General features: G+C 42.1%; 2 protein-coding genes across 3 annotated transcripts; one reads left to right on the top strand and one right to left on the bottom strand.

Annotated features, from left to right (window-relative positions):
- The first annotated feature begins 18,836 nt into the window (after positions 1–18,836).
- On the top strand, positions 18,837–22,719 carry GPR27 (G protein-coupled receptor 27). The gene has a single exon (XM_057555187.1). The coding sequence runs from the start codon at positions 19,216–19,218 to the stop codon at positions 20,341–20,343; it is 1,128 nt and encodes a 375-aa protein (XP_057411170.1). The 5' UTR covers positions 18,837–19,215; the 3' UTR covers positions 20,344–22,719.
- Positions 22,720–31,015: 8,296 nt separating this feature from the next.
- PROK2 (prokineticin 2) lies at positions 31,016–45,777 on the bottom strand. Of its 2 annotated transcripts, XM_057555271.1 has the most exons (4): positions 45,682–45,777; positions 42,111–42,236; positions 34,036–34,098; positions 31,016–32,535 (listed from the first exon to the last, which is right to left on the bottom strand). In XM_057555271.1, the coding sequence occupies exons 1-4, from the start codon at positions 45,775–45,777 to the stop codon at positions 32,431–32,433; spliced, it is 390 nt and encodes a 129-aa protein (XP_057411254.1). In that variant the 3' UTR covers positions 31,016–32,430. The 2 variants fall into 2 exon arrangements, with proteins under 2 accessions (XP_057411254.1, XP_057411255.1); XM_057555272.1 differs by lacking the exon at positions 34,036–34,098.
- Between the last annotated feature and the right edge of the window lie 23,222 nt (positions 45,778–68,999).

Genomic DNA, 68,999 nt, shown 5'->3' with positions numbered 1-68,999 from the left:
CACCAGGGCTCAGCATCTTCTGGATCCTTCCTGCCTTTCCAAGTCCGTGGCAGCGTCGAGGCATCGGCCCCTGTTGGTTCCTCTCCCGAACCTCCAGCCCCTCTGTTCTGCACAGCTGCCCCTTCTCCCATGCAGGCCTCCTGGGCAGCCTCCCGCTCTACAGCAAGTCGCCTCCACCCCTGATCACTTCCTTCCCAGCACGTGTCCCAGCCGCACTGACCTAGCGCATCCCACACCAGAACATCCGGTCCCAGAGGGCCAGGCCCCTGTTCTGCTCTGCTGTGCCCACGGCCGGCCATGTGTGTGACACATCACCAGGACCTGTTCAGTAAATGAACTGGGTACGCAACAGCTACTGATTGAAGGGAACAGTCCGTGCATTCATCTCCCAGTTTCTAGACTTTCTCCCGGGTCAGTGTATCCTTTGTGGGGATGGCACATTAGTCTTCCTAAAAAGCAACTCGTACTGTTGGGCATTTAAATTGTTACCAAGGTCTGTCTCCACTATGTGCCCTCCCCTCCCTGCAATAAATATACTCTGCAAACCACTGACTCCTTATCAAAGAGTAGTTACTAATGCTCCCCCAGGCCAACCAATCAACCAGAGAGGTGGGGATGACTCAGATAAGAAACTGGACCTGAAGAGGAAGGCCAGCGGGCTTCCACATGGTCTTTGGAAGTTTTTAAAGGAGAGGAAAAGATGGACAGTAGAGAGGCAAGGTGAGCTGCCCACACTTAACAGCTGGGTGATTTTGGAAAACTGAGTCAAGCCCTTTGCATCTCCTTTTTTCTCATTAGAACAGTGAGTGCCGCGCTAGTCCCTGCCTCACAGAGCTGTCTGGAGGCGAGGCTCTGCGAGAGCCCTTAAAATGCCCCCCGAGTGCTGGGCGCTGTTTCCTGATGACCGCTCCTGACGGGGAGAGCCGCACACCTCCTGTGCTGGTTTGAACACAGGTGTGCTCCTTTGCACTCTGGAGAGTTATAGAAGAATGTGTAGAGCAGCCGACTGTCCTGGTTTGCCTGAGACGGTCGGGACTGGGGCACGGAAAGTCCTGGAAAACTCCTCCTCGGTCCTCAGCAAACCGGGGCGGTTGGTCGTGCTACGAGCACGTCCCCAGAGCATGGGCTGTTGCACGTGGCTTGCCACGTCCATCATGGAGGCCTCCAGTCCCCACGGCGGCTGAAAACTGCTGGTATAGTGGGAGTGTATTGCTGGTAGAGTGACCAGCAACCAGCCGGTCACTTCTTCACGGCTAAGAAGCTCACTGCTTTACGGATACGATTTCGTTTTGCGCTGTCAGTTAGGGCTCAGATATCACTAAGGGGAGCATTCTGCAAGCCAGTATTCTGAGGAAGGGCATCGTGCTTTCCCCAGCTTTATGTTTAAGCTTAAATAATCACATCATTCTATGGCTTAAGAAATCCTGATATAGAACATATCAACTTCCTCGGCAAACTATTAGGAGGTGATGAGCCATGTTACGAAATGACCACCTGTACCTTATTTTCCATATTAGCCTAAGTTCCTTGAGGGTGGGAAGCCTACTTTTGTGGTCTCCACAGAACAGATGGCTCGTGTAGCGGATACTCAATAAATATTGGGATGACGAATCCCTGTGTGATTAAAACATTCATGAAATGTTTTATAAGTCATTTACTTCTTAAGAGCTGAGTAGTCTAAAATTTGAGAAGCTATTATCAACTGATGGGCGATTAGAAAAGGAAAATAAGCAATTTTTGAAATGAAACCACATTACTTGTTTTCTAAAAAAAAACAAACAAACCTGTAATTGTATAAAATTCTTAGAATAACTACCGTGTGTAAAGTGCTACGTTAGGAATCAATAAGATGCTCTCAAACAGCATTTTAGGTCAATGAAAACTTGCAGTCACTTAATCTCTTACCATCAGCAGGAACTGCATGCTCCCAATAAAGAAAGATATTGTCAGTTTTTTACTTCTTTCCTGTTGATTTTCATTTGTTACATATTCTGTAGATAATGTTAATTTGCACGTTATGGTATTTCTTTAAAAGTTTCTTGGTTTTTATGGTAAGATGATGGTGCCTTTTTCTGGGAAGCGAAGGATATGCACATATTATTTACACAAAGTGTGTTACAAAATGTGGTCCCTAGTGGGAGTTATGAGCAACATGGTAGCCCACAGATCACCTTGCACGTGTGTCTTGTGTCATAAATATTCACTATGTTGACAATGATCTTGGAGATAATTAAGAATCATTTTTGTCCTTCCAAAACCTTCTAGATCCCTCAGAACTAAACTCTGAATTATCCTAACTTTGAGTTGATTCTCTATCATTCCTAAAATACCCAAGGGTCATCTTTTATATTGTATGAAACATAATCTTGTCAATAAAATACAGTATCATTTCTTTCATATGTGGCAAAAGCATAGTCAATGATGCAAATAATCTCCTATCTTTCATTCTGAGGGAAAACCATTAATACGACCATACTCTTTGCAAGAATCGAAATTTAGCAGTAAGAAGGCACAAAGCATCCATAAAGGCAAGACATACATTAGCAGTAAGGAAACAAGCCTAATGATTATAATGTCCAGATGGAAATGAGTAACTGAATCATTCTCTGTCAAATCAAATAGCATCTTAATAAGTTGTTGCATCATCTCTGTTGATTTAATTTAACTGGAAGAAAGGAGAAAATGATTATGACCTGCAAAAATATCTTCATTTCCCATGCTCATTAACATTTGCCCTGTGAATCCCCTTCCTTTTATTCTGAAGGTGAAGTTACCTCCAAAATGGTCTTTAGGTTTCTTTCCCTCAGAAGCAGCCCATATCAAAAAAAAAAAATAGCCCCAAACTGGAATGAAATTATTGGAATTTTAAAAAATGGAACCCCAGTGCTTGGTCAAATCTTTTATCAAAGAAAGAATTCAAACACTTCTTTTGCAGGCAAGCTGGTAAGTACATGTTGTCATGGAAACAGGATGTATTCAAATTATACTAGGAATGACGTTCTTCATCTAACTAGGTGTTCATCTCCTCTAAATGGGGAGAAATTGTTGTAGCTGAAATCCATTATATTTCTTTCAAATCTGCATTAAAAACAATCATTCCCTTTATTTTATATAGAACTACAAAGACACAGAGCCTCACTCTCATAAAAGGGAGAATTAAAATTACTTTCAAAAGAACTGGGGCATAAATAAAAGGCATAAAATGAAAATGAATCCCATGATATAAATCTATTGACGCACAGTGAAGGGGTGAAGGATGGAAATCAGACAATATAATACCACCTTCATTAACAATAGGACATATTTTTCTTCTATAGCATTAGTGACTATTTTTTACAGAATGATCTAGGCCAGTTCTCTGGACGTTGGGGTGATTTGTTAACAGGTGTACTGTCACTGCTGCTGATTACAGCACAGGCCCTTGTTGACACGCATGTAAGAAAGACACAGAAGAAAGGCAAGGCTGTGATGAGCAGTCATTTCCCACTACTTAGTAAGGCAATCATCAAGAAACACATGGTACAAGCTAATTTTGTGGGGAAAGATTCACAGCATGGAAGGCCCATGAAGTCACAGAACATCCAAGAGGTAGCTGGAAATTATTTTTGGATCAAGATGTTCCTTTGGGAACATCTTGTAATTTTTTTCAGGTGAGGATAATTTCTCTACCTCCTTCCAAAAGATGAAAAAAAAGATTTTTCATGTTTTGCAGCCTAGAATGCTGAGGTCTCAACAAAGCCTTTGTCCAAGCACTTAAGACGATGATCATTCAAATTAAAATGCCAACAGTTCCAAAATATACAAAGAACTCTTAAAACTCAACAATAAGAGAATGAACAACCTGATTTAAAAATGGGCAAAGACCTGAACAGACAACTCACCAAAGAAAATATACAGATGGCAAATAAGCGTATGAAAATATGCTCAACATCACGTGTCATGAGGGAATTACGAATCAAAACAACAACAAGATACGAGTACACACTGATTAGAATGGCCAAAATCCAAAACACTGACAACACCAAATGCTGATGAAGATGTGGAGCAACAGGAACTCTCACTCATTGCTGGTGGGAATGCAAATGGTACAGCCATTTTGGAAGACAGTGGCGATTTCTTACAAAACTAAACATACTCTTACCATACGATCCAGCAATCATATTATATGATATTTAGCCAAAGTATTGTAGTTGAAAATATGTTCACACAAAAATCTGCAGATAAATGTTTATAGCAACTTGATTCATAATTGCCAAAACCTGGAAGCACCCAAGATGTCCTTCAGCAGGTGAATGGATAAATAAACTGTGGTACATCCATTAACTGGAATATTATTCAAGGATAAAAAGTTATTGAACTATCAAGCCATGAAAAGACATGAGGAAGCTTAAGTGCATATTACTAAGTGACAGAAGTCAATCTGAGAAGGCTATGTACTATATGATTCCGACTATATGACACTCTGGAAAAGGGAAAAACGTGGAGACGGTAAAAGGATCAGTATTTGCCAGGAGTTAGCAGGGAGGGAGGGAGGAATAGACAAAAAAAAGAGGAATTTTAGGGCAGTGAAACTACTCTGTACGGTACTCTAATGGTAGATACATGTCATTATACATTTGTCCAAACCCAATGAATGTACAGCACCAAGACTGAATCCTAATGTAAACTACAGACTTTGGATGACAATGATGTGTCAGTGTAGGTTCATGGATTGTAACAAATGGACCTCTCTGGGTGGGATTTTGACAATGGGGGAGGAAGTGCATATGTAGGGGTAATAGGAGTAACGGAAGTCTCTGTACCTTCTTCTCAATTTTACTGTCAACCTAAAGCTGCATACAAAATACAGACTACTTTAAAAAAATACCAACAGCAATAATAGCTACAATTTCATGACTGCTTAACTATGTTCCACATTTACTTATCTCAGCTATTCCACGTATCAACCCTATGAGGTAGATACAATTATCATCTCCGTTTTACACACTGGAGGCTCAAAATGGTTAAAGAACATTCCCACAGTTACACAGCAAGACGTACAGAGTTGAAACCCAAGTCAGTCTGGTTCCAAGCCTGTGCTCCTAACATGTACAAACTCTTCACTTGAGGACAAGTTTCACCTCCCTGAAGACGTCTCTCTGTCATATGAAAAATGAGCTCGGCCTTTGACTTAGGGAAGGATTCGAATTATGCTCCCAAATGCTAAAAACAGAACACTGTGGAAAAACTGTACAAAGACTATATATGCTTATTAAATAAACAATATGGGACTAGTAAACATCAGAGTCCAACTACAAATTAACAGCTGTTTTAGCATTTGCTGTAAGTCTGGTTGGACCATCTGCTTCTAGAGAGGGACTGTTTACGAGATATAAACCAACAGATCCAAGAATCTCAATGAACTCCAAACACCAAAAACATGAAGAAAATCGCACCAAAGCAGAGCATAATCAAATTGTTCAATACCAGGAAAAAGATACGCTATGAACAGAGAAACAAAAATAAGGATTAGAGAAGATTTTTCACGGGAAATAATACAAGGAAGAGGATAGTGGAGCAATCTCTTCAAAGTGCTGAAATTAAAAAATGCCATCTTAGAATTCTATGTCCAGTAACACATCTTTTCAGAGACAATGGAGAAGAAATATGCTTCCAGCAAAATGGAGTAGAAATGCTTTTCTCAGTTTTTCTCACGGAGTACAGTGAAAAATCCTAAACATTATATATGAAACAAACAGAGGGTTTAAAGAAGGTGGCACACCAGCTAGGGACCTTGGGACCCAAGGAATGACATGATGGCGAGTTCCCTGGGATTTTTTTTCTTCTTCTTCTTTTTTTTTTTTTTTTTTTGGCCACGTACATCCCAGATTTGGAGTTGGAAAAGCTGACAACCTGGAAATGACAATGGGTACAGACAAGAAAAGCCCCAACAAAAGCCTTTCTCCCTAACCAAAGGACACGGAAAGGAGTAGCCAAGCAAGATAAAAACTTTTAGACAAGAACTACTCTACACCAACCAAACACCATGGGAAAGACTGTGACCCTACCTCTACCCAAGCCAGCAAGGCCAAGAGGGGAGCTTAGGCTTCTACCTTTACCAGGCAGAGTGGATCAAATAAACAAACAACGACACGAGCAAAAACCCCGTGATCCTACAATATCCTATATACAAAAAACTCACTTCAAATACAACATGGTTAAATTGAAAGGAAAAGGATGGAAAAAGATATACCATGTAAATATTAATCTAAAAAAAAAAAGTAAGAGCGGCTCTCCTAATATGAGATAAAATAGATTTCAGAGCAAAGTTTACTAGAGACAAACGACATTACCTAAGGATGAAAGGATCAACCCACCAGGTAGACATAATGACTCCAAATACGTGTGCACCAAACAAAAGAGCCTTAAAATACACAAAGCAGACCCTGGAAGAGCAGAAAGGAGAAAGGCAATCCACAATTATAGTCGAAGACTTCACACTCCACTCTCAGCAATTGATAGAACTATGAGACAGAACATCAGCAAGGGTAAAGAAGAAATGAACAACAAAATCAGTCAACAGTATCTAACTGAGATATACCGCACTTTAGCAGAATACACATTTTTTTCAAATGCTCTATAATGTTCACTAATATAGATTACATCCTGGACATAAAACAAACCTTAACAACAACAACAACAAAAAAAAGAGCAGAAAGGCAACAGGACAGAAGCAGGTTAAAAGTAAAAAGGATAGAAAGTCTATTTTTCTTTCTGCAGGTAATACACAAAAACTTTCAATTTAACAAATATTTACTGAGCACCTCCCATGAACCAAGACTATATGAGAAAAACTGTTAAGAAAACAAAAGAACTTCAAGAATTCATTCGAAACCACACACCCATGTACACACGCAAACACATACAAGCAGACATCCTGAAATCCCAGGCATAGACTGTAAGCAAAATTAGACATTACATTGATCCTTAGCTTGATTTTATGAGCATATCCTACCATGAAATAATTTTTTAAATAAAAAAATAAGAGTAGATAAAAGATATACTGTGCCACTTCTAATCGAAAGAAAACTGGAGGGGCTATATTATCATCACACTAATTAAATTTCAGAGCAAAGAATATTACCAGGAATGACAAAGGTCAATGAATAATATAAAGGAGTTACTTCATCAAGAGGACACAGCAATTCTAAACACGTTGCTCCTGACAATAACAGAACTCCAAAATACACGAAGAAAAAACCGTTAGAAGTACTAAGAGAAATATGAAAATCCATAATTAGAGTCTGAGATTTCAACACCCCTCTCTCAATAACTGATAGAACAAGTAGACGGAAAATCACTAAGAGTATAAAATATTTCAACAATGTTATTGACTGACTTGGCCGGACATTTATAGAACATTCTATTTAACAACCACACAATACACATTCTTTTCAAGTACACATGGAGCATTTAAGTAAGACAGACCATATTCTGGGCCATAAAACAACTCGCAATAAATTTAATAGAATTCAAGTCACACGAGTATGTTCTCTGATACAATGGAATTAAATTAAAAATTAATAACAGCAATATCCCTGAGAATCTCTAAATATATATAAGCTAAATAACACACTTCTATATAACCCATGGTTCAAAAAAGCAATCAAAAGGGAAATTAGGGCTTCCCTGGTGGCGCAGTGGTTGAGAATCTGCCTGCTAATGCAGGGGACACGGGTTCGAGCCCTGGTCTGGGAAGATCCCACATGCCGCGGAGCGGCTGGGCCCGTGAGCCACAATTACTGAGCCTGCGTGTCTGGAGCCTGTGCTCCGCAACAAGAGAGGCCACGATAGTGAGAGGCCCGCGCACCGTGATGAAGAGTGGCCCCCGCTTGCCACAACTAGAGAAAGCCCTAGCACAGAAACGAAGACCCAACATAGCAATCAATCAATCAATTAATCAATAAAAAATAAATCTTAAAAAAAAAAAAAAAAAAAGGGAAATTAGAAAGTATTTCAAATGAATAAATATGAAAACACACACATCAAATTTGTGGGAGGCTGCTAAAATAGTACTGAGGGAAAATTTTATAATAAGAATGCTTAGAATAGTGGTCTCAAATCAATGAACTCAGCTCCATGTTAAGAAACTGGGAAGAGAAAACTGGACTTAAATGAAGTAAAAGAAAGGAAATAATAAAGATCAGAGTAGAAACCAATAAAGTGGAAAACAGGAAAACAACAGAGAAAATTAATGAAACAAAAACAGAGTTCTTTGAGATTTTAAAAAACTGACAAACCTCTAGCCAGACTGTTCAGGAAAAAATTGAGAAGAAACAAACTACCAAAATCAGGAATGAGATAGATGGTATCAAGCAGACTCTACAGGTAGCAAGGGAATTCTAAAGAAAACAAAGGGCTGATTAATTAAGTCTCTGAAAATGAATTAACACTGATGAGATGGAAAAATTCCTTGAAAGACACAAACTACCAAAGTTTACTCAAGAAATAGATACTAACCTGAATAGTCATATATCTATAAAAGAAATGTAATACGTAGTTAAATACCTTCCCACAAAGGAAATTCAAGGCTCAAATGGCTTCACTCGTGAATTCTACCAGACATTTAAGGAAAAAATAATACCAACTACATAAATTCTTCTTCTACACAAACTACACACAAAAAAAAACTGGAAAGGAGAGAATACTTTCCAACTCATTCTATTAGGCCAGCCCCACTCTGAAACAAAAAACAGACAAACCAGTACAAGAGGAGAAAATTAGAGACAAATAACCTTCATGAATAGATGCAAAAATCTCAAACAAAATTTTAGCAAGTAGAATACAAGAAAACATAAAAAGGATAATACATCATGACTAACTAGAGGTTCTCACAGGAATGCAGATTGGTTTAACATTTGGGAGTCAATATAATTCATCATTTAACAAACTGAAATAGTAAATCATCTCAAAAGATGCAGAAAAAGCATTTGCCAATCCAACATTCATACCTGATTAAAAAAAAAAAACCTCTCAGGGAAGTATGGATAGAAGGGAACTTCCTCATCTACAGGCATCTACAAAAACCTACAGCTAATATCATGCTTAATGGTGAAAAACTGAATGCTTTTCCTTTAATATGGGGGAAGAGACTAATGAGGTCCACTCTCATCACTTCTATTTAACATTGTACTAAGGTTCTAGCCAGTGCAATAAGGCAAGAAAAAGAAATAAAAAGCATTGGAAAAGAAAAAGTAAAACTGTCCTTATTCACAGACAACACAATCATCTATGTACAAAACCTGATGGAATTTACCCCAAAAAGCTACTAGAATTAATAAGTGAGTTTAGCAAAATCTCAGGATACAAGATCAATACAAAACTCAATAATATATTTATATACTAGGACCGAAGAATGAGAAATGGAAGTTTTCTAAAATGCCATTTATAATAGTATCAAAAATATGAAATACTTATGGATAAATGTGATGAAAGATGTGTAAAAACTGTACACTGATTAACTACAAAACATTGCTGAAAGAAATTAAAGACCTAAATAAATGGAGAAATATACCTTGATCATGTATAGGAAGATGGAGTATTGTTAAGATTTCAATTCTCCCCAAATTGATCTATACACAATCCCAATTAAAATCCCAACAGGCTTTTTTGTAGAATTTGACAAACTGATTCTAAGATCTATATATAAATGCTAACAACTCAGAATAGCCAAAACATTCTGAAAAAGAAGAACAAATTTGGAGAAATAACACTCCCTGATTTTAAAAGCTTATTGAAAAGCCACATTAATCAATACAGTGTAGTATTGCCCTCAAGATAGATGTAGATAAACTGAATAAAATAGCGAGTCCAGAAATAGACACACATATATATGAACAATTGATTTTTGACAAAAATGCAAAGGCAATTGAGTGAACAATAGTAGTTTTTCAACAGAGAGGGATGGAACAATTGGCTATCCATATGCAAAAAAAAAAAGAACTTCAATCCATACCTCCCGTACCTCATACCATTTATAAGACTTAGCTTAATATGAAACATAAAACTAAACATAAAATTTTAAGAAAATAAAACCTCTAGAAGAAAATGCAGAAGAAAATCTTTGTGACCCTGATTTAGGCAAGGATTTCTTAGATATGACAGCAAAATCAGATTCATAAAATAATTCAAAATGATAAACTGGACTTGGTGAAAATCAAAATCTTGTGCTTGTCAAAAGACACTATAAAAAGAATAAAAAGAGAAGCCACAGACCAAGAGAAAATATCTGTGAATCATATATCTGAAAAAGAACTTGACTCCAGAATATATTCTTAAAACTTTCAAAAATCAATAATAAAAATATATACAAATGGTATCATGAAAAAAGGGCAAAAAATTGAACAGATTTGCCGGCAAAGAAGATATAGAGATGGCAGATAAGCACATGAGAAGATGCTCAACATCATTAGCCATTATTTCCAACCTAGGAGAATTCTATTCCCAGCCAAACTATCAATCAAGTATGAAGGTAAAAGAAGTGCATTTTCAGATATGTAAAATCTTACTGAGATATATACACCACATAAAAAGAAATGAAAAAAGAAAGAAAGAGAAGGAAAGAAGAAGAAAAAGGTGTGGGCTACAGGAAACAGGAGCTCTGACATAGGAAAGTAGGGAAGAGACAAACATGATGTTGAAGGGAAGTGCCAGGCCAACAGTCGTGCAGACGGCTGTTCAGATCAGATTGAAGAGAATGAAGGTTCCAGGAGAGATGTCTCCAAGGACAAAAATACAACCACCTGATTGGATGATGAGTTTGGCTGTAGTGAGTGAAACTGTATGGTTCTGTCAAAAAGTTTGAGTGGGTTACAGGCACACATCACTTTACGGGGAGGAAAAACCACAATCATTAGCTCTAAGGAAAACAAAAAAGGTGTACAATTCACAAAATGTAGTTATCATGTCTGATTCAGCTGTGGACTATACTACACAGGATGGAATTCTACAATTCCACAGCTCACTGATGCCAAGCTGACTCTAACTAACTTGTATTCATTAGAGTTCTATGCCTGTTAGGAGAGTGGCAGAAGGGTGGCAGCAGGGGGGTGGGGTGGTTCTGAGAAATGTAGCTGTTTACTCATAATGTCTGTGACACTGAAATCAGACCTTCTTAAAATCACATGGAAGTCTAAGGAGAAATGTGCCAAAGTCATACCTTTTATGTGGCTTGTTTCACCATCAAAATCGGTCTGCCTTGCCTCTGAGGTAAGCCCACCTTTTATTTTTGCAGATACTCTCTCTAACAGTGGTAAGAATTCTGGCCAGTGAAAGATTCTATACTTCATCTAAATCAAAACCCAGTGCAAAGCTTGGGGCGGACGGAGGAAGAATTTATGTGTGTGGCTGCGAACGTGTATAGAGGGTGGGTATTTTAAAGAGTTAAACTTTCATTTTTCATTACAAGAAAGTTATTGGATAACTGGTAAAACAGAAAATCAAGAAAGAGTAGGTACATCCCTAAAGGTGTGTCTTATGGGCCTCAGTACCATAGCTTAGACCATTATATAAGGATGTGCTCCAAACATCTGTATCTTAAAAATGATAGTCTCTATAATTCTCTAGAACAGAAAATAACAACAATCAATGCACTATTTGATTTTTGAGTAAATAAGAGAGGAGGGGGAGGAGCGGATTATAGAAGTAGTAGCTCTGATATATACTAATTATATCATGATTCCATACACAGGAAGAGGACATTTAAGCAACAGGGTTGATCCTATCATCTTTGGCACCCACAGTAGCACCCTTGTCCTGATACTTGGCATTCCATCTTTCGAAAGCAAAATTTAGGATCACAACATGATTTAACCCTAGAGGGAGTTGAAGCGGCTATTAAATATTATATAATAGAAAAGAGAGGGGCCACATAAAAGAAGGCTTTTTTCTCACTTGGAGCCATGGCTATAACTCTTTGAAAAAAATATACTACCAAAATATCAAAAATGAGATTTTAAGTGGTGACAAGTGTATATTTTTGTTTCTTCTAAATGTTAGAAGTGTTCATTTTCAAATGATTAAAATACCGCCTATAGCATAATGGTTTTTCTCAATTCTGTACCAAGTAATACAACCTTCAGTTTAGTATTTATTTATAAGATATTGATAGGTTTTTTCCCCTCAATTATGTATTAGTCAACACAGCCCTGTATGTGTACTTATTAAGAATTCAGGCTTTCAGGCCAGGTAGACCAAACTTTAACCTTGCTTTACCACTATAGACTATGTAATTAACTGCTGTAATTAACATAAGACTCAAGGTTCCCCATCTGTAAAATGGGGGTACAGCGTTTTGTAGAAGTAAATTAGACAGTGTATGCAAAACACCTTGGTGTACTAATGGATCTAAAAAAAAAAAAAAACAACATCTTCCCCAATGGGTAGACACTGTACTGTAAAGCTACTGACTGAATAAGAATTTCTTAATCCCTCCTCCCAAATTCATTTTGGCATCAAAGCATGTAAATACTGAAGCAAACCAAAGACACAACCCTTGTACACATAACCATATGGCAAGACATACTGATTTTTGTGACCAAACCCAGGGAAGGGCCCGAGAGTTCACACCTTAAAGGCTTACATTCACTCAGGAAGCAATGAGGAGTCCATGTCACTTTCTAGGCCGGCAGCACTCTTTTGATAAGGATACTTCCTAAGGTTACAGAGGTGACCTGACTTTAATATGAAATATGTGGGTTTTTTCCACAATTATGTTATTTGCTTAGGACATTCAGAGTTGTGCAACTATCATCACTACCTAATTTTAGAACAACTTCATCACCCCCAAAACAAATGCTCCAATACCCATTTGCAGTCACTCTTCAATCCCCTCTACCCCCAAGTCCCTGGCAACTACTAATCTGCTTTCTGTCTCCATAGATTTGCCAACTCTGGTCATTTTATAGAAATGGAAGCGTACAATACATGGCCTTTTGCATTTGACTTCTTCCACTTAGCATAATGTTTTCAAGGTTCGTCCATGTCACAACATATGTCAATACTTCATCCTCTTTTATGAGTGTGTAATATTCCACTACGTGGAGAATTCACATTTTGTTTATCCACTCATCCACTGACAGACAATTGGATTGTTCCCCCCTTGGCTAGTATGAGAAATGCTGCTATATACATCTGTGTACAAATTTTGTGTGGACATGTTTTTATTTCTCTTGGTATATACCTAGGAGTGGTATATAGTGCTGGTATATAGTGCTGGGTCATAGGTAACTGTATGTTTAACTTATGAGAAATTTCCTAACTATTTTCCAAAACAGCTGCATCGTTTTATATTTATACACCAGCATTGTATGAGGTTCTAATTTCTCCACATCATCGTCAACACTTGCTATTGTCTATTTTTGGGATAACAGCCATCCCACTAGGTGTGAAGTGGTATCTCACTATGGTTTTGATTTGCATCTTTCTAATGATTAACGATGGTAAGCATCTTTCCATGTATTTATTGGCCATTTGTATATCTTTTTGAAGAAATGCCTATTCAAATCCTTTGCCCAATTTTAAATTGGACTGTTTGGCTTTTTACTGTTGATTCATAGGCATTCTTTATATATTCTGGATACAATTCCCTCATCAGATATATAACTTGAAAATATCTTCTCGCATTCTGTAGGTTGTCTTTTCACTTTCTTGAAGGTGTTCTTTGAAGTGCAAACTTTAAAAATTTAATAAAATCCAATTTATCTATCTTTTCCATTTTTTGCTCATCCTTTTGGTGTCATATCTAAGAAACGATTGCCTAATCTAAAGTTATGAAAATTCACTATGTTTTCTTCTAAGTTTTACAGTTTTAGCCCTTACATTTATGTCTATGATCCATTTTGAGTTAATTTTTGTATATTATATTTGTGAGGTAAGGGTCCAACTTCATTTTTTTGCACATGGAGAAAACTGTTAAAAGAGTTTTCATTAAACCATATTTTGCTTATTAGAAGTGTGACAGTATGCCATGCATGTACACATAAATGACATATTCAGTCATTTATTCAATAAATATATACAGCAAGGACAATATTTTGAGACATGACCTGATAATTTTTCTCCCTGTTTTTCCCTTTCCTTCCCCACACTGAAGCAGATAGCAGGGTCCAGCCTTCCTCGCCAAGGAGAGGTTTACGGAAGGGAGCTGCCTGACTTTTGTTCTCTCAAACACCTAAATTCTGGGACCACCGATTCCCAGGAGAACTGACCAATTACACTATCCAGAAGAACAAGAAAGAACGGTATTCCCCAATGCCGGAGTAGATAGGCAGTCCCCAGAGATGAAGGCAGAAGGGAGGAGCGAGAGGGTACTGAGAGAGAGGGGATCTGCACCGGGCTTCCCAGACATAGTGCTGAGAGGCATGTAATACGATACACACCCTCAGCCCCGATTCTCACACCCCAAGTCTGGCATGAGGCAGCTAAGAATCACCAAACCACAATGGCTTATAAGGACAGAAACAACATGGCAACAACTGACCAAACATCACTGACCTCCCATACACATGCACACACTTCCCTGAATGACTGTGTGCTGGGCAATCTGGGCACTGGCCTGGAATTACGGCACGTCCCAAAGAAGCAAAGGTCCATGATGAAACCCCAGAAGCACCAAGGTTACATGTTTTTCTTCACCATCCGTGCAAAATGGCAACTCAGTCAGAAATTAAGTTTCTACGAAGCAGTTATATTTCTGGCACCCTTGATTTTATAGACTGACATTCACACCTGCCACACAAATATTGAGACATATAAATATATACACATGTGTGTGTGTGTGTGTGTGTGTGTGTGTGTATGGCATCCTCCTAGGCTAGGCTGAGAATATAAAAGTCAATCAAGCCATGGTTAGCCAAGGTATTTATAGCCTAGTAAGAGCAAAAAATGTATTTACCATTTATTACACACCACCTGGGTGCACACCTTGTGTTACACTCTTTTTTGTAAATGGATTGAATTTAATGGAATCTTCCTCGCAAAAGGCCTTTGAGGTTCAGAGGTTCAGAGAAGGTAAAGGACTTGGCTAAGGATACATGTTAGTAATTGATGGGACTTGGATATGAACTAAGGTATATTTAACTCCAAGTCCATTTGCAGTCCTGAAGTTATGACTCCCTCCCATGGAGAGGCCAATCTGAGTAATATCCTTGGATAACTCAGTATCCATTGGACATAGATTTTGGCTCATGTTTTCTAAGAGTTGGGATGAGACTAAGTCAAACCAACCTTCTCTAACTTGATGCTCAACATGCCCATTGGCAGATGACTAGCCAGAAGCCTGAGGCTGGACAGGAGACATCGGCCAAACTGGCTCCCGTGATTATGGGGACTGTGCCCTTGACTGAATCCGTCAGTCAAGGTCAAGGTCTGTAAACCGGTCTTCCAAACAGCAGACTTCCATTACCGTTCACATCACCTATATGTGCAGCAAAGAAGTAACAGAACTAATTTGGGGTGGAAACCCCAACTTTTCTATCTATGTGCAAAAGGAAGCAATTTTTCTTAGAGGGAAGAATCCCACGGAGCTGTTATGCTTTGAGACGCTAGCACTCAAATTGGTGCCTAAGAAACTATTTCAAATTCTTCAGTGAAGCTTCCTAGAAACAATAAAGGGAAAATAAGTTGATTCTGGCAATGAAATGTTAATAGTTTTTCCTTAAGTATTAATCTTCTGAACAAATGGTGACAATTAAAGAAGCAGGCATATAACTGCTGTGAGAGCCATGATTTATATATTTTCTATTGCTGCTTCTGCTATTTGATCCTGAGAAGATGACTAAACCAAATCCCAAATCCCAAAGAGAAGCATACTGAGCGATGGAGAGAAGTAGAAAACATAGAGAAACCTAAATCATAAGGAACTAATGTCTCTCCTTTTGGGTCCTTTTATGCAGAATAAATCACTCCCCATTCGGGATTGTATAACCATTTACCTTTCATTTTCTCACATACAAACTGAACCTCAGAGGTGAGGACCCTCTGAAATCATTTGGTCCAATTTCTCCTTTTGTAAATGGGAACATTTGAGATTCCAAGAGGTTAAGCGAAATGTCAAGTGGTCATTAGAACAAATAATATGAAGATTTCATCTAAGTGGGAAGGGTACTGACCTAGGAGTGAGAAGACCTGGATTCTACTGCCCACTCCGCCATGTATGAGTTCACAAAATGAAAGCACTGGATGAGATGGTTTTGAAAATCTCTCCCCTCTTTGAAGCAGCTTTAATTCTGTGAACATCAGTAGTGTTTGGTTGTTTGCTTTTAGAAAGGTAGCACCTTTTTTTGCAGTTATGGTGAAGGGGCAATACGTATGGTGGTTATGAGCGTGGGCTCTAGAGTCAGACTTTCCGCCTTGCAATCCCAGCTCTCACACTTACTTGTGGTGAAAGCCTGAACAAATTAACCTCTCTGCCTCATCTGCAAAATGGAAATTGTAACAATACCCACCCCATTAAGGCCCTTAGAATGATGAAACGAGATAACACATGTCAAGTATTCAGCACACCGCCTGGCACATAGCAAGTGCTGAGCGAACACAGGCTGCCCTTAACAGTGTCATAAAGGAACCAGAGTTGGTGTCTCTGTGTGCGTTAAAAGAAGGCATCCCTTCCTCTGGGCAGAAGCAGCCCAAGTGCTAAGGTCCACGTCAAGGCTGGAACTCACTGTCTGTGGCTATGTGCCTGACTCTAAAATATCAAAGTAAGAAATCACTCCCCAGTATCCTTTGCTGATAGTGGTACCCAATGAATATGTGTCTGTTATCATGTAGGCCTTCTAGAAAACTCCTCAGAGGAGGCCCACTTAGATGGCAAGGACACTTCTGCTCTTCTTTTCTTTTCCTTCTTTCTGCCTGGAATGCTGAGGGAATGGCTGGGGTGTCAGCAGCCTACTACTGATCACGAGGAAATGGCTAAAAGATTTTCAGAGACTCAGACTTTCAGCCAATAACTCAATGTCATTAACCTCCAGACTTCTTGTTTTATGAAGAAAATAAACTCATGTACATTTTTGAGCTACTATTATCAAAATGCAATTCCTGACCAAAATACTCTCCAAAATCTACTTCTCTTATCTGTCAACAAATATCTGTAGACTTGCCTGGTCAGCCACTTGTCCCTGGCCACTTAGGGGCCCTAAGTCAGGCCCTCATTGGCCATCACTTAGAGTTTTACAAAATGTCCAAATGCCCTCAAGGTCCTTGCTATTCCAAGTGTGGTCTGTAGACCAGAGGCATTAGTGTCGCCTAGGAAATTATTAGAAAGCCAGCATCTCCGGCCACATCCAGACCTACTGAATCAGGATCCCCAGTGATTTCTGTGCACATTAAAGGCTAAGGCTCTGGACTAGACTTCCGGACTCTGCTCTGTCATTCCTCTTAAACACTACTGTCAAAATAATCTTCCTGACGCACATCAGTAGTTGTCTAATCACAGCACTTTCCTCAGAAACCTCCAAGGGCTCCTGACTATCTATAGACTAAAGTTTAGACTCCTCAGCCTGACAAGTCTTTCTATGATCTTGTGTCATCCTAAAAATGCCCATCAAAGGGCCTGCCATGCCAATAAACAATATTCTGCATAAAACAAAGCAAAAAATGAGTGTACCTGAGAAAGAACATATTTCTTAAGTCTGGCTTCTCCATCCGAGGCATTGGGGATACAGTGTTAGGAAAAACCAGACACAGTCCCTTGCCTTCCTGGAGCTTAGAGATCAGTTGAAAGGACAGGATCTTCAAAAGCAATAAAAATACATAGTAGTAAATATTAAGTGCTAAGAAGGAAATGAATGGGCAATGGTACAGAGTCAGCTAGACTGGTCAGAAGAGTGGCCCAGAGGCTGCGGAGCCTGCTGAAGGGCTGGTCCAGGCAGAGGGAACAGACCGCGCAAAGCCTAGAGAGAACTTGGTGCGTCTGAAGTTCAGAACAGGGGCTGCCCTTTCGGGCTTACCCAGAAGATTGACAGCCTGGGAGGAAGGTGACATGGGATTCACCTTCGAAATCAAGGGAAAATGCTGAATTTCTTCTCCCTGACAGATGCCTTCACTGGGACCACGAATGGGGCAGAGAGCAGGGTATGCTTCAGGGTCGCTGTGAGTCCAGCCGTGGAAATCAGACCGAGTGAAATTTGAATCTCAGCTCTACCACTTACCGGCTCTCAACTCCCCTGACCTCCAAGCCTCTGCTTCCTCAGATATAAAGCGGGTTTAAGCATAGAACCAACTTTGTCATTACTGTGAACGCTGAGGGCGTAAAGCTCCCCAGAACACTGCCACCCACATCAGTGCTGACCTGAATACTAGAGGTTACGAGGCTGTGATCACGACGATGACTGTGAATTACTATGAGCTTGCGGGCAGAGGGCTCATCCCAGATCCTCCGGTCCCACACCCCGCCCCCACGCCCCTAGGCCTCCCGACCCTGCCATCCCAGGCAACCTCCCCCCGCGCACGGCCACCTCAGTGACCCCAGGGCGGGCGCCGGGCACCGCCGCCGGACCCCTGTTACCTGGGGCCAAACGTGACCTGCCGCCACCTCGCGTCCTGGGCCCTGCCTCCCTCCCGGCCGCCTCCCGGCCGCCTCCCGGCCGCCTCCCGGCCCCGCAGATGCGGCGGCGGCGCCCCCAGCCCAGCCCGGCCCGGGCGGCGCGGGATGCCTCGGCGGGGCTGGCGGCGGCGGCCACGCGGCGCGCTCCGGCGGAGGGGAGGGGGCTCCGCGGCGGCGGCGGCGGCGGCGGCGGCGGCGGCGGCGGCGGCGGCGGCAGCGGCGGCGGCAGCGGCGGCAGCGGCAGCAGCGGCAGCGGCAGCGGCAGCGGCGGCGGCTGGCCCGGCGTGGGGCAGAGCCCAGAGGCGCGGCGGCGGCGGCGGAGGAAGAGGAGGAGGAGGAGGATGCAGGGACTGCGGGCGGCGGCGCGGCCCGGTCCGCAGTGAAGCCCGCGGCGCCCGAGGCGCAGGGAGTGGCCGTCGCCTCCTGCGCGCACCATTCCTGAGATGGCGGCGACGCGGCGGCAGCTCGGGGAGCCGAGGAGGGGTCAGCCGGGCGCGGGCTGAGCCCCGCCGGCCCGGGAGCTCGCCGGGGACCCGCGCGCTTGGTGGGGTTCCAGCCGGCCGGCAGGCCTGCGGAGCGGCGAGGCCGGGGGCGGCCCCGGAGCGGAGCGCGGCGCCCGGCCCGGGGAGGCCGCGATGGCGAACGCGAGCGAGCCGGGCGGCGGCGGCGGCGAGGCGGCCGCCCTGGGCCTCAAGCTGGCCACGCTCAGCCTGCTGCTGTGCGTGAGCCTCGCGGGCAACGTGCTGTTCGCGCTGCTGATCGTGCGGGAGCGCAGCCTGCACCGCGCCCCTTACTACCTGCTGCTCGACCTGTGCCTGGCCGACGGGCTGCGCGCGCTCGCCTGCCTCCCGGCCGTCATGCTGGCGGCGCGGCGGGCAGCGGCCGCCGCGGGGGCGCCGCCGGGCGCGCTGGGCTGCAAGCTGCTCGCCTTCCTGGCCGCGCTCTTCTGCTTCCACGCCGCCTTCCTGCTGCTCGGCGTAGGCGTCACCCGCTACCTGGCCATAGCGCACCACCGCTTCTACGCCGAGCGCCTGGCCGGCTGGCCGTGCGCCGCCATGCTGGTGTGCGCCGCCTGGGCGCTGGCGCTGGCCGCGGCCTTCCCGCCCGTGCTGGACGGCGGCGGCGGCGACGACGAGGACGCGCCGTGCGCCCTGGAGCAGCGGCCCGACGGCGCCCCCGGCGCGCTGGGCTTCCTGCTGCTGCTGGCCGTGGTGGTGGGCGCCACGCACCTCGTCTACCTCCGCCTGCTCTTCTTCATCCACGATCGCCGCAAGATGCGGCCCGCGCGCCTCGTGCCCGCCGTCAGCCACGACTGGACCTTCCACGGCCCCGGCGCCACCGGCCAGGCGGCAGCCAACTGGACGGCGGGCTTCGGCCGCGGGCCCACGCCGCCCGCGCTCGTGGGCATCCGGCCGGCCGGGCCCGGCCGCGGCGCGCGCCGCCTCCTCGTGCTCGAGGAGTTCAAGACAGAGAAGAGGCTGTGCAAGATGTTCTACGCCATCACGCTGCTCTTCCTGCTCCTCTGGGGGCCCTACGTCGTGGCCAGTTACCTGCGGGTCCTGGTGCGGCCCGGCGCTGTCCCCCAGGCCTACCTGACGGCCTCCGTGTGGCTGACCTTCGCGCAGGCCGGCATCAACCCCGTCGTGTGCTTCCTCTTCAACAGAGAGCTCAGGGACTGCTTCCGGGCCCAGTTCCCCTGCTGCCAGAGCCCCCAGGCCACCCAGGCCACCCTCCCCTGCGACTTGAAAGGCATCGGTTTGTAAGTGGCTCTCCCGCCACCTGCACCCCAACCCGGCCTCTCCCTTTGGCTTGGACAGTGACGTCTTTTCTCCCCCTTCTGCCCCCTGTTTAATTTTCTGAGCTGCCTTCAAAACGGCTCTCGAACTGCATCATCACTAGGATTGTACAGACCCCTTTCGGGGAGGGTTTTGAAGTCCCAGCCCCACCCCCGCTCCTTGCGATTGTCCTCCTAAATATATTTTCATCCTGACAGTAGGCCCTGGAGTCTTGGTACTGGCACTGATGTCTTTTATTCCATGAGTTACTTTTTTTTTTTTTTTTTTTCAATAAAGGCTAAACATTTTCTTTATGCAACCTTTCCTAAAGACCATGGCCAGTTTTCTACAGAAGCTATTTTTGACAACCTCAAGTGGCATTACATTTTGCAGTGAGGTAGAGGAACCCAGGGGGACTTCACAAGTTCGATTTCTTGAGGGTCTTCTGTTGGCAGCAGGAGAAAGAGGGAAAGTTGTCTCAAGTTCCCTCTGAATTGCCATCGGTGGGGTCAGTTGGACTGCTCTGGTTCTTTGAAGGCGCTGAGAATTTTGTTCAGTATTGATATTGAATTTAAAGAGCAGAAATGGGAACGAGTAGCAAGGCAGTCATTTTTAGTCAGTAACAAGTAACACAAGATTTGTTTCCTACCTTGCTTCATACTACTAGGAAATGCCCGTCAGCAACAACTGCTCTTTGTATAATACCAATCTTGAGTGGAAACATTTCTGTAAAACTGTACCTTTCAAAAGAGTAAAAAGTGTTTTGGTTAGTAATGGTGTGGAGAAGATACAGTATTGCATGTTTTCGTATTGTGGTGGTTCACAGATTGGGAGGGCTCGGAGACAAGCAGAGTACTAAATCAAAACTGTTTAGGTATTTTTTGCCAATAAAAATTAAAATAATTTTAGGGGAACAGTTTGTGCTTTGAAGAGCCCAGTTTTATTCTGTCTTATGAAACTAATTGCCACTTTGAAAATTGTTTTTCTTTTGTTCATGGTATAAATGGATGGAATATAATGATAACTCTACTTCTATGAGACAAAGCATTTCCTTAAAATGTTTGCTAGGTTAAGCTGTGCTGTTCTCCTGATGGTTATTTTAAATTAATAATGAGAACTATAATTTTAAATACTATTTCTTTGTTAGACGCATTGTAACCTTAAGTTGAAAGACTAAATTCTGCAAGTACTGTATTTTTTCGCTTATAATGCTACATTTTTATTAACGTATCTTCCGTTTTGAGGATTTATATCTGTATTTCTCTTTGCATTATATAAATATACCAGTATTTTCATTCTGGAGTGGGTTTTTGTTCCTGTTGTTTGAGGCTGTGACAGGTGGTAATATGCGTCTAAGTAAGGTACTCATGTTTTTATTATCCTTTTAGTGCATGCTGTTTAGCTGACCATAATTTCTAAGACATTTGGAGGCTTGTTAACTTAAAATGCAAGATAAAAAATCTGCAGATCTTCTCTTCAAGGGAAGAAGCAGTATATATATATATATATATATATATATATATACTGCTTCAAAACTTTTTTATGAACACATAAAACATGAATGTAAGCAAAGTAACCATTTTGATAAAATAATAATTAAAGTGGGTACAGTAAATATATTGAAGTTTGAGTTGCGCATAATATAAACTATTAAATATTCAGTCCAAGATGGATAAGTCATAATAAGAGGGTGTGGCCAATTTATCACAGGTGAATGGTCAGCATTATTTTATTTTGTCCGTAAATGTCAATCTGTCTATGCAGACAGTCTCCTATTTGGAAAATACGAGTAACTATCAGCCTGTTTCTTCCCAGATCATAGGACCGGGTAGACATTAATTATCCAAGGGCCACCCATCAGAAATCTTATCTTATCTAAAGACAGGCCCAGGAAGTAAATCTCTCCTCATCCAACATCCCCCCACCGGCCACAAGTGATCGAAGTTCAAAAAATAGAAGTCACTAAGCCTATGTGATCAGCAGAATTTTTAGCACCTGCCATGGCATAGGAACTAGGCTGTCAGGGCTAACTCCTGTTTTTTGTTTTGCTTTGTTCTGACTGGATGGGAGATTTCTAATGAGAATTCAAGTGACAAGTAATGAGAAATGACGGCCAACTGTAAAGGAAAAAGAAGAACCAAGAGATGCAGAGGAACTAGCTGTCCAGAGGAATACTGTGCAGGAGCAAAACTCCCCTTGCACCTCAACAGCTACTTTCATCACTGAATTTATTAGCCTGTACTTTGATTGTTAATTATATTAATAAAGAATCATCAAGAGAAGGTTACTTGTATTTCAGAATACTCTACTCCTTGTACCAGGACAGGAACAATGTATTTGGGGAAGACTTCCATTAAAATAGCTCATTTTCTGTCATTGAAAAGTTAATTTAGCACAACTCCCCCGCCGCTCCTCCCCAGGTGAAATAAATGGGTTATGTCTATACTTGAAGCAAAAGAAAATAGATTGCTTGTCTATAAATCTCTGCATGTCCTGGCATGGAATTATTGGGTGAAAAATGAGCATTTTTAGGTCTTTTGACACCATACGTTAAATCGCTTTGCAGAAAGACATATCTACTTTTAGATTTCCACCTCACCATGTTCATTTTTTACAAATTGAAATATCTCAAAGTGGGGAAGCGAATAACAAATCAATAACCATAATGATGAAGAATAACCTCCATATGCACCATTCAGCCTTGCCAGATCTTGTCAGTCTTGCCATATTGGTTTCTACCTTTCCTTTTCTCTTTTCTTTCCTTTTCCTTTCTTCCCTTTTTCCTCTTCTTTCTTCCCTTCCTCCCTCTCTTATTCCTTCTCTCCCTCCTTCCCTCCTTCTCTTTATTTTCTTCCTTCCCTTTCTCTTTCTCCCTTTCTTTCTTCCTCTTTTTGAAAGAAAGAAGATAACAACACAATCATTTCTGCCAAGGCTTTGGGCTCACCATCAGCCATCTACATTTTCAAATGCCCTGCCCCTAAGAGGTTAACAGGGTCCCAGGTCCTGGGGCTGAGTCAGGATGGATCATTGGGTTGGCAGGATTGGTTCTACCCTTCACTGTCTTTCCATGACCCATACAAGTGCAAATTTCTGGTTTGCCACAGAAGGCCTTTTATGGTCCGGCCCCTCCACCACCCTGGCCTCATCTTCCCCTTGTATTTCCATCTCTCCCTTCTCTGGTTACCTTTGTATAAGCTCTCCCTGGAAAGCCCGTCCCCCTCCTCTGCCTGGGGAATCCCTCACCAGCTCCTCTAGAGCAGAGGCAATATTCACAATATGTAATAACTGGGATGGCACGGGCATAACTAACCTGTACAGCCATACCCCTGGGTCTTGGCTGAACATCAGGTTTGTGCTGGACTCAGATCCAAGACTTCTGGAAGGCCTTCTTGGCCCAGTCACCCCTCTGCTGGGCTCTCATGGTGCACACCTGGGCTCCTGGCTCCCCCGCTGGTCTCACATCCTCCCTCTCCCTACTCAGGCTCTGTGCTCCAGCCACTCCAAGTCACTGGCAGTGCCCTGAACAGACCATACTGGGTCACACCAACATGCCTTTGCTGTGTTGTTTCTTGCGTCCAAAGTCCTTACTTCCTCTTTTCCCAACTCAACTGCTGTTAAGCTTTCAAACATACAGGCTGAACTCTTAGACATAAAGGGTGAACTAACCTCTACAGAGAAGGGGAGATTGTCCCCGTGCAGGTCCTGAAAATTTTCCAAGTCTCCAAACACAGTCATTAGATCTGAGTGCCACGGTGGGCTGAGTAGCCGGCTTACTGGCATTTCAAGTTGTCCGTGCATTGAGATGGCTGAGGTTGTGAAATGCAGTGGACTCAAAACACTGTTCTCCATTCACCTGGTAGACGTGCCACTCTGTGTGACCCTCCAAGACCACTGGACTTCAAGACCCCCTCTGTGAGGGGCAAAGGAGGTAATGGGAAACTGTCTCCACCCATCCATATTCTAGACCCATATCGTTATCTTTTGCATTGTTTATTAGCTGTTTCTGGAGTAAACAAAATTAAAAGCAAACTTGATCTGAGTCCACGGGGTTCTTTATGCTTTTTCTCCAACTTGGACAAGACTTTTGGGATCTACCTCAGCCTAAGAACAGAGCCCTCTTGCCCTCCCTTTTCCTTCCTTTTGGGATATTTTTGATGAGGTTGTAATGCTTGGAGCCACAGCAGCCATCTTGCAACCATGAGAAGAGATACTGTCAACATGGTGAAAATAGCAGACCAGAAAGATAAAAAGAGCAGACATCTGTTTTAACATTGTTGATCTACTTACCCAAATATGCAACCTCATATCTCTAGATTTTAGATTTCTGGTCTTGAAATAAAAACTGCTATTGCTTCAGCCACTAATATTTTCAGAAAGCCTGTTATTTGAAGCAACAATTAACTGCAACAATACTTAAAACAATTCCATCCTCTCCACTCCCTTGACAGATATGCCTGATATCCTGGAACTGTAGTCACAAATTTTTAAAAATTAGACTTATTTAATTCAATTCACATTTCCAGTTATCAGATCATTCAGCCTGCTGTTAACTGTTAGATTAACCTGGCTCTGGAAAAAAATAATACAATAAATTTGACTTGATTTCTTAGATTGAAATAAATCTAGAAGATTTTAAAAAATAACTATTACAAGGCTGGTTCTATTTAATTGCACTTTATAAAAACTGTTATCATGATCAGTGTATTTTTAAGCTTTTAGTATGATAAATTTAGTTATAGGAATCTGGAAAACCACTTGAATGAATCCATCTAATCCATAGGTATTTAAGTGAATAAGAAGCCAGTTTCTATGTTGGGAAGTGCAGGGGAACACAGAGGATAAGAAAGGTCCAGTTCTCCTGCTGATGAGTTAGCAAGGTAATTGGAGAAATCTGGCAAATGTGCCCCAAACCATAAATCAAGGCAGAACATGAGATACGCCAGACGAGAGATCGAGAAAAAGAGCTCGGGATAATGAGGAGAACAGACCTCACAGCCGATTGCCCAGAAAGGGCCCTTAGGCAGACTATCTCTGGTTGCCCTACTGAGGGAAGCAGGAAAAACCAGAAGACGGAACAAAAAATTGTCCAGTTTCCATCTTCCCCATCTTTCTGATTCCCACATTCTCCTCACTCTGGGGTCCATTTTCAAAATAAGTGTTTCTAAGGGAAATAAAACCACATAATTCTCTCTTCAAAGTTTTCTGTTCCAACTCTATGCGAATGCTCAAGTGCCAGTAAGGGATATGGTCCTTGTAATGGAGAAAGTTTGTTACCTAAAATCTTTTTGCAGGGAGAGCCAGCAAATCAGATTAGAAATGTCAGAACCGAACAGAAATCAAACACGTAGCTCTCCAGGAGACCACTCTCCTCGCTTTTCAAAGAAAGGAGGAGTAGCAGGCTTAACGCTACAGAAAAAGGTATTTTGTGCTTTTGTTCAAGGGAAAAGGAGAAGAAAAGTCTTAGTAAGTATTCGATTCACCCTATATACTGGTTGCAGGCATTTAAGATAAATAAATAGCTTGAAATTTATATCTGAAAGCCTGAAGACTCAAAGTCACTTCAAATTACACAGAGAAAACATGCACAAATGTTTTAAGCTGCAATGTCAAGGCATAAATGCAACTGTCTTATTTCTCAGTAACATTAAGGAGACAGGTAAATTAAAGCTATTTTACCACTTGGCTTCTAGGAGGAATAATTTAGTCATTTACAAATGAAGTTTTAACTGGCCAGCCTATTCTACGGTAGAGAAGATGTAAACTGGTAGGAAAGTGTATATTTGAAAACATCACTCGAGATATTTTTATTACCTGAGTTATGCCAGTCTGCTTAGCTTTCTGGGATGGAAATCTTGCTTTCTGCCAGGATGTGATATCTGAGAAGCACACACTGTTTTTCGGTTAGAATCTGTGTTGGAACCTGGAGGGTGCAATAAATGGTTTCACTTTCTTGAAGATACGTAGATGTGCTGTAATTTTGAAAGGCTTTGAAAACTTATTAAAGTTGCAACGCTGACTTAATACATGCCTTATTAAAATATTCTCTAGAGATCATAAAATTTAAAATGCATGAGGGGATGAAACTTGTCCTTGCCTTTTTCATTTAACGTATTTATGTTTTTCCTTTTACCCCCCCACCCCGTTATATTTTCCTCCTATAGTCCCTGAGTCCTGACCAATTTGCATTGCAATGTGCTTAGTAGAAGAAAAAAGGCAGAACAGATAGGAAAGAACCCCTGTCACAGGTATTCATTCTGGAGAGTGACATACTAAAGAGTTTAACTGTATAGTGTGTAATTCTTTTAACCCACAGGCACGATCCAGTTCATTTGCATATCTATCTTGAGGAATTATGGGATACCAAAGCTATTTCTAGAATTTGATTTGCATAATTGTTCTAATCCTTTATGAGTAGGGTGACATGTGGTCTGACAAAAGATTTTTTTTTTAATTTGTAAGTTACTGTATAAGTTTTATAAAGATATTAGAATTAAACACCTTTAGATATATATTTAATACCTGCCTCTATAAAAAGGAACACAATTATACAAAGGCGTGATTAGTCTTCTGCTAACGGCATGTTACTTTACTTTTTGCTAGTTGGAAAAACACCTTCGTTCATTGAAAGTCTGTCTTTTGAAGTTTATTCTTTTTTTTCTAGCACCTCTTGGTGAGATTAAAATTCATTTAAACGTCATAAGAAAACGTGCGGTTGTAATGAGCCTCAGTGACTCTCCCTGTCTCCCAAATTTCTTAATTCGTGGGTAGATGACATATTTGAGTTTGAAACAGTAGAAGCAAGAAATACATTTAGCGACTTCCCTCGTGGTGCAATGGTTGGGAATCCGCCTGCCAAGGCAAGGGACACGGGTTTGATCCCTGGTCCGGGAAGATCCCGCATGCCGCGGAGCAATTAAGCCCGTACGCCACAACTACTGAGCCTGCGCTCTTGAGCCCGTGCGCCACAACTACTGAAGCCCACGTGCCTGGAGCCCGTGCTCCGCAACAAGAGAAGCCACTGCACCGCGCACCGCAACGAAGAGTAGGCCCCGCTCGCCACAACTAGAGAAAGCCCGCGCTCCGCAACAAAGACCCAACGCAGCCAAAATAAATAAATTAAAAAAGCATTTACACGTTTTCCTAGAGTATGGAACAGGAACGCTCTTGTAACCAAAGAATGTGAATTTAACCATTTCTGATTTGAAGATTCTTCTTCCATTTGGTTATCAGTTTCTCATTATGATATTTTTTCAGGACTGCAATAAAGATGACAACTCCATTCTGGCTGTTTGAGCACTGACCACGCTCCAGCCTCACACTCTCTTCTCTGTTCCTCCCCACAGCCCCAGCAGGTAGGCATTCTCACCCAGCCCTGCCTCCTGACCATACTAAAACCAACCAAACTGCCTCGCTGTTGCCACTTTGGGCTGACGCGCACCTGCTCTGTTCTCACCAGAAAATCCCACGACGTGAGTCATCCATGTTGTCACGTCTTCCCAGTGTGTGTGGCAGCACCTGTCCCAACATCCAAACCAATTTGGGGGATTGGGGGTTGAGTCCGCCTTCTGCAGGGCAACCACTGTGCAAGAACACCAAGACAAAGTTTGTAAGATCACAGAAAGAAGTATTAACCAAATGATGCACTTTTGAAAAGAATGATTCCATTCGTATTGATTAGGGGAGAAGCGGAAGTGTTTTAACAGAGCCCTCGAATCGGAGTGGCTGAACTGCTTCTCTGGGCTGCTGGGTGACTGCTTCAGGAAGTCGTTCAGTGACTCACTGGTGGGTTAGCCCTACCTTCACTCTCTGGGTCCAAAGGAGCCAGATTCATTGCTGCATCTCCCTGCTGGAGAGGAAGGGGAGTGCAATTTACTTTTAAGGCAGTGAGGCATATCACTTCTGCCCACGCTCCATTGCTAAGTCACATCTGGCTAAGGGTTGCTGGTAAATGCAGTCTCTAGATGTCTGGATGAGTGACTGGGTACCCAGGTAAAACCTCTTGGGGGAGGGGCAAGGGGAGGGAGAGAAAGAAGGGAGAAAAGAGGGAGGAGGGGGGAGGGAGGAAAGAGAGAAAAGAGAGAGGGATGGGGGAGGGGCGGGGAGAGAGAGAGAATTTGAGAATGAATTAATGAATTGTGGAAGACAACTGGAGTCTACGAGCCATACCTTCCATTCAGGGATTTTCCCCCTCCTTAACCGAATCCAGGAGAATTAACAGAGAATATTTAACATCAGTTGTCCAACGGACTGACGATAGCAGACTACATTTAACTCCCAGAACCCAATCACAATACATAGTTAGCAATATTATTGTGAAAATTTCTTACTTTGAGCAGCAAATATTTTCTTTTAAAATTTTATACAAGAGTAGGGCTTCCCTGGTGGCGCAGTGGTTGAGAATCTGCCTGCTAATGCAGGGGACACGGGTTCGAGCCCTGGCCTGGGAAGATCCCACATGCCGCAGAGCGGCTGGGCCCGTGAGCCACAACTGCTGAGCCTGCGCGTCTGGAGCCTGTGCTCCGCAACGAGAGGCCGCGACGGTGAGAGGCCCGCGCATCGCGATGAAGAGTGGCCCCCGCTTGCCACAACTGGAGAAAGCCCTCACACAGAAATGAAGACCCAACACAGCCAAAATCAATCAATCAATCAATCAATCAAACATACGCATCTGATTCAAGATCCTCATTAAAAAAAAAAAAAAAAAATTTTATACAAGAGTAAATATTCATTCATATATGCACATCCTGGGTCTGAAAATATTTCGCTCCTCCATTTTGAACTCCAACTTGGGATTTCAAAAATATATCTTAAGAGGAAATGTTTAGGAGGCCAGACTGATCAGTGAAAGGTCCGTGGCAACATCTAAGCAGAGAGCCATCACAAAAGAAGAAGGATTGATGTTACTACCAACACACAAGGCTGTGCCTGTCCATCTCACAGTGGACCTTATGGAGAAGGGACCAAACTGATTTGATTCGAGACAAGACAGGAGAGGTGAAGGTTTGAGGATGGGGTGGGAGGTGGGTAGAGGTGGAACAAGACTGGCATTGAGACGATCATTATTGATAAGATGCTGCATGATGGAGACAGAGGCTTCCTCATACAATTTTGTTTCGTTTTGTGGATGTTTAAAAATTTCCATAAGAAGAAGTTACTGTTTTGCTTGTTTGCTTTGGAGAATGAACCACACACACTCATGCCAGCCTCACGACTGTCTCTAGGGGACGGGCCTGTTCCCAGTCACGTGAGAAAACGCCACTTGTGAAAACCATTAAAATGGTCCCTGACTTTATAATCTTCTGAAAAATGAAGTGAGAGAAGAGTGGGGTGAGATTTCTGAGGAGAGAACCAATGATGAGTAAAGTCTGTCTATGTGTTTCATCTATCACTGGTCTGGTTTGGTAAAGCGCCAACAAAAGACTACAGGGATAGGCTGGGACGGATGCAGGTCTTCAGTTACATAACCGGGTTTGTAAGGGCACAGTTTTGGCGCACACTTTTCTACAGTTAAAAAAAATGCTGCTCTTAAAAAAAGGCTCAAGTCAGACATGACAGTTTTCATGAAAATCAATGTTTGCCAAGAAATCCACAGGTCCATTTGAGTTTGGTCAGTAGCTTCTGGCATAAGGTCTATTTCTACCTTAGAAAGGATGGAATCCATTCACAATATTTATATCAGACTAGATAGTTGACTTAAGTTTTCTTGCATAAATTCTCACTTTACCTTACTTTTAGAAATTCCGGCCTACGAAGTTCCAGCTTCAGTGAGAGATCGTCCTAGAGACTGGAAGAAACAGCACCACCATCTTTATGGCCCGAGACTTTGTGTGCTTTGCACAGAATTATTTTAAAGACTTGCCATGAAGCGTGATCACAAGGGTTTTGAAACAATGGTTTGATAGGTGCTAACTCTGGTAACAAGTTAAAAAATAATAACCAAATAGAAGGGTACACTCCTCAATAAAAATAATAACGAAGGAGAGAGGTAACAAATGACAAAGTTCTGTTTTTCTTTGGATCGTAGTGAGTCAGTAGGTACAGTTCTAAGTTTTCTACACAGGCTCCACATTTGTTCTCTTGGCTGTGTACATGTAGTCTAAGTTTTTAGGTAGTGATTTAAAATACTAAGTTGGTATATGTAAAAGCAAAATTTTATAAAAGTTCTATGTCTTTTATCCTGGGGGGAAACGAATGATGGACCCAATCAAGTTTTCACCACTTATGAAAAAGGACATGTTGAACATTATATAAAAAGAGCATTGAGCAAAATTACCCATAATTCCACTTGAAGTCTATTTTTCTTTTCCAACAAACTGACCAAGGAATGTTTCTTGAACCCAAACTAAACTGAACCAAAAATAATCCTTCTATGACCAAGTATGGTACTTAGTACAGCAAAATCCCATACACTTATGGGACACGTTACTCCAGAGGTAAAGTTACACATAATGTGCATTTGTAAGCCCTGGCTGAATAAATAACTACAAAATGGACAATTTTTTTTTGCAACTCTTAGTGGGTTAGCACGGCCACTTTAGTCAGTTAAACACATTCCAGAAGTTGTTTATTTGCAACGTTGAATCCATTTACAACACTTGGTGGGTTTTTCAAGGCCAGGCTACATTGGCATCGCTGTACGGCCAGCACCTAGCACCCTGCCTAACCACCCGTGATCAACACCCTGTTACTATTTGCTGAATCAAGACAGTGAAATCCCGTGAGTCCATTCCTGATAACGGTCAGTTTTGCATGTCATAATTTTCCTTCATGCTCCAAAACCTCAATGATTTAACACATTATTTTCATACTACCTTAAAACTCATGCAAACAGAACTTTTCTGTCCATAAAATGAAAACTTACACACTGTTAGTGCTATATTACCAACTTTGGAGTCTTTACCCATTTTAGAACGTGGGCTATATAGAAATCCGCTTGTAATAAAAACTGACAGCTGTGACAAAAATAAGGATATGATATTAAAAATAAATCAAATGATATATACTACCGTCATTATTCTGATACAGAATTTTTACACAGCAATATTGATATAGGTACAAATGACGGGATGTCAGGCAATCCATTACAACAGACCTTTGGGTTACAAATAAAGTTTAAATGACAACTTAATACCGATTTAAAAATGATAACTAGTGTTACGCCAGATTATAATCAATACTTCCTCTTCAAGTGACATTTTCTAGAACATCTCTAACTAGGAGACTTGCGTTAAAAAAAAAAAAAACTTTATAAAAAGGAAAAGAAATAAATGTAATATTGTACTGGAAAAGTCTTTTTAAAAAATCCCAAATCTAGAAATCTGGACTAAATTACTTTGACTTCCCATTCTTTCTGTCCTCATACTAGTCAAACCACAGACCTGAAACCCACTTGCATAAGCAGGTTCAGTTCAAGTTCAGAGCACCCCTGCCTCCACTCCATATAAGAGAAGTTTGGGGTCTAGTTCAACTACACATTCTTCTCACTGTTTAAGTATCAGGCAAAAAGCTTGATTCTCATCAGTGATTCTGCCAGCAAGCTCAAGGATGTGGATCCCCACTTTAAAATGCTAGAGGGTCAGAGGGAAATGCCAAACAATAAAATGAGAGTCTTAAAACTCACTGAGGAGTGAGGGAAAGAGACCAAGGTGTGTGGGTGTGTGTGTGTGTGTGTGTGTGTGTGCGTGCATGCGTGCACACGCAGTGGGGCAGGGGGTGTTTTAAGAAAAAAAAAGTTTCTGTAACAAAATATCAAATTCCTATTCTCCGCACTTTTGTGAAAATGGACAAGTTACTGGCATTAAAAAAAAGCCAAACCAAAACACAAACAGGGAAGTGAAACTGGTTCCATAATGCCTTGCACTTTACATTTCTATTCAAAACATAAGTCCGCCTTCGATTAAAAAAAAAAGAAAAGTAACACATCACTTAAAAATCAAAGAGGAAAATGTTACTTGGAAAGTTGAGGAAGCAATAGCATTTCTTTCTGGCATATTATTTGTTTGGTACAATCACAGGTAAACAGACTTTACGGACATCATGTGGCTGTTCACATTTAAAGTTTCTCCTCTAAAGTGGTTACTTTCGGGCTAAACAAGTATATCGGTTAAACGAAGTCCGTGAACAGGCTAAGCCGGGCATGCATGGACACGTGTGATGCATTCTCCGTCCAAAAAATGGAACCTAAAATAAAAAAGAAAACTGAGTCAGAGCAAGAAATGTTAAAAAAAACAAAAACAAAAAAAACTTGGTTGAGAAATCTCTTTGAATAATAATAGCTAGTGTTTATTGAGTATTAACTATTCATCTAACGACAGGCTCAGCACTTTTTTTATGTATTATCCTTTTCCATCCTTACGACCACTCTGTGAAGATGGCAAATACTTTAATTTACCCATTTTACAGACGAGAGACTGAGGCACAGAGAGATTAGGAGCTTGCCCAAGGTCACATATCCAGAACTTGAAGCCTGGCTGGCAGGTAGACCTGAGGGACCAAGCTTTTAACCAGCAAGCTACACTGCCTTCTACTTGTTCTCATTTTAATTCTTTTTAGAGCGTCCTGTGACTGAAGCTCCTTGAGGAGAACATAACGTTATGGGCACGACCACATGTATACAGTGAGCAAATAAAAATTCACTGATAATGAGAAATATATAAATTCATACATTTGTGCAAATATGTGAGGGAGTTCCCTGGTGGTCTAGTGCTTAGGATTTGGTGCTTTCACTGCTGTGGCCTGGGTTCAATCCCTGCTCAGGGAACTGAGATTCTGCAAGCCGCGCAGCGCGGCCAAAAAAAAAATCTATAAAAAAACCCCCAGAAACCATTCCTCCCCCCTCCAAAAAAAAGATGTGAGATGAAGTCAAAATTCTGGGTGGGGCAAGGGGAGTACTAAGAGGAAAATTAGGGAAGGAGGCAAGCTCAATTTGCAGAAATGCAATAAAGCAAACCTGGGCTTAGGGAGAACCAGCAGTGAAAGGTCAGCTTCATTCCAAGAGCCGTTCAATGGCTATTTCTAAGAGTCCTGCTCATGTCTTGGGTGAAGCTGGGTTGAGGAGGGTCAACCAGCAACTGGTGTGGTGGTTCTCTGTGCCGCGGCAAGTGGAGGACCCTCAAAACACGTTATGCTTTCTAGAGGCAAAGAGCAAAAACCATTCTTCCCCCTGTAGGAGTGGTGCCCTCTTGAGAACCTGCATGCTTTGCAAGTGACAGGGAGAAAGTTTAACCCCAGGCCTGGAGGCAATCGATATTCAATGAAATGGGATGGCAAATTACCCGATCCAGGGTAATATGAGAGAGGCCAGCTCTTACAGACTCATGCCTCCGGGATCCTTCTACAGTTTCCGCAAGGCATAGAAATGCATCCTTCCTGCCTCCCAACTCAAATGCTTCCTTCGGTATCATTCTAGCCATAGTTCCTATTCTTTCCACCAAAAGAGGCCGCCCCACACCAGTGATCTGTCCTTAGGAGAAAATCTGAGATGCATCTTCCAGATGCCTTCTAAATCATTTCTTTATACATCAAACAAAAGGCTGTCTGCAGACAGTGGCAGAACCATTCTAACCTTATTTTTAGGTTGAACTGATTGGATGGACCCAATTCTATGGGTGTCCAACAACGGTCAAGGCTAATTACTCTGGGCATTATCTTTGGGTGCTCCCATGCTCGTGTTCTTCTTACCTCCTTTTTCCTTTTTCTTCTCTTCCTCTTTCTTCTTTCCTGCCTTCCATTTCCAAAATGGTTCTGGAAGGGCCAGGGAGATGGTTGAGATCAATAAATACAAAGGGAAGAAAGGGAAGCAGTAGGACGGCAGGGGAGGTATGTGGTGAACAGGCAGAGCCATTCCAGTTCCTTTGTCTTTCTGCAAGAGCATTATTTTCAAGGCTCTAATGACAGTGTCTACTCGGGGGCACCTTGGCCATCGGCTCCATGCAGACGCATGCTAGAATGGTTCTGTCACTGTGTGTGTCAAAAGGCCCACGGAGGGCTTCCCTGGTGGCGCAGTGGTTAAGAATCTTCCTGCCAATGCAGGGGACACAGGTTCGAGCCCTGGTCTGGGAAGATCCCACATGCCGCGGAGCAACTAAGCCCGTGAGCCACAACTACTGAGCCTGCGCGTCTGGAGTCTGTGCTCCGCAACAAGAGAGGCTGCGACAGTGAGAGGCCCACACACCGCGATGAAGAGTGGCCCCCACTCACCGCAACTGGAGAAAGCCCTCACACAGAAACGAAGACCCAACACAGCCAAAAATAAATAAATAAATAAATAAATAAATTTATTAAAAAAAAAAGGCCCACGGATAGCTGGCTCGTTTGTTGCCACCAAGACTATGTCACAGGAGGTGGAGGCAGCAGGAATGGCATGGACAATTACAAGTGGATGGTATGAGACGTTATAACTCATGACCTTTATGATCCTTTCTTGACCCTGAGATCTAAGAGATTCCTTTCACCGAGCCCCAGACTACTACACGAACCAATGGTTCTCAATTTGGGGTGATTCTGCCCCCAGCCCCCCAGGGGACATCTGGTAAGGTCCAGAGACATTTTTGTGTGTCACAAATGAGGGGAAGAGGCAGCACTACCGGCAGCCAGTGGGTACAGGCCCAGGATGTTGCTAAACATCCCACAACTCAGGGGACAGTATCCACAGCAAAGAATTATCTGGTCTAAAAAAATGTCAAAAAAATGTCAACGGTGCTGAGGTTGAGAAAAATGAACACAGACAGCGATATCCAAGGAGCCTGGAACAAGTGAGCTCCAACTGTAATAAGGGTGTCAAACTGTATACATGGAGGACACCGAGCATGTGTCTGTTATTCATTCATTCAACAGGCATTTACCGAGTGTCACCAGCATATCAGACCCTATTTTAGGTGCTGCAGATACAGTGACGAACCAAACAGGAAAGGCCTCTGCCCTTCATGGAACTTAGATTTTAATGACAGACACCCGGTAAGATAGTTTCAGGTACTAAGAAGTGCCCTCATGGTTTCAGTGCGGTGCTCTGTGCACCTCGACACCATGGTCACTCTTTGGCCTGTCACGTGGGTCGTCCTCAGCAAAAGCAGCAGAAAAAAGAAATAACGCTGGCGGCCTGCCACGGGCCACATCAAGGCATCATGTATGAACGTCACACCAAAGCGGGAGCCAGATTTCTGCCTTCTGCCTCGTTTTGACACAAGCCAAGTGGCCTCCTCTTGAGGTGAAGTAACGCACCTGACTGAGGTCACCCAGCTAGAAAAGGAACGTGTCACAGTCACACCCAGCTCCATCTTCTTCCAAATACCACCAGGCCCAGACTCCAGGCTCTGGGAAGAAAGGGACTCTTGTTTATGAGGACATAGCACTCTGCCTGGCACATAGGCATTTAACAAATATTTTCTCGAGTGTGTCCTATCTCCTGCGCCCACCATAGGCTGTGACCTCCCTGCAGGTAAAGGGGTGACCTTCTCAGGTCCTGGAGCTCCCCCTTCGCCCCGAGCCCCCCTGCCTGGCACTAATCAATGCCACCAAACTCGGAAGCCAAAGGCTCTCGCTTACATAGGGTCCCTCCAGGGTCTAGAGGGGGCCCTGGCAACGTGCTCACTAGGTCGTGTGTTTTTGTGAAACCTTCAAAAATATCTTTGTGTTATTCTTTTTCTTACTGAGAGCACCAAGATTGTGGAAGCGTCAACCTAGATCTCCTCCAACTGAACTTATTAACATAATGATTAGACTGTCCTGCAGGTCCCTTTATACCTGAATGTCCTTTTCTTATTTTTATGCTTTTTCAAGATCCAGTCTGTGTTTCTCCCTCCTTCCTCTGAGCCTTTCTTCACTGGACCAGCCTGTAGCAGTTTCCTCCTCCATCTATGAGCTCTTAGCCACACAGACCACGATTTCTGACACGATACACCCCATAGATAACTTGCCCGTTTCTTGACGGGTCCATTCACTGCTAGTTCTACATTCACTGTATGACAAACCTAATAGGTGTCTGACAGTCACACATGCATGAGCAAGTGTTCATGGAAGATGCATCTTCAGATGTACAAATAGAGCCAAGGAGCTCATCACTCAGTACCAACGTGATGGTTTACTTTAGAATTAACTACACACTCAAGCTAATGTTTCTAATAGTCTAGGTTTCCAACCAGCAAATTCTAGAAGTTACCGAGGCAGAACCTTCAGCACTCTTGAGAAGGCATGATTCCCAATACATTCGCAGCACCTTTAAAGAGAAAACAGTCCTGATACGAAACAGAAGTATTATTCGTGCTGTCTCTCAAAACAGAGTCAATTGTGTTAAAGAAGGAAACATAATGGGATACATGCAGAAAAGCCTAGTCACGCGACATAAAAAGCACTGGCTCTCTTATAATTTTAATCTTAATAAAACCAGGCTTGTTACAACTTTTTCAATAGAAGTACATAGCTCCAAAAAATTCAAATGGTATAACAGTGCATAAAATTAAAATGACAAGTCCCACAGCTTCTGGTTTTAATAGCTATGAAGAGTGCCACTGTATCTTAATTTGGTAAAGTTCTGAATTGTTTCTTCTAATTTTTTTGGAGTAGGTATATACTCACGTAACCCGAAATCATGCAGTACTTTATCTGCTCCCATCCTGTGAGGAGAGGGGTAACCTGGGGCCTGGGTTGATGGAGGCCGACCTGACACGGACCTGGGCCTCCCACTGCAGTGTGTCCCCAGAGGAAGTAAAGAAAAGCAGGGAATGGTGGGTCAGCCTCATTGGTTGGGTGAAACTGCACTTGAGTTGGGGGAGCCTTGAGCCTCTGGGACTAGGGGGCTCATAAAAGATTTGCAGGAAATGAGTGGTAGTTTCTATGAGTCAAGGGGACCCCCCGACACACACACACACTGGCAATCATGTATGGCAGCCACAGCACCTGTGTGGACGAGAGGGCAAAAGAAGCTGTGTGCTCGGGGAGCTGATGAGTTCCCAAGGAGGCGAAGATGCTGTACCTCCTACGCTGTGTCCTGTAAGGCGCAGTGAATGAAGTATCAGACAGGGGTGCTCAACCGGGGTGATTCTAGCCCCCTCCCACACCCCCGTCCTCCCCGCCCAGGGAACATGTGGCAACGTCTGGCGGAACTTTTGGCGGGCACAACTGGGACGGGGTGCTACTGTCATCTAGGGGGTAGAGGTCAGAGACGCTGCTAATAAACATCCTACAATGCACACGGCGGCTCCTACAACAAAGTCATCCAGCCTAAAATGTCAAAAGAGCCCAGGTTGAGAAACCCCGTATTAACCTAAAGCATATTCATGTCTTGTGAGTCTCTCTGCCAATCTGAACCTGTAATCATTGCCATGAAGCTGTCCTGAGAGAGCAAATGCAGACAGTGGCTCTTGACATCTGTGACAGCAAATGAGCATACTTTGTATTCTTCCACCCATCTTTCGCTAAATTTTGCACTTATATTAGTTATACTTCAGTCAGTATTTTAAAAAATTTTATACTCTATTTGGAAATTAGGTCTATAATGTTTCACCATAAGTTGGTTCTGAAATAGAAACAGCTAATAACTTTTTAATTCTTCCTTTTTTTTTTTTTTTACATGAACAAGACCCAGGTTTTAATCAGAAATTTTTTGCTTCAGGAAAGGAAAATGTATTAGTCAAGTTTTAAAGTGCAGCTCAAAAATAAAAATAGAAAACCAAAATGAGGGCTAAAAATGTTAACATAAAAAATGGAATGAAATTTAAAAACAAGATTAATTTTTTGAAGGAAACATAGTTGTTTAAATTTAAAATTTTTTGATAAAATAATAAGCAATAAGAATAAAAGTACTAGTCACATAATTCTAAACTTCCAAAGCCAGTGGGTAATCAGAATGGGATGGACATGGCTAATCTTTATAAACTCTAAAAGTGTGGGTATTAATAGAAATGAATGTTTCTTAAACAGCAAAGTATTCCCAGTAGACATATGATTTAGTAATGCATTCTTAATTGTTAAAAAACTAATTGTTAAAAATCAATACATGTTAAAACTATTATTTGCCTAAAAATGTGTTTAGAAAACATGCATCCTATTCTTTTTTTTTTTTAACATCTTTATTGGAGTATAATTGCTTTACAATGGTGTGTTACTTTCTGCTTTATAACAAAGTGAATCAGTTATACATATACATATGTTCCCATATCTCTTCCCTCTTGCGTCTCCCTCCCTCCCATCCTCCCTATCCCACCCCTCTAGGTGGTCACAAAGCACAGAGCTGATCTCCCTGTGCTATGCGGCTGCTTCCCACTAGCTATTTTACATTTGGTAGTGTATATATGTTCATGCCGCTCTCTCACTTTGTCCCAGCTTACCCTTCCCCATCCCGTCTTCAAGTCCATTCTCTACATCTGCGTCTTTATTCCTGTCCTGCCCCTAGGTTCTTCAGAAACTTTTTTTTTTCTTTAGGTTCCATATATATGTGTTAGCATGCGGTATTTATTTTTCTCTTTCTGATTTACTTGACTCTGTATGACAGTCTCTAGGTCCATCCACCTCACTACAAATAACTCAATTTCATTTCGTTTTATGGCTGAGTAATATTCCATTGTATATATGTGCCACATCTTCTTTATCCATTCATCTGATGTGCATCTTATTCTTTTTAAGTAGACATATTTTATTCTATTTTTGAATTATCAAATGTGAAGTTAAAAACTTTACAATTACAAAATCGTAGCCTAGCAGTGACTGTAAACTCTACAAGTTAATTGATACATCTGAAACAAAACAGTAAAATAAACTCAGGGGCCACCAGTTTCTACTTACAGGTCTCAGTTTTATTCATCAAATACTGTTCACTTTATCAAAATAAACAAACATCTGTGGCTAATGTCAAGACCAAACCAGAATGGAAAGTTTAAAATTTGAGCAGGTATAGTCCTCACCTATTCGTAGCCTGTGTTTTTAAAGCACCAATACCTGGGACCACAGTCAGAGTTAATCCACTTTTTTTTTTTAACCAAACAAAAAGAAAACAGGGAGGTAAAAGTAATAAACACATCGCATTAAAAAGAATTTTCTGTCTACATTTTTACCATCTACTAATGAGCTGTAAAACTTCAGAGTGGAGTTTCACCAGGATATGTTTATTAAAAATTTTTTTTCTTGAGCTGTTTTGAATAGAATATAATTGAAAGATACTCTGGAAGAACTAGATTTTCATCGGGATAAATTAATTTCGCCCAAGACAAGTAACAACTCTGGGACTAGAACTCAGTCATCGAAATGACCTATGAAAATGTGTTTTCAAGACAGAAAAATAACCAGTATGAAAAGCTGTAACATTGAGGTCTAGAAACACATTTCAAGTGGGCATCTGAATAGGGGGTAAGTTCAGATCTGACATTAAAATCTTATTTTTTCAGTACTTCACTTCTTTTATCACTTAATTCTATTAGGAAAACCCTACTCTGTTATTATAGACTTTCTTATTAAGTGTGATAAAAACACAGCACAGAGATGTACCTGGGTTTACGGCAGGAGAATGACTTTGTTTCCTTTCAGAACTGACGTTGCACTAAACCTCAACTAGAAACTAGAGGAACCGGGGAGGCAGAATCTGGTTCTCTTGTCAAAATATCTCAGATTTGGAAAACTCATTGGAACTACAGGACGAGACAGGTGCCAACTCTGGACCATCATCCCTCATCTCAGTGAGCATCTTCCCCACACAAACCAGTTTGGGTTAATTGCGCTGAAAAACATGTTCAAATTAAACATGACGACAGCTTTCACGGAAGTAGGAGAATATAGTGGTTAAGACGACACAGACAATTGAGCATCAGACAGAAGTGAAATCCAGAGCCTGCCCTCTGACCTATCACCTTGGGACCTCAGCCACTTACTGAGCCCCTCTGAGGCTGAATGTTGTTGCACGGAAAATAGGACAAAACTAAATCTTACTTCACAGGCTTCTTGGGAGTATTACATGAGAAACACATCCACAACACTTAGTATCCAGCGTCTGGTACAAGACTGCATCCAACGAGCGGCAACTAGTACTGCGATTCATACAAAAATAGTTCCCCAGAATGTGTCACTCTTCACTCGCTCTAGCAAACTGGCCCCGAGATTCTAGTACCCGGGGCACGTGAGGTTATACTAATCCTGTACGAAGACAACGTAAGTCTTAAAGGAGGGTGAGTTAAGAGTCAACTTTTCAGCGACAGCGACTCCAATGGACAAAAGATGACTCTCATTGGATAAGGCTGATGATAAAAACTAAGATCAAGGTCAAAGGCGGCTGGGCCAGCTTCACCACCCCTCCCCACCCCCCTGCCGCCCACCCGGGGTGGGGAGGGGTGGAGTCTGGCACGGAGCCAGACAACTAACGGTTTAAAACATTTCCTGTCTCAAAATGGCCAAGAATAAAAGGTGCATATCATGCTTAGAAACGACAAGACCGGCTCACGGGGAGGAAAGGTCTAAACACAACAGGAAGTGTTTCTCAAGGAAACCACAGGAGAGCCCAATGCCGTCTTCAGGTGGGTCCAATCAACCAGGGTCCCCACTACAGCACACAGAGCGAAACCCAAGCCAATATACGTCCTTCCTTATTTCATTCCAAGAGAGTCAAAATATTAGCTGTTATCTGTAACTCTGGAGGACGGGAAAGATGTTTGGCACTACTACAGTTTTAAACCCTAAGCCACGTGTGGAAAAAAAAAAAAAAAAGCAGAAGGTGGAATCCAGCTTGCTTTGAAAACGTTCAACCTATTTTAAGACGAGAGGATACCACGTGTAGAGAGAACACTGCAGGGGACTGAACTCGCCGCCAACAAGCCACCAGGCCTGGGACTTGTCCTTCAGCACACATCCCTGCCCCTGCACCCCACGTAACTGCTGGGTAAATGAAGATGTACCACTAGAAGAGCAAGGCACCTGCAAGCTGGCATCCCTGGGGGATCTGGCTGTACTCATACTGTATTTCAAACGTTTTGAATCTGAAGGGCAAGGATTCTCCAGGCTCCACAAACTTCTCTGCTCTCTCCTGCCTGCCACCCATCCCCTTCCAGAAGTCACGTACAGCTGCCCGACCCCTGCAGTCAGGAGAGTCTGCAACCCCTGGGGACACAACCTCTAAAGCGCTGTCCAGCCCTGCCACTGGTCCTGCCACTTCTTGGCAATAACTTTTCAAAAGTGGTGTTCAGGGCATTGTGATATTGAGCTGTTAGATAATAAATTGGCAAGTTAAATATCGTGAACCTCCATGGTTGTGAACAATGCATCCTGTGGAGAGAGTCAAAATATAGGACTTTCAAGTTAAGATACAAGAGTGATTGCATCATGGATGAGTTTCTGCAAAAACCAAAACACAAACTTATTTACTTCTGCCTTTTCGGTAGGTCTGACGTTAAAAGTCTTTTCAAGAGCTTTCATACTCTGATTTCTGCAAAGAAGCATACACAGTATATATATATATATATATATATATATATATATATATATATATATATATATCCTCAAATTTTTTAAGCAAATTTAAGTGTTTGAAATTATTTTCATGAAATGTTTCTAATGCCACGAGAAGCATGATATGTAAATGATTAACAGAATAAGGATGGTAAAGGATACAATTCTCTCAAATGGAAAGGGAAAGGAGTAAGGAAGTGGTTTTCCACTTCAACTTCTCTGATTCCCAACTTCTAGCACGTTACCCTGGGTTTCATGTCACACGGGCCTTGCTCAGAGTTGAGTTACTGCAATGTAAGAGAACCACCAAGAACACAAATATATATACTAACTTTACGAGTCAGCGGATGGCAGCTGTCTCCCACTTTGCCCATCGGTGTGCAAATCCGTATGCTCTTAACCCAGATACTAACAGCACAGCACATGGCTCCACCACACTGGGGGTCCTTGTCGCAGGCCTGAAATGTAATAAGCACACAGATATATACAGATAACAGGAATGACTCAGGCTAAGGGGATCTAAAATTAGCAGTAAAAAAAAAATGCCCTTTTAATATCCAACCGCTATGATTTTAATAATCTTACATATAAAAAAAGAACTGTTATCTTCATTTGCTTGAACATATTTACAACAAAATCTGATCAGAAGTGATTTTCCCACTTGGGTAAAAAAAAAAAAAAATCGCCTAAATAATGGCCCACACATGATGAAAATCTTAAACCACAAGATTTTTAAAAAACAAAATCAGCTCTCTTTTTCTTGTGCTTTATGGATGAATCGGCTTTGAATTTGAAGAACGTGTCTATATTAGTCTTTTACCATACATGGCCATTAGGAACTACATAAATCGAATCACAAGATTTTATGACTATTAACTGCAGAATACATTGGGCCCAATTTTAAAAAGGGATTTAAATGGTCTCTAAATCTGGCATGAAATGCTCCAGACCCATAAAGGCACTGATGTAGATTTTTTAAATACTGCTCATTTTCTCTTTCAAATATTTGCATTTTGGTTCACGAGATTTGATGTTTCTCACACCATTGACTTGATTTTCACCATTTCCTTTTGAAAGAAAGAAATCTCACAGGTTGAGAATGGACAGACCAAGACTTTTTGCCTTATATTACTCTTTTCCGGGTGAGTAACCTGCAAAAAGGAAATTATTGGCTTAGGATATACATATGTGTGCATTACAAAGTTACCTGAACTATAAGATCCATCAGATTTAGAAATGCAAGCGACACATGCAATTATCAACAGTGATTACTCAAGACTGTTGTTCCTGATATAAAAAATTGTAAATACATATAATCAAAGAATTAACTATGGAAGAGTTTCCATACTTGACTAAATAGAAGTAAATAATGAAGTCTAAACTTATTTGCATGAAAATAGATCTGAAGAACTATTCTTTCCTAGAACCAACCATAAATAGGATGCTTGGTTTGAATGGTGTGCAGTAATGTTTCGCTAGTGATAAGGTAAAAGCATCCTGTACTATATACGTAAGAAGCTAAAAAGTGTATAATTTAGACACATTTTAAATGTAGATTTAATGGAAACAACTAAAACACTTCTTCAGAGTTCTTGGTTTTGGGGACAGCTGTAACTTCTCAAAATGGAAATATATGGGCACACTCTTATTCACTATTTTTTCATTAAAAGTGATCAACTATCTTGCTTTAGAATTGGTTTTCCTTCCTCCATAAGAATTTTTTCTCGAGCTATTTAAAACAAATATCTGGATTTAAACTACAGTTTTCATCTTGGGGTGTTTGAACATTTATAGGAAAATATATAAACATTCCCACTTTTCCAATTTTTATTTGAATGCCAGAAATCACACATAGGTAGCCATTACATTCCATAAATGAGACGTTCAATACACGATCTTTTCCAATACTGTTTTAACAAATTCATGTGGCCATATAAATCAATTTAAAAAGAAATACATATACTACCCCCAAAAAAGTAAATATTTAAGGTGGAGGTTTCAGGCAATATTTTATTTCAACAGATGGGACTTGTCAAGAGCAGGAATTCTGAAGCCCCACTAGCTCTTTTAATAAGACAATCAAAATTCAGCCAAAATCTCTTAAAATTCAATCAATCACTTGGATGTTTAACATCCTAGAGATGATGTATCTAGATAAGTTATTGAGTTTTTTATTTGACTCCAGATGGTTCCTGTCATGGAAACATAACTACATTTCTTTATTGCCATGCTGTTTTAGAGAAATTTTTTAAATTCTTTTTTTTTTGTAGCACTGATTTAAAACAACAAGAAAAACAGCACACATAATTATATAATAAGCCCAGTCTAAACCTTAACAGATAAACATTCAATGTGATAAAATTTCATTGTGTAACACAAGAAGCTTCAGTTCTCAGAAATACAAAGAATTGCATAGGTTTATATATTTTTAATTAGACAGCTGTTTCCTAATGCCCTTCATATTTAACCCACTGCTGATCTATTCAAATAGTGTTGTTGTCTTGTGAATGGAACAAAAAGATACTTATATCACAAAGGAATCTGGGACTCAGAGGATTAGGAGAAATTTAAAATGAGCCAGCAGGGGAAGAGGGGGAAAAAAAACTCATCAGGTTTCAATTCTCATGTATTAGAAAGACCTGTGAAAACTTTTTTTCAACCACAGGGACTGACAAAGCTATTCAAATACATTTGTAAAAATCTCTACAAACCATTCTAATAAATATCACAATGCTTATAATTAAGCATCTCTTGGCTGTAACCCAACTATCTATTGGCTGTAACCAAATAATGTTCTAGTATGAGGACTTTCAATGTGCTATAAGCCTATTAACTAACATGGAGACAATAGAGCTTAATTTTCTCAAGACAATGACATTTCCCTTAAATTTAAATGTTATTTCATTATCTATATATCATCATTTCAAACACAGAAGTTTTATTTAAACCCTATTGTGTGCACTTAGATATTTGAAATAATTTAATGGAGGTGTAAAATAATTTCAGACTTAAAAAAGAAGAGTAAAGCATTTAACAATCAGGAAATGGTAGCGATTTTGCATTGTTGACGTAGACTAGACATTTTTATCTGGTGCTGTAAACTCATCCTTCGGATCCACACAAAGAAAATTGTTGGTGGACGCAGAAGAGAACTGAACTAGTTCCTACTTCTACAAATGATGAAGACATCTCTCTAAACTGCAACATCTACATGGCAACCTATTCCATAATTAAGCCAGAGCACTGGAGGTGCTTTATCAATAACTGGAAGTGGAAGACTTTTACAGGGAGAACCTCGGGACGCTGGAAAAACAAAAACAAACAAACCAAAAAACCTGGAACCCAGAAGGCAGCGTCCACATTGCTTTTCAAAGTGCACATATGTCCTCGGACCAAGTTATTTCCAAGCGTTTTTGCGGAGGATGCTTCGGGGAGCAAACTCCTTGACTACAGAATTAAGGCTCCCGGGATTTGGGGGTACTAGGCTTGCCCCTCTGCATTTCAGGACACTAAAATTTTAAGGATAGGGGCTGGAATGTCTGGGGAAAGTGCTTGAGAAAACCGCGAAAGGAAACTTCTTTCAGCTTAAGAGAAAAACAGACCAAACACGAGGAGAGAGGGGGAAGCAAGCAGGAGAAGGTGGTGATGAAGGTGGTGAGGTGAGACTATGGTCACTTTTTCTTCCAGGGAGCGCCCGATGTCCCGGCCGTCCGCGGCTTTGGGAGCAGGGCACTTTTCCAAGTGCGCCAAAGGGCGACTGGAGCAGGAGTCCCCGCCCGGGATGACCCTCACGGTGGCCCCCGCCTCCCCGTGGCGGTCGCCCCCCCCCCCACCCGGTGCCTCTCGGGCGCGCGCGAGGCGGGCGCGTATCCCGGGCGGACAGGTGCACCGGGGGCCGCTTACCCCGGTGATGACGGCGGCGTCCCCCGCGGGGGGCTTGGGCAGCAGCGGCGGCAGAAGCAGCAGGAGCAGCAGCGGGGCGCAGCGCGGGCTACTCATGGCGCCCTCGGGCCTGGGCGGCGGTTGGGGGGCCGTTGGGGGCGCGCGGGCTGGAGCGCGGAGCAGCGGGCGGGCGGGCGTCTCGCGCGAGCCTGCCGGCAGCTATAAAGACGAGCCCCGCCGTGACTCACGCCGCCGCCCGGGCCGCCGCACGCGCGGGGGCCACGGCGCGGGCACACGTCCCGCGCCCACCCGGCCCGGCCCGCGTCCCCCCCGCGCACGTGCTGCCGCGAGCCCCCGCGCCCCCGCCCCGGGCGCCACGCAGGCAGCGCCCGCCGCTGCCTTCCGCACGCGCCCGCATGGCTTTTGTGGTCGGGGACACCCTCCTCTGCTGTCCTGGTTTCCCCAGTTCCACGTGCTCAGCGCCGCAAACTTGCAGCTCATTTGCTCTCCAGATGTTTAGGGAGCGCCTACTACGTGCTAGGCGCTGTGGACACACGGGGGGAGCAAGGGAGGTGATAAGAGCCGCTCAATTCGTTCATTTTTGTATGTCACCTACTGCCCCTGGGTCCGTCTTAGGGTCCAGTAACCGAACAGAAAAAGACATCAAACAAACACCCTGGGAACGTGGAAGACGGGGGGGGGGGGGGGGGGGGGGGGGGGGGGGGGGAACAAAGGGAGGGCAAAATTATCCCACATCCCTGACGACACTGAGGGGGTCTGTCCTTCCAGCTGTGGGAGTCCAATTTCTTTCCTTCATTTCAAATGCTGTTCCTTTCTGCTCACATCTGTTCCCGACCCTCTGCTCTCTGATTTTCCTCGCATGCATTTCCTCTCTTTAACATCGCGCCAGCTTCAGGCAGAGCAGTTCAGAATGATGCCAAAGCGGAATGAGATCGCCAGGCTTCGGATGCCAGCCTGAGGCCCCTTAAGCTCTAGGTAGGCAGCTCTCTCTTTTACTTTCTAGCCCAAGATAATCACCCTTCAGTCTTTATAAGATGCGATGCGGCGGTACTGGGATTCGTTCATTCGTGTCAACATGACTTGAGTGCCTACTGGGTTCTAGGCCACCTACGAGAGGACCAGTGACAGATTTCCACCTGTGACCTCGAGCCTAGCTCCAAGAATCTCAGACTGTTCTTCCTCAACGAAATTGATTTCAAGAATACCTAGGTGTGACCACACCAAACTTGCTGCCACCGAAGTTTTGGGAAGCCCAACTTTCTTGCTGAAACCTCAGCTTTCCCTGGTCTCGAAAGGACCACAAGCTGCTGAAAAGCAGATGCGTGTTCCAGTCTCTGTAATAAATGCAGTGAGGAGAGTGGGGACAAAGTTACTTTCAGACTGTGGGGCTCCCCCATGGCAAAGCATTCAGACTAAACGTGGAAAAACAAAACAACAAAAAAAAAACAGGCAATTATCCGAATGAAAACAGCTGAGTATTTGGAAAACTAGATCTTTGATTTTAAAAAGCTTTTTCATGTGTGTTTTTATGTTTGAGAAACGTCTTCAAAGAGAAAGCAAAAAAGCATCAAACTTTTTTTTTTATGTTTTAAAAAACCGTTAAAATTGGATCCACGGTAAAATAAGTGGGAACAGTAGCAAGTGACAGATTGGTGGAAAGTTTCCTTTTCCAGTCTCCATGCCAACGCTAGCATTGGAATGCTGCCGGGTAAACGTAAAAACCAGTCAACATGGATTTTAACATTCCTACAACTTTTTTTTTTAATGGTCTATTTCATATTTGTTACTACTGAACACCAGCTTGGGTATTCCCTGCTTCTCCAAGCGTAGAAAACCGGATACGTATTCATAGGAAAATCAGTTTTCAAAAGTAGATGGCTTCATACACTGCTGTTTGGAAAACAATCCTCATAAGGCTGTTTTGACACAAGGTTGGAAACACTTAACAATAGGGTTGGTTTGGTTTCATATTGATTCTTTTGATCCTGCTGTTTCTTTTAATTGTTTTAATGCTTTAGAGGAGAAATGAAGGCCTCTGATATGACAGATCTTTGCATCCATGGCCAAATTAGAAAACTGAAGTCTGAAAGTTAGTTCCATCTTAGAAAGATGAAAGGTTGAGTTTAATTAGTTCATAAATATCAGCTAGGAAGGCCATTACCGAAATAGAAATTGATGAGTAGTTTAACTATTCTGTTCTCTTCCTTACTGTTAATTGTGCCACATGATCAATGCAGCCGTGGGATAACTATAGAAGGAGAAGCAAACTTTGTGTAGTTCGGAGTGTAGCCTCCCGTGTTCTAGCAGACCATCAAGGCTCAGCTGAATTGAAAGGGGCAGTACAGGAAAGTCCACAGACCCCAGGTTTGTGAATCAGACTGACCTGGATTGGAATTCTCAGTGACCAGCGGACAAGTTGCTTAAATCTTTTTAAGCCTCTGTTTTCTTAGTTGTAAAGTGGATAAAAAATACCAACCTCAAGGTATACAACCTCCACGGGGTTTAAAGATTATAATACCTTAAAGTACTTAGCACCGTCCTTAAAACATACTGGGAGCCCTGTTAAGCACTGCCTCTTATTAAGTCTCTTCCTTTGGTGTCCTCTGATAATGTCAGCCAACACTGATAGTTTTTTCTGTCTTGCTCACCAGACTAGATTATACACTCATTGGGATAAGGATCCTCGTGTCTAATTTAGCACACACCCCTCTTGGTACATAGGCATGTGGCAGGCCCTCAGGAGCTGATGATCACTGAGAATATATCCCATGGAGGATAGTCTGGAGACAGGTTACAAGAAAGAGATATACAGTGTGGACACATTTAATTTACATGAATCAGTTAAATACAGTCATCAAAAAGCTAGAGGGATACATGCTTTACCTGGGGCCGTTGATTCAGCCTGCCACTCTACTCAGGGGACATGTGACTGAAATGAGGTGAACTAGGAGATACAAACCTCTCATTACAGTCACTCTGGGACTCAGGCTGACGAAGCCTCCATCTCAACATGTGCTTCATGATTGCCAGTGTAGGGTGGCGTAATGGGTTAAATTATGTCCCCACCGAAAGCTGTTTTCAAGTTCTTACCCCACAGTACCTGTAAATATGACCCTATTTGGAAGTAGGGTCTTTGCAGATGTAATCAATTTAAGACGAGGTCCTACCGAATTACGGTGGGCCTAAATCCAATGACTGGTGTCCTTATAAGAGAAAGAAGAGGGATACTTGGACACAAAGACACACAAAGAGAAGGCTAAGTGAAGATGGAGGCAGAGATTGGAGTGATGCATCTACAAGCCAAGGAGCCCCAAGGATTGCCAACAACCACCAGAACGTGGAAGAGTCAAGGAAAGTTTCTTCCCTAGCGCCTTCCGAAGAAGCAGAAGAAGCATGGCCTTGTTGACACCTTGATTTTGGACTTTTAGCCTACAAAACTGTAGAGATTAAGTTTTTGTTGTTTTAAGCCCCCCAGTGGTGGTAGTTTCTCATGGCAGCCACAGGAAACTAATCCAGGTGAATGGAGTTGGAGGGTTGCACACCAGCTCTCAAATGCCTCTGCCTGGAATTGACACCTGTCACTTCTGCTCACGTTTTAATGGCCAAGAAGAAGTCAAAGGACTTAGTCTGTCTTCAAGGTGGCAGACAATGCAAGTCTGTAATACACTCTGGTTTCTGAGGAGAACCAGAAATCTGGGGAGCAGCACCATATTTTACAGGAAAGGAGTCATGCATGGCTTGGACTCCTTAATGAGCACGTAATAGGGAAGAACCTTTGTATTCTATTACAAGTTCATCACTAAAGGGATGTTGCCTATAAGCTTAAATTATCCATGATGGCCCTTCTCTGGGAACCCTGCCTTCCAGGTAATAAGCATTAAGCTGAAATACCTTTGTTTAGCTCACAGGAAACACGCTGACCAGGCCCACCCGTGAATGACTGCAGGGAGGAAGAAATTAATACATCCCCTCCCGGAGGCTGACAGGAACCAGGAAACGTTTGACTTTACTCCTTCCCCTTCAGTATAAAAGAAGCCTGAATTCTAACTCAGGCAAGAGGGTTCTTTGGGATACAAGTCCACCATCTTCTCGGTTTGCTGGCTTCCTGAATAAAGTCACTATTCCTTGCCCTAACAACGCGTCTCTTGATTTATTGACCTGTTGTGTGGCGAGCAGTACAACTTTGGACTTGGTAATAAGCATAATGAACTTTGAAGGATACTAGTAATTATTATAAATGATAATGTAGTATTTCCTTTGTGTTTTTTCCAGTTCAATATTCCCTATACTAGAATTGTACAAAGACTCTGAAAAAAAAGTAAATGTAAAAACGATTTTCTTTTAGGTGGGTGGTAAACTGAAATTCATTTATTCAACAGACATCTACTAAGTACTTACTATACGCAGATATTGTGTAAGGCACTGGAGGTACAGTGGTGAGCAAAGCATGTGAATCCAGCCCCCTGGGATTTTATAGTCTAGTGGGAAGAAGGACATGAATCAAATAATCATACAATTATGTAATTATAGGAAACATGTAGAGCACTAGGAGAGAGCATATGGGGAGACCTGGAGGTTTCCTTAAGGTAATGGTGTCAAAGCTGAGATCTGAAGCTTGAACAGGATTTAATTGAGATTAAATGAGGGCAGCGGGAATGCAGGGTGGCTGGGCATTATTCCAGGCAGGGGAATTGCTTGTACTGGAGACTGGAAAGAGCATCCATGTTCAAGGAGCTGAAGAGAGGCCAGTGTTGCCCAAAGAATGAGTCTAAAGGGAAATCTGGTACAAATGTGAAGCCAGAGCAGTGGCAGGGACCCAATACAGAGCCTTTTGTAGGGCACGCTGAGGATCTTAGTCTTACTATGGCTGGAGAAGAGAGAAAACATTAAGGATGGACCAGGCATGACGCAAGTAGCTTTTGAAAAGGAGACCCTTTTCCAGTACCAAACTCCTCGTGCCCCTACCCCGAACCTCTTTGGGTGAAGGCAACTCCAACCTTCTGAGGATGACCTTGGAGCCACCCTTGACCTTCTCTTTCTCCCACACCCCCTGTCCAATCCATCTGGAATCCGACCACTTTTCCCTCTGTCAGGGCCACTCTTCTCATTTGAAGCCATCGTCATCTCCAGCCTGGATTACTAGCATCGCCTCCTTACTGGCCCCCTGGTCTCACCTTTGCCCTCTACATCCTATCATCCCTCCAGCTGCCTCAGCTCTTCCACTCCAGCCATACCAGCCTCCTGGAGGCTCCAAAACACACAGGCAGGCCCCCACACTGGGAACTTTGTTCTGAAACTTCTCTTTGTCAGAACTGCTCTTCCCCACAATAGATAGGAACATGACTGAATCCCTCCCTCCTTCCACCCTGACCTCAAAGGCTTCTCCCAACCACCCTGATAAACGTGCAACTGCCCCAGCTCCCCAGATGCCCCTCACTCTACTCCTTTTCACATTTTGCTTTCTCCTCTGGCACTTAACACCTTCTGGCGCTGTTATTTACTTATATATTATATTTACTGTCTTGCTCCGCCCCCCTCACACATTACCGGAATAGAAGCTCCACAAAATTGGGGATTTTTAAAAAATATCTTTTGTTCACCAATTTAAGTCCAGTGCCTGGAAGAGTGGCTGGCACATGGCAGGCACTCGATAAACATTTGGTGAACAAATTACTGAAAATGTGGAGAAGAGATTGGATGGACGGGTGGGTGGGCAGGTAGATGGATGGACGGATGGATGGATGGGTGGAAGAAGATGCATCTGATGGGAGGCTACTGTAGTGGTCCAAGGGGCTTCTGCTACTGTTATTGGCAGGAAAGAGGGAGAGAAGTGAACTGATTCACTCAAGCAGTGAACGGGCAGAGCCTCCTATTGATCGAGATAAACAGTGGAAAAGGAAAGGTCAAGATTCACCACCAGGATTCATCTTGTATAACTGATCAACGACAGGTATGCTGGGGTGCAGGAAATTACCTGGATGTGGGGAAGAGCAGCCAGACAGGCCTGGGGTGCAGAGAAGAGGCTGGGCTGGAGATAAAATTCTGGCCAGATATATTCCCTTTAAATTATTTTTTATTTGTCCATTTCATACAATATAGCCAGGGGTTGGCAAACTGTGATCTACTACCTGTTTTCGTAAATAATGTTTTATTGGAACACAGCTACACCACGATTTTGTGTTGTCTGTGACTGCTTTTAGACTACAAGGGAAGAGTGGAGTGCTTTTGAGAGGAAGATTGTATGGCCCACAAAGCTAAAAACATTTATTATCTGGTCCTTTATAGATTCTGCTGACTCCTGCTTTAGGTGATAAAGAAGAGGAGTCTGGAGTTTCTCTACGGGTCCTCAGGGCAAATTTATTTCTTTTCCTTTTTCTTTTATTTTAGGGCAAATTCATTACCACCATATTGTCCTGGGCTTGTTATGGGCTGTACTTTTGATGATCTCTCTGGTTTTTCAGTTTAATTCATCTGCTTCCTGAGTTTGGGAATTTTCCCCAAGTGCTAGCTTCCTGATGGACCCCTACCATGTTCACCTTGTTAGATGTAATCTCATCTCAGTTGCCTGTTACGTAGTAGGTGCTCAATATATATTTGTCGGTAGAACTTGAGGTAGAAGGGCAATAAATGTGTGTTTGGTCTGCCATCTTGAACTGGGAGCCTGAAACCTTTTCTCACGTATATAAACGAAGAGCACTTTCATTACTCTTGTACATGAAGTTCTACTTTTAAAAGTGATTCCAACTTGCTTGACAACTTACTTTTTTTGTGTATCATCTTCGTATGACTTCTAATTATCACAGCATAATAGGTGGGCCTGATAATTTAATAGCTGTTCCCATTTTTCTTTGTGTAAATGATTTTCATTGAGATGCATTCAAAAAAAGTAAAATAGGTATTCTGCTTGTTTTTTCACCCTTCATCCTTTATCATTGTACTATTACACGGTGGCTTTTCTTGTTAATAAACCCATAATATGAGTCTGAAATATCTTTTAAAAATAATAACCATGCTTTAAATGTGACATAAGAAGAATGGAATTGCTTTTACAATTCTAAGTAAGACATCTATTTTAATCTATTTCAATGCTGATGATTTCTCTTTATTTTTAAAAATAAATCACTATGCTTCAATTTGAAAGCCAATTGTCTATGGAGGCACTAAAATTATTTGGTCTATTCAAGTGATAATGTACAATAAAGTTTACCTATTTTTAAATAGTTGAAATATTAATCCAGGAGAAAGAGTTTTCTTAAAACAATTAGTATAGAATACATTTGAAATAATATGAGGGGTCAGGATGATCATTTGCTTCTAAAAGATTTAGGTTTTATTCATTATAATGCTGAATGTCTTTAAAATTCGTTTTTAGCTTCAAGAGGGGCCTAAGGCTAAAGCTTATATATCATGTATTTCATCAAAAGGGAGGGATCGTTATGCACATCTGTAGCATATTTGGTAATTTTCCAGAGTGAAAGAGAAAGTCTCATATAGTAAAGAGGTTTTTTTAAAGATAAAAGACAGAGCTAGGTCATTACTTCTTTATTATTCTAGATCAACATTTATTCGTTACCCCACACTAAATTTCATTTAGCAATTTGTTTTTCTCCCCTAAATGTGAATCATATTTATTTTTCTTCTGAGGGAAAGGATGTGAAATAATAAGGCATCTGGGTAGAGGAAATTTTTTTTGAATTTTATTTATTTTTTATGCAGCAGTTTCTTATTACTTATCTATTTTATACATATTAGTGTATACATGCCAATCCCAATCTCCTAATTTATCCACCCCCACTTCCCTCCTTGGTGTCCATAGGTTTGTTCTCTACATCTGTGTCTCTATTTCTGCTTGCAAACTGGTTCATCTCTACCATTTTTGTAGATTCCACATATATGCGTTAATATACAATATTTGTTTTTCTCTTTCTGACTTACTTCACTCTGTAGGACAGTCTCTAGGTCCATCCACATGTCTACAAATGACTCAGTTTCACTCCTTTTTATGGCTTAGTAATATCCCATTGTATAAATGTACCACATCTTCTTTATCCATTCATCTGTTGATGGTCATTTAGGCTGCTTCCATAACCTGGCTATTGTAAATAGTGCTGCAACCAACATTGGGGTGCATGTGTCTCTTTGAATTATGGTTTCTCTGGGTATATGCCCAAGAGTGGGATTGCTGGGTCATATGGTAATTCTATTTTTAGTTTTTTAAGGAACCTCTATACTGTTCTCCATAGTGGCTGTATCAATTTACATTCCCACCAACAGAGCAAGAGGGTTCCCTTTTCTCTACACCCTCTCCAGAATTTGTTGTTTGTAGATTTTCTGATGATGTCCATTCTAACTGGTGTGAGGTGATACCTCATTGTAGTTTTGATTTGCATTTCTCTAATAATTAGTGATGCTGAGCAGCTTTTCATGTGCCTCTTGGCAATCTGTATATCTTCTTTGGAGAAATGTCTGTTTAGGTCTTCTGGCCATTATTTGATTGGGTTGTTTGTTTTTTAATATTGAGCTGCATGAGCTGTCTATATATTTTGGAGAGTAATCCTTTGTTGATTCGTTTTCAAATATTTTCTCCATTCTGAGGGTTGTCTTTTTGTCTTCTTTATAGTTTCCTATGCTAGGCAAAACCTTTTAACTTTCATTAGGTCCCATTTGTTTATTTTTGTTTTTATTTCCATTTCTCTAGGAGGTGGGTCAAAAAAGATCTTGCTGCGATTTATGTCAAAGAGTGTTCTTCCTATGCTTTCCTCTAAGAGTTTTATAGTGTCTGGTCTTACATTTAGGTCTTTAATCCATTTTGAGTTCACTTTTGTGTATGGTGTTAGGGAGTATTCTAATTTCATTCTTTTACATGTAACTGTCCAGTTCTCCCAGCACCACTTACTAAAGAGACTGTCTTTTCTCCATTGTATATCCTTGTCTCCTTTGTCATAGATTAGTTGACCACAGGTGTGTGGGTTTATCTCTGGGCTTTCTATCCTGTTCCATTGATCTATATTTGTTTTTCTGTGAGTACCATATTGTCTTCATTACTGTAGTTTTGTAGGATAGTCTGAAGTCAGGGAGTCTGATTCCTCCAGCTCCACTTTCCCTCAAGATTATTTGGCTATTCAGGGTCTTTTGTGTCTGCATACAAATTTTAAGATTTTTTGTTCTCGTTCTGTAAAAAATGCCATTGGTAATTTGATAGGGATTGCATTGAATTTGTAGATTGCTTTGGGTAGGGTAGTCATTTTCACAATACTGATTCTTCCAATCCAAGAACATGGTATATCTCTCCATCTGTTTGTGTCATCTTTGATTTCTTTCATCAGTGTCTTATAGTTTTCTGAGTACAGGTCTTTTACCTCCTTAGGTAGGTTTCTTCCTGGGTATTTTATTCTTTTTTTTGCAGTGGTGAATGGAATTATTTCCTTAATTTCTCTTTCTGATCTTTCGTTGTTAGTGTATAAGAATGCCAGAGATTTCTGTGCATTAATTTTGTATCCTGCAACTTTGCCAAATTCATTGATTAGCTCTAGTAGTTTTCTGATTGCATCTTTAGGATTATCTATGTATAGTATCACGTCATCTGCAAACAGTGACAGTTTTACTTCTTCTTTTCCAATTTGTATTCCTTTTATTTCTTTTCCTTCTCTGATTGCCATGACCAGGACTTCCAAAACTATGTTGAATAATAGTGGCGAGAGCGGACACCCTTGTCTTGTTCCTGATCTTAGAGGAAATGCTTTCATTTTTTCACCATTAAGAATGATGTTTGGGCTTCCCTGGTAGCGCAGTGGTTGAGAGTCTGCCTGCCAATGCAGGGGACACGGGTTCGAGCCCTGGTCTGGGAAGATCCCACATGCCGCGGAGCTACTAGGCCCGTGAGCCACAACTACTGAGCCTGCGCGTCTGGAACCTGTGCTCCGCAACAAGAGAGGCCGCGCACCGCGATGAAGAGTGGCCCCCGCTTGCCGCAACTAGAGAAAGCCCTCGTGCAGAAACGAAGACCCAACACAGCCAAAAATAAAAATAAAATTAATTAATTAAAAAGAAAAAAAAAGATAGGTTTAAAAAAAAAAAAGAATGATGTTTGCTGGGGGTTTGTCATATATGGCCTTTATTATGTTGAGGTAGGTTCCGTCTATGCCCACTTTCTGGAGAGTTTTTATCATAAATGGGCGTTGAATGTTGTCAGAAGATTTTTCTCTATCTATTGAGATGATCATATGGTTTTTATTCTTCAGTTTGTTAATATGGTGTATCACATCAATTGATTTGCATATATTGAAGAACCCTTGCATCCCTGGGATAAATCCCACTTGATCATGGTGTATGATCCTTTTAATGTGTTGTTGGATTCTATTTGCTAGTATTTTGTTGAGGATTTCTGCATCTATATTCATCAGTGATATTGGTCTGTAATTTTCTTTTTTTGTAGTATCTGTCTGGTTTTGGTATCAGGGTGATGGTGACCTCATAGAATGAGTTTGGGAGTGTTCCTTCCTCTGCAATTTTTTGACAGAGTTTGAGAAGGATGGGTGTTAGCTCCTCTCTAAATGTTTGACAGAATTCACCTGTGAAGCCATCTGGTCCTGGACTTTCGTTTGTTGGAAGATTTTTAATCACAGTTTCAATTTCAGTGCTTGTGATTGGTCTGTTCATATTTTCTGATCCTTCCTGGTTCAGTCTTGGAAGGTTATACCTTTCTAAGAATTTGTCCATTTCTTCCAGGTTGTCCATTTTATTGGCATAGAGTTGCTTGTAGTAGTCTCTTAGGATGCTTTGTATTTCTGTGGTGTCCGTTGTAACTTCTCCTTTTTCATTCTAATTTTATTGATTTGAGTCCTCTCCCTCTTTTTCTTGATGAGTCTGGCTAAAGGTTTATCAATTTTGTTTATCTTCTCAAAGAACCAGCTTTTAGTTTTATTGATCTTTGCTATTGTTTTCTTTGTTTCTGTTTATTTCTGCTCTGATCTTTATGATTTCTTTCCTTCTACTAACTTTGCATTTTGTTTGTTCTTCTTTCTCTAGTTCCTTTAGGTGTAAGGTTACATTGTTTATTTGAGATTTTTCTTTTTTCTTGAGGTAGGCTTGTATAGCTATAAACTTCCCTCTTAGAACTGCTTTTGCTGCATCCCATAGGTTTTGGATCGTCGTGTTCTTGCTGTCATTTGTCTCTAGGTATTTTTTGATTTCCTCTTTGATTTCTTCAGTGATCTCTTGGTTATTTGGTAATGTATTGTTTAGCCTCCATGCGTTTGTGTTTTTTACGTTTTTTTCCCTGTGATTTATTTCTAATTTCATAACGTTGTGTTCAGAAAAGATGCTTGATATGATTCCAATTTTCTTAAACTTACTGAGGGTCACAAAATTGATTTGTGACCCAAGATGTGATCTATCCTGGAGAATGTTCCGTGTGCACTTGAAAAGAAAATGTAATCTGCTGTTTTTGGATGGAATGTCCTATAAATATCAATTAAATCTATCTGGTCTATTGTGTCATTTAAAGCTTGTGTTTCCTTATTAATTTTCTGTCTGGATGATCTGTCCATTGGTGTAAGTGAGATGTTAAAGTCCCCCACTATTATTGTGTTACTGTCGATTTCCTCTTTGATAGCTGTTAGTGTTTGCCTTATGTATTGAGGTGCTCCTATGGTGGGTGCATATATATTTATAATTGTTACGTCTTCTTCTTGAATTGATCTCTTGATCATTATGTAGTGTCCTTCCTTGTCTCTTGTAATGTTCTTTATTTTAAAGTCTCTTTTATCTGATATGAGTATTGCTACTCCAGCTTTCTTTTGATTTCCATTTGCATGGAATATCTTTTTCCATCCCCTCACTTTCAGTCTGTGTCCCTAGGTCTGAAGTGGGTCTCTTGTAGACAGCATATATATGGGTCTTGTTTTTGTATCCATTCAGCAAGCCCGTGTCTTTTAGTTGGACATTTAATCCATTCACATTTAAGGTAATTATTGATACGTATGTTCCTATTACCATTTTCTTAACTGTTTTGGGGTTTTTTTTGTAGGTCCTTTTCTTCTCTTGTGTTTCCCACTTAGAGAAGATCCTTTAGCATTTGTTGTAGAGCTGGTTTGGTGGGGTTGGATTCTCTTAGCTTTTGCTTGTCTTTAAAGCTTTTGATTTCTCCATCAAATCTAAATGAGATCCTTGCTGGGTAGAGTAATCTTGGTTGTAGATTCTGCCCTTTCATCACTTTAAATATATCGTGCCACTCCCTTCCGGCTTGTAGAGCTTCTGCTGAGAAATCAGCTGTTAACCTTATGGGAGTTCCCTTGTGTGTTGTCATTTTTCCCTTGTTGCTTTTAATAATTTTTCTTTGTCTTTAATTTTTGTCAATTTGATTACTATGTGTTTCGGCATGTTTCTCCTTGGGTTTATCCTGCCTGGGACTCTCTGTTCTTCCTGGACTTGGGTGGCTCTTTCCTTTCCCATATTAGGGAAGTTTTCAACTATAATCTCTTCAAATATTTTTTTGGGTCCTTTCTCTCTCTCTTCTCCTTCTGGGACCCCTATAATGTGAATGTTGTTGCATTTAATGTTGTCCCAGAAGTCTCTTAGGCTGCCTTCATTTCTTTTCATTCTTTTTTCTTTACTCTGTTCTGTGGCAGTGATTTCCACCATTCTGTCTTCCAGGTCATTTATCTGTTCTTCTGCCTCAGTTATTCTGCTATTGATTCCTTCTAGTGTATTTTTCATTTCAGTTATGGGATTGTTCATCTCTGTTTGTTTGTTCTTTAATTCTTCTAGGTGCTTGTTCTTTAATTTTTCTAGGTCTTTGTGAAACATTTCTTGCACATTCTCGATCTTTGTCTCCATTCTTTTTCCAAGGTCCTGGATCATCTTCACTATCCTTATTCTGAATTCTTTTTCTGGAAGGTTGCCTATCTCCACTTCATTTCCTTGTTTTTCTGGGGTTTTATCTTGTTCCTTCATCTGGTACATAGTCCTCTGCCTTTTCATTTTGTCTATCTTTCTGTGAATGTGGTTTTCATTCCACAGGCTGAAGGATCGTAGTTCTTCTTGTTTCTGCTGTCTGTCCTCTGTTAGATGAGGCTATCTAAGAGGCTTGTGCAAGCTCCCTGATGGGAGGGACTTGTGGTGGGTAGAGCTGGGTGTTGCTCTGGTGGGAAGAGCTCAGTAAAACTTTAATCCACTTGTCTGCTGATGGGTGGGGCTGGGTTCTCTCCCTGTTGGTTGTTTGGCCTGAGGCAACCCAGCACTGGGGCCTAGAGGATCTTTGGTGGGGCTAATGGTGGACTCCAGGGGGCTCATGCCGAGGAGTACTTCCCAGAACTTCTGCTGCCAGTGTCCCTATCCCCGCAGTGAGCCACAGCCACCCCCTGCCTCTGCAGGAGACCCTCCAACAGCAGCAGGTAGGTCTGGTTCAGTCTCCTATGGGGTCACTGCTCCTCCCCCCTGGGTCCTGATGCACACACTACTTTGTGTGTGCCCTCCAAGAGTGGAGTCTCTGTTTCCCCTAGTCCTGTCAAAGTCCTGCAGTCAAATCCTGCTAGCCTTCGAAGTCTGATTCTCTGGGAATTCCTCCTCCCATTGCCGGACCCCCAGTTTAGGAAGCCTGACGTGGAGCTCAGAACCTTCACTCCAGTGGGTGGACTTCTGTGGTATAAGTGTTCTCCAGTTTGTGAGTCACCCACCTAGCAGTTACAGGATTTGATTTTATTGTGATTGCGCCCCTCCTACCATCTCACTGCAGCTTCTCCTTTGTCTTTGGATGTGGAGTATCTTTTCTGGTGAGTTCCAGTGTCTTCCTGTCGATGACTGTTCAGCAGTTAGTTGTGATTCTGGTGCTCTTGCAAGAGGGAGCACATGTCCTTCTACTCTGCCATCTTGAACGAATCTTAGGTAGAGGAGTTTTAGGCACAAACCAGTTTAACACAGTCTTCATTCCTAAACGTAAAGCCAGCTCTCTCTATGCTTTGCATATGGATGGCACTCAGTAATTCTCAATACATCTTCTATAATAGCTGCAGTTACCCTATGGGGCAGCTATCACAATCTCCATTTTACAGACAAGGGAAGTGAGATTTGGAGACAATAATTATGTTACATGGAATCACAGTAACTTCTAAGTAGTAGAGCTGGGTTTCAACCCAAGTTGGTTTGATGCCCAAAACTTCAATATTATAGCTTCCCTTCCCATTTATATGCTTTACTTAAATATTGCCATAAAAAATTTAGGTACCAATAACCAGAAGAAGCAATCACTATGCTATGAATTTTCCTCAAACTCATCTTAAAACCTCTTCTCTCTCAATCAAGACTTAAAAACAAAATGGCAGATAACAGGTACAATTCTGGACTTTGTGTTTAGGGGGAATTTTTCCAGAGGGTTCCCTAAAAAACAGATTCAGAAGAGCTATTTTTTTTTAAAAAAAGGAAAGAGGCAATCAACATTTCTGTTCTGCAGTTTCATTTGTCAGAGTTCTAAGACAAGACTGGTACCTCTGGTCTCACAGGTAGCCTATCAAAGGCATCCTGCTTGTATTTTTAGGCAGAAAGGTCAGCAGAGTGAGCTTAAGGTTGGAGGCTGAGGGCTCTAACACAGCATTTGCCTTTGAGTGTTCCTTCTTAGAAAAATACTGAGCTTTATGATCAAATGATTTTGGAGACTTCTTAAGGACTCACAATTCATATCAACACATTAAAGGCCCTGAGAAGTCCTGCAAGAAGACACCAGCCCAACATGGTGCAACAGAGCATTTCCAAAACATGTGGGGATAGAGCCCTTTTTCCACGTATCAGAGATAAAATTTTAGGCAAATCTAAATCCCCTATCTTGACCACATGCCAGCCTTAACAAAAAATCCGCTAACTTTAGAATAAGTGTTTTGAATATGTAGACAGTCTTAGATGAGCTCATCAATCAAATACAAGGAATGTTCAGTTACTCTGATTCATCTAACTTGCTTTATAGACGAGGAAACTGAGAATCCAAAAGATTTCATCTCATAGGAAAAAGGAGACAGAGCTGGGAGTAGGGCATGCTTCTCTTGCTTCCTAGTTCAGGGTGCTTTGTTTTGTTTTATTTCGTTTTTTGACTACACATGCACCTCTTTGAGGTATGGGTACCCATCGACAAAGCAGTTATAAACACATTTTCCAAAAACAGGAGACTATGTTGTAGATATTCCTTCCCTGTAGGTTGAGTCATGGCAGTCATTGGTACTATCGTTCCTACAGTAAGAGAGATGGCCAGCAAATTGTGCATTCATGTTAAAGCACCCTGGTTCTCTATCCACTGGTGTCATTTGCCCTTCACCCAGTTTGGCAGAGTTTGGGTTTGCTAAATGTATACATAAGTATCATCAACATTTGGTCCATGAATTTGCAAAAAGGATAGCATGGGCTGATGGGGGGAGGGTGTTTGTTGGAAAATTACTTTTGGTGGGATAAACTCTCACTTGGAGAATCCTAGGTGGTAAATTGGTAACTCACTTGTTTAATTCTAAGATGTTTTTGAGTTGATAGATGCAATTCACCATAACGAAAGTATTTCCAAGCCATAGCCAATGATTCATAGTAATGGCACTTTTATGATCTCATTACAGCAGTCTCCCCCCCGTTTTCTCCTGGGTTGGGCTGTTTAACAGACCGCCATCATAACAGGTGGAGATGGAGGAGCAGACAGGGAGTGTGGTCAGATGAGTTATGGGTGCTTCAAAGCGTTTTCCTTGTACAGTGGGTGGGGCTCCAGAACCCCGCCTTGTCTGAGGGGCTCACAGTCCTCAAAGCTGATGAAAACCCCCGAATTTTATCCCAGCACCAAGTGCTTCCAGCTGTTATTTTTAAATTAATTAATTGCCAGTCTGATTTGTACATTGATCTCCAATACACTGTTTGTGTAAAAGAGTAGATTTCAATTTTATTTTTTCTAGAGGAACAGCCAAGTTTTGATCAGGATCCTGTCAGATGAAATTCTTCCTGATTTCCTTTCTTTTATATGCAGAGAGGGCAGTGGGAACTGTGAAGGGAAAGCGAGGCAATTTTATTCACCAGAGGCCCTGCTATATGCCTGTAGGGAGAAAAGTGCAGTGAGAACCAGCAACCACTGCATGTTGCTACCAGATGGTTCTTTGTGGAGCCAGTTTCACCACTACCATGTTCAAAGCCCTAAACTGTTTCCTAAACGAAGAGCTCATCTCATTAAGTCCACACTCCTCTGAAAAGCATGGAAGATTCCCTGTGATTTGAACCTAGCCTTCCTGTTCAGTAGTCTCACCTTTGAATTCTAAGCAAGCAGGTTTCTTTCCTGGAGTCACACAAGCCAGGAGCGTCCATCAGCATCCCTGCTTCCGCCTTCACTCCTGCAGGGTGGTCCCTCTCCTGTCTTGCTACTTATTCACTCTTCAAGGTCAAAGCTGTGCATGGTCTCCCTTCCAAAGGACGGCAGTCAACATTTAACTTTCTCTTCTAAAATCTGAGAGCATGTGGAGTGTAGCCCCCGACCACTTGAGAGACACATCTACGTCTGAATCAGGGCTCCTTCACCTGCTCTCTTTTACTTCATGGCTCTGAGCCTCAGCTTCCTCATCTGTAAAATGGGGATAATGATGGCTCCCTCCGCAGAGGCTTGCTATGAGAATTAAATGAAATAAGGAATACATGTGATCCATCAACTGCATCACTGTAAGAGCTCAATAAATGTAAGCTATGAGCATCCTTATACCTACCTAATAGGTAGGAAATGACTGGTAGGTAGTAACAAGAAGAACTGAAAGTATTAAGTGAGACCATGTAAAGTGTTTAGCAGATTGCGTGGCATACAGTACGCCCCCAATCTTTGTTTGTTAGCTATTATATTACAAAGATGATAACGATGCTAATGTCACAGAGTAAGAAAAAAAGGAAGTGACATATCTAAATATCTGTGTGCCTAGCACAGTGCCTGGCATATATAAGAGTCTTTGAAAATGTCAGCTATTACCATTGCATATCCTTCTGTATTATTATTTACCTATTTACTAAATGTGTTTTGAATTTTTCTGTTTTCCTCTAGTGTTAGGCCTCTAGTGTTTTGGTTTTTTTTTTAACTTTTGAATGTATGTCCCAATTATAATGAGTCATGGAATATCAACTGGTGAGCTTGTGAAGTCAAAGAGCCTGAAATGTACAACTACCCTGCAGTACACTTTATATTTTGAATGCTATTATTTACTTTTATTAAATATCATTATACATTTATTAAAAGTTGGGGCAAATTTTGGGTTTAGTAATGTGCTGTCAAAATTTGGGGGCTCTAGTCAACAGCTCCCCTTTTCCCCTCCTGAGGCAGGGCAGATTTAAAGATACTGAATCAACTCAGAGACGTAGGCTGTGAAAGGTAAAAAGGCTTTCTGATCTGACCTTTGAGGCCTGCTTGTTCAAGTTTTTTAACATTGATTTGTATTTAAAGAGTGTTTGCTCTGCAGTCAGACTTGATGAAGTCCAGTCCCAGCTCTGCCACTTCCGACCTGACTAGCCTTGGGAAAGACAGTGAAGTTCTCAGAGCTTCAGTCCTCTTATCAATAAAATGAAGCTAATAATAATAATACTTGCAGTAGAGGGTGGTTACGAGAAATAAACAATATGCCTGATGCACTGCAAGGACCCAATAAAACATTTGCTATTATCAGAAGCAAAGGGTAACACGCCAGCCTCAGTGTCCTGGTCTCGACAATGGACTCTGATTACTTAAGATGCTATTGTTGGGGGAAGTGGGTGAAGGGTGGTAGGGAACCCTTTGCATTATTTTTGCAATGTCTTGTGAGTCTAAAATTATTTCAAAACAAGGTGTTAAAAGAAAAAAGAAAGAAGAAAAGGAAGAGAGGGAGGGAGGAAAAAAGAAAAGGAACAGCCCCAGAGTACAGTTCAGCAATGCTGACCATCATCATTCCTGAGGGCGCCCGGCCTGAGAATGTGCCTTTCTGTCTCCAGTGACAGGCAGGTCTCCCTTAACCTTGGCAAATAGCACATTCAGACCACACAAGCCACTGCCCTTGCTCTCACTCTGGATCCCTGCAGCCCTCTGCTTAAACAGGGGAGGAGAGGCTCTGGGAGCCAGAGGGCCTGAGCGCTGGTCCTTGGGCAGTGAGGGTTTACATCCTACATCAACAGATTGGCATTCTGACTTCATGACCCACACCAAGGAGACCTGGTTATCACAAGTGCCCTGCTCCCTCTCTGGAGGTGCGGATAGGTCAGGCTCTGAGTCTGCAAGGTTCAGGGAGACCTTGGACGATCATCACTGAATCAAGGTGAGGTCAACTTGTGACCTCTTTTGGGACACAGCCAGGAAGCCTTCCCCCCAAAATACCTCCCCTCCCAGTTCTGCAAATGGAGGGTTTGGGGCTTTTCCAGTTCTGGTTTTAATCACTCCCGATACAGCACAGTGTGGTCCAATAGAGCTTTCCTCAATGATGGAAATATCCCATATCCATGCAGTCCAGGACAGTACGACTAGTCACATATGCTTACAGAGCACTTGAAATGTGGCTGGTGCAAGTGAGGAATGAAATTTTCAATTTAACTTAAATTTAAATAGCCACACGTGGCTCGTGACTACTGCTTCGTATGATACAGACACAAATTACAATTTTTCTACACTGCTGTGAAGATGTTTGAAACATAAGGCTGGACAAGAATTCAAAAAATGTACCAATATCTCTACCCATATCCTTTTTGAGCAAAATGTCTTAAGCTACGAGAGCCTGATGGCAGAAGAAAAATACAGAGCCCACAAATACCATGGATGACCCACATCTATGGAAGATGTGTCTGTCAGGAAAACATATGAACCAGCTCTGATAAAAGTGATAATAGCAAATATTAAAATAAGCACTTACTAGATGCCAGAGATTGTGCTAAGTGTTTAGTATGTATTACCTTCTATAATCCTCCCAACATCCCCAAACAGTTATTATTAGACCAACATCTAACATCTCGAGCGCTTCTCATGTGTCATGCGTGATTCTAAAGCCTTACTTGCTTTGTCTCATTTAATCCTCCCAACCCTGCGAGCTAAGGAGTAATATTACCCCACTTGAAAGCCCTGTGGCTTTGTGCAAGTTTCTTAACTTCAGAAAAATGGAAACATAGAATCTAAACATGGAAGTATAAAATATATATGTACATTAAAAAATACTAATAAACCAAGGGCCTCTGTGGCCATCATTCAGCTTCAGCATTTGAACACCGCATGTGCTTCTGAAGCCCCTGTGTGTCCCTCCCCAAATACACACCCTGATTTTTTTGTTTACCACTTCCTAGCTTGTGTTTTGTAGTTCTGCCAGTGATGTACAGATCCCTAAACAAACACGGGCTCTTCTTCCACTTCATTTCACAAGCATCTCTCAGTCCTTATTCAGTTCCACGTTCTACAGAACTTGACTTCTGAATTCCTCAGGAAGCTTTAAGTTGCAAGTACTAATGAAACCCCATTCATGCTGGCTTAAGCAAAGATAAAGATTTTATGTACTCTAGAAAGTGGAAGGACCAGGGGTGGGTCCAGGCTGGTCTTCATGATGTTTTGGGTTGAGTTGGTCTCCTCTGTCGGGCTCTCTTGAACGAGGTGGCCCCTGCAGCTCCAGGCTGACACCGTCTCTGTTTCTCATTTACCGAAAGCAGGGGCTAAACCTTCCTCTCCAATAATTCCAACAGAGATCCCAGGATTGAGTCTCGGTGGACCATTCTGGGTTAGGTGTTCAGCTCTGAACCCATCACTATAGCCACAGGGACGGACTGCATTGTTGCACAGGCTTGTGATATGGGGGTGGTGGGGTGATGATGGTACCCGTGTGAGGGTAGTCCCACCAGACCACTTGAACTTAAGGTGAGAAACAGGTCGTTCTCCTAAGGAAGATAAAGGTGATGGTAACAAAGGAAGAGAGGATGGATATGCACAGGTAAAGGCAAGATATGGGTGCCCCACTTCTGAGCCAAGAGGAATACTTTGTACACATCTCAGCTACTGATGAGCTATACGCACCTTCCCAAGACACAGGAAGCAATGTAACTGCTCCTATGAGAACCTTCTCGACCTCTTGGGAAAACAGATGCTATCTCCAAAATTATTCTATTTCTAAAGGAAGACATTACCAAAGTCTTTATCTTTGGCTTTTCATTTTTATAGACCATACTCTTTGACTCTAAAAATGTACTTTATACGTTTAAATTGGATAGAATGTCTCTAACTTCCTACTTGATGACTACATATATTCTCTCTATACCAGAATGAGGTAAGTGAAAAAGAAATTGGTGGGTGCTATTTCAGAGACGGATGGTACAGAGATCAGCAGAAAAAGCTAGAAACAAACACAAAGCAACCCATGATTACTCATAATAAAGATAACCACCAAACAATGAGACTTTATGGGGCTAAAATTATGAAATATTTATAGACTAGTTCATTTTGTTTGCCACTGCAAACTAGTTTTCATTTTTCACATTTTTCTCTTTGTTTCTCTTAGAAGCCATGGAAGTAGCCCCCTCCGTTTCTTTCTTCTCTGCAAATGGATTCACCTCAGCATTTACTGACCTTTTCTTGACATATTCCCTTTGACTGTGGCCAGTTGTAAAAGAATGCAAAGAACCTGATCATGAATGCTTCCAGAAGATAACGATGTCCAGCCGGACCTTGAATCAGTGATGGCACAATCACTTTGCAGAATTTTAAAATACATACATCAACGACGATTCTTCTACCTTAGAATAATTATATTCCTCAACAAGACTTTTGGAAAGAAAAACAGTATGCTTCATTCTATAGACCTATTTACCTAAAATTTGCAAGCAAATCCCACTTTTGTAAACTGAATCACTGGTTAAGGTCCAGGGTAACTCAGAAATTTTTTCAGTGAATCATGGAATAATTCTAATTTTAAAAGAGAAAAATACTTCTGAGCTATCTTGCACAAGCTCACTACATAAGATATCTTACATGACTTATCTTACATAAGTTTCTCCATTTGTAGATGTGGAAACTGAGATATACAGTGAGAAATGACTTACCTAAAGTACACTTAGAGCGAGTTTCTTCTGTGATTTGTACATATATATGTACACATATACGTGTGTATATATACATGTGTGTATATATGTGTGTATATCTGTATAGATTACATATGTATGTATATATTGATATGTATGTGTGTGTATATGTGTGTGTGTGCGCGTGTGTATATGTAATTGCAGATTTTGTTTTCAATGTTTACTTAAAAGAAGGTCGGTCTACAGGACCAAAAGAAGATTATTTTCTTCACCACTCTCTTGTAGTTTGGATATAATTTATCATTAATTATAAACTTGGTAGATAATTAAGATAAAACTTATAGATTTAAAAATGGCTTTTGGAATGAAAAAGGTCACATCACCAGTGCTTTGCAATCGGGGGCGATTTTGCCCCGCAGGATATATTAGCAATGTCTGGAGATATTTTTGTTGTCAGAACTTGGGGGAGGGGGTGCACCCGGCCTCTAGTTGGTAGAGGTCAGGGATGCTGGTAAACGTCTTACAACAGGACTTCCCTGGTGGCACAGTGGTTGAGAATGCACCTGCCAATGCAGGGGACACGGGTTCGAGCCCTGGTCCTGGAAGATCCCACATGCCCTGAAGCAACTAAGCCCGTGCACCACAACTACTGAGCCCGCGCTCTAGAGCCCGCAAGCCACAACTACTGAGCCCGCGTGCCACAACTACTGAAGCCCACGCGCCTAGAGCCCGTGCTCCGCAACAAGAGAAGCCACCGCCATGAGAAGCCCACGCACCGCAACGAAGAGTAGCCCCCGCTCGCTGCAGCTAGAGAAAGCCCGCACGCAGCAACGAAGACCCAACGCAGCCAAAAATAAATAAATAAATTTACATACATATAAAAAAAAGTCCTACAACACACAAGACAGCCCCCGCAGCAAAGAATGATCCAGCCCCAAATATGAATAATGCCGAGGCTGACAAACCCTGATTTAAATGAACCCATTACTGCAGGTAAAGACTTCCGCAAAGATAATAAACCCTGTTTTTTTACTAATTTTGTTGGTGCCGTGTCCAAGTGTCATAGGAACCCTGTACCTGTTTGAGAAGACTTTTGACCCCCTTTTGTACTTATTCTGTTTCTTCCTTCCTGTGAAATTGCACTTCACCTCTCTGAGGTCAACTCTCTGCCAAGGCTTGAAAGCTGCTTAGGACTAAATTCAGCTGCATATAACAGAAAAATCCAACTTCCTCTGGCTTCACCAATGGGGGTCTTGTTCTCCTCACTTAAAAGAAGTGTGGAGATGGCTGTCCAGGGCTGGTGGGCTGGACCCATGATGCCATCAGAGACGGGGGCTTCCTCCCCGCTTCCGCTCAGTTATCCTTAGCACCGTGGTCCTCATGCATGTCCCCGCATGGTGGCAGGATGGCTGGTCCACCAACAGCCCAGGGAGAGGCGGGGAGGGCCGAGGGTAAAGAGTGCCGACAGGCTGATAATGCCCGCCTCTGGTAACCAGCCCAACTAGGTACTCATCCGCTAGTCTCTACTAGAGCACTCAGTTCATTTCCTATGCAGCACTTATCATGTTTGACAACAATTTTTATCTGGTTTCCTGCTCTCGGTCTGTCTCAGCCCCCCACTAGATGATACACTTTGTAAGGAGAAGGTAGCCGCCTTGCTGAGGCTCTGCCCACCCACCCTGGCATCACTTGTACCGTTTCTGTGCTCTCCTCCCTTTGCTGTGAACGGTGGAGCTGCTCTCAGGCTCCTGGAAGGGAGTTCTACCTGTGCACGGAGCCAGGAGTGCCGGAATGTCTCCTTCCCCGTGGGGTGACCTGGAGCCAATGACCTGCTAACGCAGGACTATGAAAAGCCCAGCTCCCTTACCTTGAGTCAGGAAAAACTCAGAGGTGTCCTTTATACTCCAGAGCACCCTGCAGGGGCAGGTTGAGGCGGGGCTTTGCCTGACGGCGCCACCTGGCTTGCCTCCTTCCTTTCATTGCTCTAGCCCCACACACCCCTCCCTTCCTCACCCCTCTCTCCTGGGAACACTGCCTTAGGAAGTCATTTCCACAAGGCTTTTGGTCTCAGAGTCCCCTTCTGGGGAACAAACCATGTTGCTTTTATTCACCTGGCACCTAGAACAGTGCCTGACATATAGTGGGTACTTGACAACCTCTGCAGGACTGGTTAAAAAAATACAGCACTGGGCTTCCGTGGTGGCGCAGTGGTTGAGAATCTGCCTGCCAATGCAGGGGACACGGGTTCGAGCCCTGGTCTGGGAAGATCCCACGTGCCGCGGAGCAACTGGGCCCGTGAGCCATGACTACTG

Source organism: Balaenoptera acutorostrata, chromosome 10, assembly GCF_949987535.1.
Source record: "Balaenoptera acutorostrata chromosome 10, mBalAcu1.1, whole genome shotgun sequence".
Classification (NCBI taxonomy): Eukaryota; Metazoa; Chordata; class Mammalia; order Artiodactyla; family Balaenopteridae; genus Balaenoptera; species Balaenoptera acutorostrata.
Note: the sequence above shows the minus strand (reverse complement) of the source record. Positions and strands in the feature narration are given on the sequence as shown.

Bases quoted from the DNA above. Each gene is read 5' to 3' on its own strand.
- GPR27 (XM_057555187.1), top strand. From the start codon at position 19,216: ATGGCGAACGCGAGCGAGCCGGGCGGCGGCGGCGGCGAGGCGGCCGCC.
- PROK2 (XM_057555271.1), bottom strand. From the start codon at position 45,777: ATGAGTAGCCCGCGCTGCGCCCCGCTGCTGCTCCTGCTGCTTCTGCCG. The intron at 42,237-45,681 runs GTAAGCGGCCCC...ATTACATTTCAG, and splicing joins ACGCCGCCGTCATCACCGGG to GCCTGCGACAAGGACCCCCA. The intron at 32,536-34,035 runs GTAAGAAGAACA...TTTTTATTTTAG, and splicing joins GAAGAAAAAGGAAAAAGGAG to GTTCCATTTTTTGGACGGAG.